Source organism: Cydia pomonella, chromosome 12 (assembly GCF_033807575.1).
Source record: "Cydia pomonella isolate Wapato2018A chromosome 12, ilCydPomo1, whole genome shotgun sequence".
Lineage (NCBI taxonomy): Eukaryota > Metazoa > Arthropoda > Insecta > Lepidoptera > Tortricidae > Cydia > Cydia pomonella.
Window position 1 is genome coordinate 5,620,140 of NC_084714.1, and position 72,089 is coordinate 5,692,228.

Sequence of the window (72,089 nt, forward strand, 5' to 3'; positions counted from 1 at the left end):
AAGTGTGTTGGATTATATTGCAGGTGTCAAATAGGTAGTTTTACTTTCCGTAAGTTCCGATTTAGATAGTCGGTATTTATGGATAGATAGTCCTAGCCAAATTAGTGAAATCGGAAGTTAGGGAGCCCTTAAACTTTGTTTTACGTTTAGGAATATACTTATGCACCATACGTATACCAATAAATGGATTCTTAGAAAAGCTTTGACGTATAATGTATATCTTTTTAAACACTATTATTACTGGAAATATTGTATGTATGTATGTAAGTATGTCACTTTATTGCACAATGCACATAAATATGGAGTTGTAATTTCCTAATAATATAGCGGTTTGGTAACAAGTAAGTACCAAATAAATTAAATAAGAAAAACTCGTTCGTGACTCGCACTAGGCTGGTTTTTACTTATCATTAATTTAATTTGCTTTATGCATTCAATAAAAATAAATATCGGTGACCATGTTATTTAGGCACTCTACCTATAAAGTATTTTCAACTCACGATACACTTAATTTAGTGAAATTGATTCAAAAGCCAGAACTCTAATAAATTTAAGGTCTCGTTACCACAAAAACGATTTTACAAAACGACCCGACAGCCCGCGGCTATAATACGTGTCAATAATTCTCGTTGGTTTCCTTTCTTCGCCCAATGTAAACAAACTCATCTCCAACGGTACAACTTTCCAAAAAAACACGTTTACTACTAATTAACTTTACGATGCAGGGAAGGGAGTCGAAATAAATCAAAAGTGTACAAATTAACCTCGAACCGAGTCGAAGACGCATTAAAAATAAATTATTCCCAACTCTCGACACACTTCAAATCAAAATTGGTAACAGATAAAAACTGGTCGAATAAACATAAAGCTGGTCATAGAAATGCCCGGTAATGAACTGTCCGAATTCGAATTTCGAAATTCAAATTGCGAAGCGCGTGGGTACAAGTGGGTGTGCTTCGCTGCCAACTGTGTAAACTTTATCGATTCGGTTATATTTCAAGATCATTTCAGGTTATACATATCGATTTTCGCATGTCATTATATGATTGTTAATCGCTCTGTTGCTATGCTGCTTTAACAATTAATAATGGCGTTGAGTCACTGTGTGTTTAAGATGTTCTCGTTCGACCGCCGAGTCATTAGAATGATGGGTGTGAAACTTTTATGGTATCATAAATCTACGTTCGCAATGTGTTTGCTGCCCATTTTAGCTTAACGCTAAACGAACGTTCCCTATGCCCGTTCACACGTGAAAATAAACGTCGTCAAAACGGATATTTCAGACATATTTATTGACTGAGATGGGACGTGAGCTTCCACGTCGAGTAAATTAAGCCCAGTAATGTCCACTGGTCCGTGAACGCGTACCTATCAATTAATAATTTCGAAAAAAAACATCGGCAGCTACGCCACATGTCGTATCGGTAGGCCGAAACGAAAAAGTACAAAACGCTCTTTATTAAAATTTTAAGACACGGCACTTCTCTTCGAGGCGTACTTATAGCCAGCACTACGGCACTATCTCGCAAGCGATTCAAGAGGACACACATGCGTTACGCGGCTCAACTACCGATCATTGCGTCTCTCGCTCGCGCGCGTAACACCCACTCGCTCTAGTGTACGACGCGATGTCGGTCGCGGTCCGCTCGTCACGTAAACCTACCGCATAGGAGCTAGATTGGCGCGTCGCGTATTCAAAATAGGAACGTTAGTAATGGATGCGAGGTATATTGCGGGGTGTGTGTGTGCGTGCCCCTCCCCCGCGCCCCGCCGACGCCGCGGCGTTTACACAATCCGTTGGCTCCGAGAGCGCACGGTCGCACCCGGCCCGCGGCGCGCGCCGAGCGAACACGTATCGCCTATTGTTTTTTTAACACGCAACTTCGCCTTCGGACTTAGCGCGTTCGGCCCAACTTATAAGAAGCGTTCGGACTAGAACTTATTGGAAGCTTAGGCTTAGTGTCTAACCTTAGTGATAACATTTTTTTCTTAGGGCTTTAAAAATGTGATGAAGTTTTTCGGCTGAAAGTGAGGAGCAGTGCTACAGTGTCGGAATGTCAAAGAAGAAAAGGCGATATTAGTGCCGAGGAATAAAATTTAATGAAAATTAATAAAAAATAAGAATATGAAGTTCATCACTACATCTAAATCTAACATCATCATTTAATGGTGAGTGTTCAATTTATTCAAAAACAAAATACTTTTTATTTCTTCCAATCTTTGATAGTCATTGCTTCCGACGGCTACATACTTTATTAGAATTATAAGTTTTTTATTAGTAGGTACACGTCTAGTTAGTAAACATAATAATCGTCAAGTACACTATAATTTTTTCATACATTTATAATACCAAAAAACGAATTAAAAATAGAAAACCGCCAATAAAGTCACGTCACGGAATCAAAAAAAGAACAGTAAAAAAGGCTATCTCTTTAATCAGTGCCGCACGCATCGGTTTTTTGTAACTTTTAAACGCTTCACAAAAACCGTTTTTTTGTATAAAATGTTTTCGTACAAAAACGTTTATTTTGTGGCTCATTCATAGAGCACGATTTGGACGCGATTCGATACGGTTCATTAAGGTATGGCATTCCTTACAGTTAACCGTTTACTAGACAGCTCTTGAAGACGAAAACATTCGAGTTCGTTAGAATTTTTCCGGTTTTAGAACTGACAATTTTTGATATAAATAAGTACATTGTTTGGACTACTACGGCGTGATCTACATGTTCGTACAGTTAGTCGTTTACTAGTTATATTAGTATTAGTTTTGAGTCAAGGTAGAACTAATTTTCATACAATATTTTATTTTTAACTTAATCAAACTGATTTTTTTAAACAGTTGTATTTACACTTTTAGTGGCATTAGTTTAAACTGTCATATTTTTTAACTTTTTTACATGGCCTAACTATTGTTAAAGACCAACATAAAAATACTTTAAATAAGTATGCTGGCATAGCAACAGCGTAACTAAAACCGACGCATTTTATCTTGCTGCCATGATATCTTGCCCTTATCGCGGACATTAAAATAAAAAATATAGCGCTCAGTTTCATAAAAAAATGTTACATTGCGGGCGTGGAACCTGAATAGGTACCTACAGAAATATATTTGTAGGTTATTTTCGTTAATATATATTGTATAAGTAGTATTATAAATATTATGTATTCGTGGATATGTTATCAAATATATAATATCACTAATTGACCAAAAACATAATAATTATTATACTTATTTTGTATGTTGTTTTACGAAAATATAACTAGCAAACTATTTTTTTAACAAAAAATAACTAAATTGTTAAGTGAAACCAAGAGCAAGTACCTACTATATTATCTATTTTATGACAGTACTATAAATAGCGATTATAAAACTAGACGTCATGGAATCGCTTATTATTTTAATTCAATTTGAAAACGTTTATTATATAAAATTATGATGCAGGTCTTAAACAGTAAAGTTTTAATTACGGTAAACTAGAAAATGCGTATATTTCTACAGTATAATGTTTTTTCTCATAGTAATTATACCTTAACTGGCCAGCCCTTTCTTGATATAAGATCATGTTCATTAAGAAATACGTTGAATGAGTACTATGACAGGTATTGTTTTTTCTGCTCTGCAGTTGATTCTAACGGAAGTTAGCTACAGAACCGCAATTCATCGAAGTTCCATATTTAAAAACAATGAAGTCAGTGATTGGAATCTTACTTCAAACTATTGCGATTTGAAATTTACAAAACTATGACGCCTATTTTATAGATTAAGCGTTTTGAAATTGAATTTAAATAATAAGCGATTCCATAACGTGTAGTTTTATAATCACTCTTTATAGTACTGTCACAAAATAGATAATTACATAAATTACAGTACTTGCTCTTGCTTCAATGATTTTATAATGGAATATAACGAAATATCCAAAATGTTTTAATAGTTTTTTTTATTGCTACACATCTGAATTTATGAGTTATAAAGAATAAAAAAAACATATTAGAACTGATGCCCTTTGATCTATAAAATAAAGTTTAAAAAAAATCAACTTTTTAATGTGACTGAATTATTATTTAAACTATGTACCTAAAGACATTAAGATAATTAGACATTTAATTAAAGGTAAGGGGGTGCGGTTTCACTAAAAAGTCTAGGTTATAAAACGTTTTCTATCCGAAGCCGTTATCGCCAGCGACGTGTGATAAAGAATCAAAAATAGAATCGATAAATCATATCTGTCAATTCGACTGTGATCGGTACGCCCTCTGTTATCGTCACCTTTAAATTATCTTGGCTTAAATGTGATTTCGCTTTTTTGTGCTAATAATTCGAAAAAAACAATGTTGTCTGGTTGACCAAGCGCGAATGATTAAGTATAAAAATATTTAGCCAAGTGTATCGTTTATCCTTTACTTTTTTTATACCACGACCGTGGCAACCAAGCATACGGCCCGCCTGATGGTAAGCATTCACCATAACCTATGGTCGTCTGCATGCGCGACTTAATGAAATTCATGAATTTTTACTTGAAAACTATTATAGTCGAACTAAGCGAACTCGGTACGGACTTTGTTTAGACAAAGTGTGGAATGTCATTGTAAACATCTAATTTCTATGAAAATATAACGTTTATAATATTTTTCTATCTATAAAAAATAATCAATCATCAGACTTAGCTTACACGGACTCTATATGCCTGATACGAATATATCATTCCATAAGGATTTATACTGTACCTTGTGTATAAAATAAACATTGTTTAAATAAATTAAATTAGGTAGGTAATAGCTAAATGTAAGCTGCACGAAATACCGACTGAAACAAAATAATAAAATGCTAATCACAGCGTTCGTTAGACACAACACGCTGTTTTTGTAGTTAACTTATCGCGTTGTTGCTATGTGGAATGTGGAGTGGTAGTATGTACACTCCATTATATTTTCAGTAGTTCATGATTTGTATGATCTTACCTACGCAATTTTCAGGTTTATAATTTCTTGCCATTTTTTTAACAAACCTATTATCTAATTTAAATTAATTTTATATTCTAAACTCTTCAGTGTAATTTGAACTTTAGTGATTATACTGATTATGAACAAATAATTTAATGGAACCTAATTTATTTTTAATTTTATAAATGTAGCCCTTTACCAAACTGTATCTGTTTAGCGCAATGGTTGACTGGTAGAGAATGCCTCAAGGCGTTAAGTCCGCCATTGGAAATATTTGTAAATTTGTGCAATAAAGTTTAAATTAATAAATAATAAGTGTTAATTTTGCATGACAGTGATGTGAAAAAATTAATACCTTGTATAGTAATTAAAAAGATATTAATTAATAATGCTTGCCCAAGCGTTGTAACTTTACATTAAAAGTCAAAAACAATATCAACTGACATTTTACTGCACAAAATATTTACTATCCCAAATCCCAATAAAACTTTTTTCACAGATTCATTGTTCATTGAAAATGCCCTTAGGACTAAACTGGTCATAACATTTTATAAGCTATAAAATTAATATAGTATGCTTAGAATTTATTAGACGGTATTAGTCTAGAAAATCACCTTGACTGTATAGTGAAACCTCGGTAGCAAGAAACTCAAGGGAAATGGCAGAAAGTATGTGTTAACGAAGTTTCGTCTTAACCTTTATAAGACGAAACTTCCTTAGGACAGACATTTATAAGTTTGGCTCTAAGTCCATGCCCGCATTCACTTAGGGAGATTCTTATAGGTTCGTCTTAAAGAGATTTCGAATTACAGAGGTAAATAATAAAATACATGAACAGTTCGTAATAGTGAGGTAATTATACAAACGCGTAAATTGTAGTATGTATTATTATTTTCGAGTATCGAGAAAATAACCTTGAGATATAGAGGTGATACAATAATACGTCTACTTTTATTCTTGTTATAGAGGTATTTCTTTTTAAATTTTTCTAGCTATAGCAAAAGTTGTACTGGATCACACGGAATCATTGGGAATCTTAATGAGGTTAAACATAACAAGTTGAGGTTTTGGGCTTTGAAGGCAAGGGAATAGCGTGTCATTTCGTGTTAAATAGAATTTCGCCTTATCGAGGTTCGACTGTATATGCAGAAATACGTCGGCAGTCGGTCGGTGGAACCTGTGATTAACAGTCATCAACAATACTTAATCGTTGGTATAACAAATTGCTATTTATAGGTACTTTTGAATTATTAAACGTGCAATTCTACTCTAATATTATTTTGATAATTGTGTAGGTTAGGTTGTTAAAATAAATAGCTCATTTTTCTTTTTTACTTCCCTACATTTATTAATTATTAAAAATTTAATCTGTTTACCCACTTACTTTACCCTCGAATGTGTACATGTATTTGGTTTACAGCAATGACAAATAAATATAATTATTACTTCAAAATTTTTGAATAGCTACCATGAATATTTTTTACTACTTATGTAAATTTATAAATCTGTTTATTTCAAATTTACATCACACAGTAAATTTCAGTTCAGTACCCTATCACTGCCCAAAACCATTGGAAAATCCTTAGATCTGAAATAAATTTTATTCATGATTTATTGAATAAATTCTTCTTAAAGAATAAAATATAGAGTTTTAATAACCAAATAGAGAGACACAGACATATTAAATTAAAATCCGGTCGTGAGTGACCCATTTTAATATCTTTAAAAAGTAGAATAATTACGAAATATAAATATGTATTTGTTATCACATGATACATACACGCCTAATAAGTCCTGAGCTAGAATTCCCTGTGTAATCTTAGAACAGAGGGCCTACCGCGAACTCCGAAGTTCGCAAATCACTCTAATTACGCCTTAATTGGAGTAAAAGAGAGAGATTTGCAAACTTCGGTGTTCGTGGTAAGCCCTCAGAACTCAGTAGGATATTAAACTTAAATAACATGCATTCGTACAAAGAAAATGATATCTGACCTATAGGTAATACAGTAATTACCAAGAACGACAACATAAACTGGGCAGTCAATGCATATATGTTAAACAGAAAATTAGAACAAAAAAACTGTTTAACAAAAGTAAAATGCCTAGGTACTGTACAATCAAAATAAGCTGTAAATACAGAGGAGTGTACCGATACGCAATCTCACGCCCACGCGTTATCTCGCTGTGGGTGCACGAAAACAGCTATTAGCAGTAATCGGTAATTCTGGCCCTGGGGTTATCGTTGTGGTACGACTGACCCTCAATGCTCTCAGGTAATTTTAACTTTCTTTGTTAATTATACTTTCTTAATTTGTGTCGAAGTCTAGTCATAGGTCCCACTTTGTCGCTTATCATAAGGACGAGATTGTATATTTTTGTATGAATAACCTGTCAAAGCGTCCTTATGGCAAGCGATAAAGTGGGACTTTTAGTCATCCTCCGTTATTTAGTCTTTCTTCTGTAGTAACTTTTTAATTATTTATGTTCAGGAGAACCAACAGCTTTAAACTTACAATAGGACAACAAGATTAATACAGAGAGCCAATTACAGGAACTCACAAGTAATTACAAAGAATATAAAAAAAATGCTTACACTGACGCACACACACATGCGTACAAAGTGAGAAAAAAATAAAAACACAATTGAAAAAAAAAAATACATAGAGCCATTAAAATAGACCCTTGGTTCGGAACACTTAGTTTATGTAGTGACTTAGTTATATGACATCTTTTTTAGTTTACTAGTGGTCGAAGTCTAAATAGGTTTATATATTATTTATATTTTTTTGTACTTATTGTCTATGTTTTATGTCACTTTATATGTATATTTCTTTTGTTTAGTTGTCATAAAAATATATATACTCGGCGCCTGGTCGTTTCGTTCGCTTCATATAAGCTATCCCTAATAATATCCACAATACCCGGACACTAGTAGTTCGCCCCGAACTGAGAACTCACGGTTCGCCAAAAACTATGTAGAGCGATTGAATTTTAATAAAAGTTAAATGTAAAAACAATATTATAAATGCGTAAACCGAGCACTATAATTTCATACCAAACTTGACCATACTTTCTTGCAACAAAGATGACCAGTACCCCTAGTGTAAATATTTTCGACAGCGAAACGTGACGTACGCGTTTGCGTTAAGTGTCATTTTGTATGAGATTTTTGACTTTCCAAAACGTCCCGCTTGGCGCGCTGTTCAAAAACCCATACAAAATGAGACTTAAACGCAAACGCGTACGTCACGTTTCGCTATCGATTAAATTTACACTAGGGGTACTGAAAAGCAAGACTCCACACAACTGTTTGGCCTTCTAGGCTCTTATAGTTCTTATACCTCCTTTTTTTGGTAGTGTATTTAAAACAAATCAAAATATTTTTAATAAAGTAATATGTTTTTTTTTTCACAAGTTGTGTCGAGAAAGTTTACTTGAAATGTACCCAGGTGTAAAGGAATTTTGGGATGGGTGCACGAAAACAGCTATTAACGGTAATCGGTAATTTTGGCCCTGGGGCTATCGTTTGGGGTACGTCTGACCCCAGAAATGTTCTCAGGTAATTTGAGTATGTATTTCAACACTTTCTTTGTAAATTATCCATGTCTTTTTAAATTTTGAATAGTGTCGAGAAAATGAACGTAGTAAAATGCAATTTGCATACCAATTAATATCATGACATGAGTTAGGTACCAAATCTTATGATTCTCAAAAGGGTCAATGACCTATATTTATAAAATATATTTGAGATAACAATATACATAATGGATATATACAGATGATTACTATAACTAGCTTATATCTAAAATAGGCCCTTGTGGCATTGTACCAAGGAAGCTGGCGGCATTTCCTCGTTGTATCGCAATACTGTTACGTTGTGCGAGGAAGCAGCCAGCTCTTCGGTCACCAGTTATGTCAACCAGGCGCTTCGCGAGTTCTGCAAAAAACTTGTGCGCGCTGGGACCCCATGGACCTAGTTTCCTAATTTATTTAGTCTTTAACAAAAACCCTACTGGCATCTACATTATTTCTGCAATTCAATCCTAAAGATCTAATTAGAAAACCCATGGACAAACACTCACAGGTCAACTCGAACGTACACTGATATCAGAATGATATTTGAATCATATTTAGTCATCGTCTGCGACTATAAATGTACAAGTACAGTCACGTTTGGAAATATTGATACCGACAAAGTGCCAAAAACATGTATACACTAACTTAATATATGGGTAGTGTATACATATTTTTGGCACTTTTTTCGTACCGATATCTCCAGACGTGACTGTACAAGCGAAATGTACGATAACTGAATGACATCAGTTAAATTTAATTCTGATATCAGTGTTTGGAATTGGCCTGTCAGCTATGTAATTAGGCCATCCATCTTGACTAGTAATTGCGCGTGGCTTGCATCAAATCAATCTCACAAGGTATCGTTATGAAGATATAAATCAGCTAGCCGTAGTTATTCATTTACGTCGCCTGCAGCGTCCTGGGTTCAAGCCTTAATTATTATTCACCGCTTTGCCTTAGGGGCTAGGAAGTATCACTTAAAATCGAACACTTTAAGTGTAGTGAGATTCGGCTCGAAAAAACTAGTGCCTACGCCAAAACTTGGGATTAGTTGTCAAGCGGACCCCAGGCACCCATGAGCCGTGGCAATATGCCGGGATAACGGTAGGAAGAAGAAGGTTAAGTAATATGCGAGATATCGTGTAAGTAACATAAATTAAAACCGTTTCCTTTTTGGTAGTTGGAAAAAGCAACTATCTTATGATTATTCTAATTACCTGCTTAATGATGTGGTGATTTAATTAAGTATTCTTGATACTAATTATTATTAATGGGAATATGTTAAATAAGAATGTATATTCCTTGGAAGGCGCCTGTCTAGGCAATTTGAGCATTTTTGTGTTTTTATTTCATTCAATATGTTGTTACCATTTTCGATATACATTAACGCCTGTTCAGCCCCTGATAGTCATTTGTCCTTATCCGTCTTTTTGACATTTGTGTGTGTTAGAAAGGGACAGAATTTAAAAAGGTTTTCTAATATTTAGGAATACGTTATTTTAGTGTACCTGATTTATTTAGTAGCTGTCAAGGTTCTCAAAAATATCTGAACATTCCAACACATCTAACAGTACAAACGTGGTCAGATATTTGAGTAATCATCAAACGTTACGTTATAAAATTAAATAAAATTGCCCGTGGTTTTATAACTTTGCCCACGTACCATAAGTTTTTTTTTACAATACATAACAATATACATGATGGATATATACAGAGGATTACTATAACTAGCTTAAATCTAAAATAGGCCCTTGAGTCATTGTACTAAGGATGCTGGCGGCATTGCCTCGTTGTATCACAATACTGATACGTTGTGCGAGGAAGCCGCCAGCGCTGGGACCCCATGGACCTAGAGTTCGAACGCCAAATGGTACAAAAGGTAGTCTCTTCCGAGGCTCTTATATTTATTACATTTAGTAGGCATATTACATTTTTTGTTAATTTATAAATATAGCTGGAATGATTACGTTTATTTCCAACTAAATGTGTATTAGAATTATAAATAGTACCAATTAGTACAATAATGTCTCTGGCGGAAGGAAATGGTAATGGGCAATGTTGATGTATAACGGTGATGTCATTGGGCACAAATACAGACGCCATTATGATTAAATGTCACACTATTAATATTAATCAAAATGGGAAAATGAATAATTGAACACATGATCTTTCATAGGTTTATATCAATAAACAACCAGTTTTACGTAGAATTCGAGTAGTCGTAATATTCGAGTCTCATAAAGTTAATAAGTATTAGGTGCTCTTAAATTATTTCATAAATATTTAAGTTTTAAATAGTTATTTATCTAGGTATCATATTAACACAAAAAAATGTAATGAAAAAAACTATGCTAAGTTATATTAAAAATTCCCGAAATATAAAGCCGCGACTTCGAAAACCGGTTAAATACCAAATTTGAATCCACGTTCCATTTACAAGCGCTAACTCGCGCCAATCACTGGCCTTGAGACCTATTTCAGAACTGGCTTACAATATTAACACACTTAAAACGCATACAGACAAAATATAGTTGCAACTAGTGATGTTCCATTGTCGAATTAAAGTAATATCGAAGAATTTTAATCTGCAATACCTAGATGTTAAAATACACTGAAAGAAATGTTTGCATAACAGTAACAAAATGTTTTGTTACTACTTACACAAAAACTATAAAAACATCGGCCAACATATCGGCTTGTAATAAGAAAATATGGCTTAGATTATTGATAAAAATTTATTTCGTAAGATCAATCATTTTATGAATTGCTCCATAAAACTAGCTTAATTTTTTTTCAGTGTATAGTTGTATACGAAATAAAATATCAACACCTTAAGTACTAGACTCGAACCTGGGTCAACTGCATTTGCGGCAGACGCCATATTACTAGGACTGTTTTGTTGTCTAGTCATATGAATTTTAATTGCTTATACGTTGATGTAATGTCATGTTACTGGTTCAAAGTTCCTCTGATCTGACTAAATCAAAATTGTGATAATTGGTTTTTACACTCACGATACAATTGGTTTTATATCACTTAAAGCATAGAGTTTATTTAAAATTGTAAAATAAATCAATTAAATTTTAGGAATTTTACCGCAACGGTAAATTTCCAACGTCACATCACTACTTGCAACGATCATCCACAATCATAATCGTAACCGTCTCTTTCCCTCCCAGCCCGTGTAAGCGAGGCAGACGCTTAATGTCTAGTTTTTACTGACTAGATTTAGCTTGGCACGCCTACATGCAATTATTTTCTCAGGCAACACCTCATTTGTGACTGTGAGAGACGAATCTTGGTCTTACATTAAATGATGTCATAAAATGCAACTGAGTTTATTTAAATCATAATAATATTCCTATACTTTTTTGCCAATACACCTATTGTGTTATGTTGGAATTATATTCTCATTTAACGATCTTTTCATCTACTTCTTATAAAGTGAACGGTTCATTGATGTTTTTTAAACCTACTTTTATTACAATAATTTAATTGTATAGTTATTAGAAACAATAAAGCTCTTACTTGTGTTTAATATGGCATTTTGAACAATGACATTAATGGTATTTTAATGTATACGGCCGACATTTGCAGTCAGCTGTTCGGTAGTGAATCTCTGTTTTCTTAGGCAATGTTGAGGAAGTTTACGGGAATTTATGTCGTTTTGATTAATGACCCCATCTCTATACACGCTAATTGAACTATTTTTTTTGGTACTACTGAATTTATTTTATTAATAAAAACCGCTTAGCCAGCATGCATCATTGCCTGTCACTCTACATACAGTATGTGTTAAAAATCCTTATTTGAGCATAATTTCATTACCTACATATTTTTTTGTTTTTATTACATAATTAAAATCCACAACATTTGTTGCAATTGTTATTGCAACTACCTAATAGGAATTTTATAAAATCAGGTGATTTATTATTAATTCTTCGATTTACCTTGTATAAGTACTAACAATCAATAGTTATCACAATCCTCAACGGTCGATCACGTCACGACCTGAAATGACCACAAAATATCGGTTTGCGTCTAAGTATTACGGTATATTACCGACGTAGCGTATAATACTCTATAATACTGTATAATACTCTAGTCATTAGGGCTACCGAGCAGTAATTTGAACTGTACTTTAGTCGTAATCGATTCTGATCATGTTTTATTACTTAAATATAGGATTCGGTGTCTTTTGTATTATATTTTATAATTATAATGTATCCCGTTAAGTTCCCTTAGCTACTAAAAGTCACTAGTTAAAAGTTTTATTGTTTGCCGCAAAGAAAGCCATTAACTCATTAAAAACCATTAAAATGGCGGAATCCTTTTAACCTAAATATAAAAAGTGGCAATGTGTTTTATAAGTAGTACTTAATATTATCTTTAAAATCCATTTAACATCGTAAAAAGCAATAAAATTAAATAACTAGTGGGCAAAGTCGACGCTCTTTAAAGAAACTTATTTATTTTTTAATACGTAATATTACTTTATATACAGTTATGTGAGTTTTTTTACATTTTAATGGACGCTACTGTGCACGTCTTTTATGCATTACAGGGAAGTGCAAATTGCATGCTATATATTAAATGCATTATCAATAACGAGGTACACTTGCCTCCATCGACTTGTATCACCTTGCCGTACTTTAAACCCGAATGAAGGAAATCCTTGTATAGTGACTTTGCACCAAGTATCGCGTTCCGTATGTTTAATCATACTTATACCATGATGGCATCGCCATAAAATAAGATGTAATTTTACCATAATAAGACGGTTACCGAACGAAAACTGTGAGCACTTATTTTATTAAGTTAATAAGCTTAATTCGTTTTATTCTAGGACAGTTAGAATGGACCTTACAGTTTTACGACATACTTATACTTTTTTTTACGTTTCTATTTGTGTAATTTTATCATATTATTAGAGTCCGTCTAAGCTAACTTTGCGCCGACTTGAATAGAAAAAAGTGAAGGAGGGTAATTAAAAAACGTCAAATTTTCATAGAAATATGGCATTAATGATGACACTTTTAGGCGTATTTTGATTTTAATAATAGGTTTAGTAAAAAGATCTGGATTATATATGTTTTTGGTTGAAGAAATGTCACTTTTAACACACGAATGTACGTGTTCTACATAAGATTCATGTCTAGACTAGATCTAATTCTTAACCTATTATATTAAAATCAAATTACGCCTGTTTGTCATTGCTAATACCATGCAGAGTAATCTTGGTGTCCGACCCTATTATAGCACAACAAGATATAAAAGTTAACAATCATTTTTCGACCACAAACGCTTTCGAACTTCAACATTCTTAAGCCTGCCTTGTTTCCCAACAATATTATCCTGTTTACCAAATCTGTTGCTGGCCAAATGTTGGCCGAACTCTAACCAAATAGCGCATTCTACGAAGTTGTCTAACACGCGATTTTTTTGAGGCTTTCAATGTATAACAATGATATTATAACTCCAGATCGTTCCAAATTTGAAGCGGTTACCTTGTACAAATTGTACAAGTTGTTTTTATTCGCGCCTTGGTAAGCGAGAGATGTGCATGTGCTAATGAGGTCCCGCACACCGAAAGAGAAAGGGACGAAGCTTATGTTAAACAACGAGTAGAATGGTGTGCGAAAATTAATCAACAAAAAGAGATTCATTCATAGGTAATGAAATAAATATGGAAGTAGTTTTTATAAACCTTATGTATGAGTGTAACCTATCTGTAGTTATGTAATATCAATGATGTGAATATTGAACAGTTTTTTATATATAAATAAATAAATATTAATAAATATTATTATAGGACATTATTACACAAATTGACTAAGTCCCACAGTAAGCTCAATAAGGCTTGTGTTGAGGGTACTTAGACAACGATATATATATAATATATAAATATTTATAAATACTCAAATACATAGAAAACACCCATGACTCAGGAACAAATATCCATGCTCATCACACGAACAAATGCCCGTACCAGGATTTGAACCCGGGACCATCAGCTTCGTAGGCAGGGTCACTACCCACTAGGCCAAACCGGTCGTCAAAATATTATAGGACATTTGACTAATTTTATACAAATTGACTAAGTTCCACAGTAAGCTCAATAAGACTTGTGATGTGGGAACTTGGACAACGATATTATATAACATTTATAAATACTTAAATGCATAGGAAACATCCATGGCTCAGAAATATGCCTATAAAAATAATCATCGAATTTAATTGAAACGCCGAAAATGTTAAAGATAAAGATAAAGATAAAGATATAAGATAAAGATATATTTATTTGCAAAATGTAGTGGTAAACATAGTTGGTCTGTAAGTAATTTTAAGTGCGTACATTTTACTTAATGAAGCATGCAAACTTTCCTTATTAACTAGGTACTATAACTAAGTATAGCATATAAAAATTTTGAACAATATAACCATGCATTATAATCATATACTTAACATTAATTAATTTATATCTAAGATTTACAAAATATTATACTCATTATTCATTATTATTTATTAGTTTAAACAAGTTAATTTAAATATTCATCAATTCTATAATAACACTTATCCAAACAAAATTTATATAATTTATATTTAAATTCAGGCATGTCGGAATCCCTTATTTCTACGGGCAAATTATTAAATATTTTTATAGACATTTTTATAGGCAAATTATTAAATGTTCTAATAAACGATATAAAATGCGCGGGACAGCCAAAATGCTTCCAATGTTGGCTTAGCCAGCGCTCAGCAATGTTGGCGAAACTCTCAATATTATGAGTGGTGTTGAGTGGCCAGTGGGCAAATGTTGGCCAAACAAGGAAGTTTGAAAACATGTTTGTTACATTGTGGCTGTGAGTCACGAATGGTCACGGCTCAGAATAAACGCTGGGACTGGTCCTAATATCATAGTTTACAGGTAAATTGGCGACACTGATGTCAGAGACGGGCCAATTATTTTATTTGTTTTATTGGTTTACATATTACTTGGTGCAGTTACACTTAGGAGCAAAACTGTCCCAATAGTAGCATATTAGTAGAATGTGGAGAAGTTGATGTCCATCAAGGGGAGGAGCACATGGTTAATACATAAAAGTGCTCCTTGAAATTTTCTACTAATCCGCCTAACATATGATGTACTTGGCATTTACGGTTATTTTGTAATTTCGAATCGGAAAAATATTTTTTTTTTTCTACTTTTCGATTCGAAATTACAAAATAACCGTAAATGCCAAGAACATCATATATTAGGCCGATTTTTAGAAAAATTCAAGGTGTACTGTTATGTATTAACCATGTGCCCCTCCCCTTGATCGACATCAACTTCTCCACATTCTACTAAGATGCTACTATTGGGACAGTTTTGCTCCTAAGTGTATAATTGATGTATTATGATTTGCATGTAAATACCAAAAAACACGGTGTAAACTTGCCATAGGATAAATAAATAGTACAGTAATCAGTTTATATCGGAGCGACCAATGCGCTCAAAATATTTGAATAGAGTTAGACCAAGTTGACGGTGATTTTGGGAGCCCAGACTGTGCAACTTCATTTTTACACTGACATATCGTATCTACGTATCCTAAAGTTCGGATCGGGCCGATATATTCCAAAATACACGAGAAGTATCAAAATAAGTAGTCATTTGAATAGCATAATTAAAAATACCTATTTTAAGTTTAATACTTATTTATTTATAACTACAACAATGTACAAATGACGGACTTAATGCCAAACGGCATTCTCTACCAGTCTACTATAGGGCCAAACAGAGATACCTAGAATTGGTGCAGAGAAAGAAATATTTTGAATGAGTAAAAAAAAATTGTAAGCTAAGAACTTCTTTGTTTTTTTAACCCATTTAAAAAAAACGTATCAAAGTTACATGTATCCCAAACAATCGTAACAAAGTTTAATCCCTCGAATTATCCCATGTAATTCTGTTAATATACAAAATTACCAGTGATCGGAACTATGGGAGTAAAACTTTAACAAAACTTATCAAGCGGTAAAAAGAGTGCTTACAGTCTTAAAAATATTCGAATATCTATGAATGTAAATATTTTTATGGCTGTAAGTACTATACTATTCCTATCCCTATGGACATGAATATTTTTAGGGCTGTATGCACTATTTTATGTCCGCTTAACAAGTTTTGTTAAAGTTTTACTCCCATAGTTCCGATCACTGAAAATTACTTATTTACTCAAGTGTTAAGTGACACCTATCATTTTTAATGGCAAGTACTTGTCAAATCTACAGTTGTGCCTTATTAACATAGCAGTGTCACTGGCCGTATCGATGAGCTCACAAAGCGGCGCTACTCGAAAGTGTCAACTGTCAAGTGGACACCTTGACAAAGACGTGATAAAGTGACAGTCGCGATGATTATCGCAGTCAATTGATATCGTTGCCTAATGAATGGCAGAAGTTTTGACAACGCATGGGCGGAAAAATAAACATAGCTAAAAATATGGTACTGCGTTCCAAATAAAACAGTGTTTAGTGTCACGTTGTTTATCTTGATGTGTTACATCTGCATATGGTCAATCGGTAGGTAATATAAATTATTTCATATTAAATAATATAACAAACGCTATAAATTACACATTTTATGCGATTAACATAAAAACATCCAACTATAGTCTTGTATTCTACCAATATTGTTTTGGTTTTGTCTGTGTTTTTCTTCCACTTAGGTATATAAATATTTAGCCTTGGTCTACGACATCAGATAAGAGTCGCATCTGAACGAACATATTTGAGTAAATGTTACCATATTTGTATGGGTTTGGGATATACTTGGTTGGTTTTTTGTACTAGAGTGATTGCTAAAGTTGGGAGTTTTTGGTTTAAACTTGGGTGGTTTTCTGTACTAGAGTGACTTCTACAGTTATTGGCCACAACATAGTAATTGGTCACTCTTAAGAATAAAATTTCTTTGGGCTTGTTTCTTTCTGATTTAACTAATAACTATTATACCAGTCACCCTACATGATTCGTGCGCTCGTGACGAGATCATTCTTACAAATAAATTCTTACAACTTATTAATTTTCGATTGTGCTGCTACCTAACTATTTCAATACTTACGAATTAATTAATAATTATATACGACAATATTTGCAATCGTAAATATTTGTAGAAACAATTCTTAAGAAAGACAGGAAAATCTAGTAATGAATAATTTACAATCATTTGTTTCTCGATAACAAACCAACGTGCCACATTATACTTAGCAGAAAAACGTTTTACTATAAAGTCATACCAGAACTTAGTCTAAAATGAAGTTATGATTTTCTTCCCATCAACGATAGTTATAAACTATTGTATAATCCACCTTGTTTCACCTCAATGGTCAAAGTCAAACCACGCTGATTGACCCCAATACTATTCTATTATCCGAATCAAACAATTTATTTCCAAAAAGGTTAGACGTCACTTTTGACAGTTAATTAAACAAAGATGCGATGTTGAAATAAATTTATTGTCTGTGGCCGTAAAGGGCAACCATGACACTTATAAATTAATTCCGAATGTTTTTTAATTTTAACCTTTTCATATTTTTGACAAGGTTGCGCTATTCCGAGGTAAACTTTTTCTAAAAATAATCTATAATACAGTAACAATGAATAGTACATTTCTAAGAAAAGAAATTCCAAAACAAACATCTCAATAACATCTAAATGTTCAAAAAAACGGTAATCGCCTTCCGTGCGTGAATGCTGTAGGCTGTCAAAACATAAGACCGTAAAGCACAGCAATTCATTTACGTCCACCGCACAATGGACAAATAGAGCTCGCCGACAATGCAATCCAAGTGCTACTTACGATGTAATTCAATTTAAAGACGTTTTTGCAAGGGCATGTGCTTATTCAATTTTGACAGTTTGTAAAAACTTTTTATTTTCTTGGGGTTTGTATCGACAAACAATCAATGGGTTGCTGTTTAAGGTTTTATAAGTGTTTTCTTTTTATTTTATGGGGTTGTTCGATTTTTGGAGAAATCTTACAATTGCACTTAGCATCCATTCAGTGACGTTTATTAATTGGTATGTTTTATAGCTTTTGTGGTTTTAATACTCATGAATTGCTAAAAATACCTATTTAAAATTTAAGAAATAAGATAAATGTAATAAAGCCTGTTTGGAAACTTAATTTTCGTCGAAACCTTCAATTAAAAATTCTTTAATATTTTTCAATTTCATTCTGAATTCAGGCTAGCAAACTCTAAGGATTCTACGCAAAATGAACGCAGTATCATTTTACAGTATTCCTACGGCCATATTGCGTTCCGTTCCACGAAGTCCTGACCTGTTATTCCCATTTGAGCGAAACCAGTAAAAAGTGTGATCCATAAAGCTGCAAAGTTCTAAGGGACGTCAAGGTCATAGTTATACTGGTTTGTAACTTTGCCCGTTAGCTTGGTAAGCGATGGTGTCTAAGGGCCAGTTTAGCAACCTGATATTTTCAATTTTGAAACAATGTTGCGCTGTTCGAAACGTCGGATCGCATTAACATTGAACAGCTTAAGACTTTGATAACGCCGTAAGATAATTTGACATGTCTGTATTTAGCTTAGTGTCCGCTGTCAAAAAAATAACAAGGAGATAGCTTTCAAATGTGTTCTAATGATGTCGGATTATTTGTCAAGAGTTTATTTTCTAATTAATTAACTACATGCAATATAATTATTACACGTCTCTCAATGATTTTATTATACGCTCTATTTTTTATCTTTTTACCTCTATGCAACATTAATAAAATAGATTATTCCATCCATCATAAGCAAGTCGTTCCGAACTAATACCAAAAAAGGTCCCTATTTTGAATATAGTTATATTCAACATATTAAACGAAATTTAAAATGTATGAGTACGAAAATAAAATGCAATTTTAAATCGTTCCAGAAAAATTTAGCTATTGCTTGAAATACTTTCTGTCCTTGTATATGTTGGTATTATTTTTGAATACAGAAACGAAACTAATATTTGTATTTCATTGTTACAGATAGCAACCAGCTCGGGAGAGAACTGTAAGTATAAGTACCCCTTAGATTTATGCCCTGTCATGCACATGTTCGGCATTTAGTAATTAAGCAGACATTTATGTTGATGAAGTACCTATTGAACGAGCACGGTAGACAGTACACTTACTAGAAATAGCGTAACTACCGAACAACCGTTTGAAACATGTTCCAACTTTGCACTGCACTTCAAGCATCAATTTTGTTAAAACATTACATAAAATACAAGAATAATAATAATAATAATAATAATAAAATACTTTATTGTGCACTACAAAGAAACATACATGTTACAAACAAAAAAAAAAAGGACATAAGTAAGTAGGTAACAACAGGCGGACTTATCGCTAAAAAGCGATCTCTTCCAGACAACCTTCAGATAGCGATTCAGTGGCTAGAAATAAAGTTATTGGGCAGAATGTGTTTATAATACTAAATAATAACTTTTAACGAATTGAATGAAATGCTCACAACTTATAAATTATTGTGCGATCCCTTTTTTGCAAAGTTTACAAATAAATGTATGTGATTCGCTATATTTCCTCCCGGTTCGGTCTCCGTTGCCTAAGAAGGTAGTTTGATTTAAAAGATCGCAAAACTGGCAAAGGTAAACCAAGATGGCAAAGTTGCATATTTTATTTATCAATCAATAGTATTGTTATGAATAAAAACACGACCTTTTTAATAAATTAACACTATAATATAGAACTTATGGCTACTAAAGTGTTTCTAGTATAGTCATAGCCTTAGCTAATGGCGTATACTGCTCTTCCTGTTCTGTTTGTACCGCGGAAAGCACGATGTATCCATTTTGCAAGTAATATAATGGATAATAAATCTATTTATGGACAGTAGGTTGTTTATCTCTGCTTGCTAAATACATTGTATGGTTCCTCAATTTAATAACTCTGAAAAAAAACAATGATAAGGAATACATATTTATTTTATATTGGCGGTACGTCTATTGCTTTATCATTTGGTACAATTTATATAAAACTAAAATACGAGTAAACAATTTAATATCATAATATATACTACATCTAACAGTCAACAGGCATACAATAATTTTATTTTGATCTTATACCACCTATTGACTATGACTGATACCAACTATTGCCAATTTTCGTCCAGTTAAGATTATACAGCATGGCCCAGCGGTCTAACGTGTTGCTTAAATTACCGCGCGCTGTTAACCTGCGTTCAAATCCTGCCGCGGCAGTTTTTGTATGTTTTCGGGCCTTTTCGAAGCTACGTGTTCTCTGTAGATTATGATAGTCAAAAAAGGCCTATAGTATTAACCCTGTACGGTCGCGGTTCGGACTTGTGTCTTTACCGTATTACCAAACGGGGCTAACATTTTTATTAATTATTATTTATGAACTGTAAATTAAAAGGTAAACTTAACTCAATAAATTATATTCTATATTTTTCGTATTGTTTTTACGTGTTTTTATATCTATTTTACTTTCATACTTATGAATATTGTAAAAACCCTAATCTAAGATGGAAAATGAGTAAAGAGAATATCACACAAATAACACATTTTTCTCAGTAAACTTAAACGTCCCGCGAAGTAAAATTACAGAAATTGCCCTAACGAAGCCGTAAGTGCAAAATCGTCTAAAACCGCAGTAATTGCATAATGACACGAGAATAGAATGCGGAGAGCACAACTTGTCGGTCGACGAGGTGACCGCAACCTCGTATATTGCGTACTTGGTAAATTATTAACTCTAGAATAACGACTATATTTAATTTATTTGCAACACATTTGTATTTTAATAATGTTAATTAAGATATCTACTAAATATTAGCCTTGCTTAATTTGCTTTTTGTTAAAAATAATGTTTTCAAATCGTCACTCCAACATGTTAAACTTCTACTCGCACTAATTTCTTTGATAACAATATACATAATGGATATATACAGATTATTACTATAACTAGCTTATATCTCCAATAGGCCCTTGAGGCATTGTACCAAGGATGCTGGCGGCATTCCCTCGTTGTATCGCAATACTGATACGTTGTGCGAGGAAGCCGCCAGCTCTTCGGTCACCATTCACGTCAACCAGACGTTTCGCGATTTCTCCAAAAAACTTGTGCGCGCTGGGACCCAATGGACCTAGAGTTTCAAGGCCAAACGGTACAAAATGGTCCTCTCTACCGAGGCTCTTATATTTATTACGTTTTTAAATTAAATTTCTTTGTATTACAAATTCTAGCAACAAAAAGTAGTAAGTAAAATATTCATACCAAGTTTCATGTAATTAAAGAATATCGTTTAAAAATGAGACATATGTTAGACCTTGTCTGTGCTCTAGGTCTCTTGCGTAGCCCTTAATTAGGCTAACTGAGGGGTATATGGTATATAATAATGTCACTCAACGGCTAAAATAACAGCATTCTAGACTAAGGAAAAAACAAATAAGTATATGGACAAGTACCCAACCGCATTACGAAGATAACAGTGCCAACATGTTTTGATGTCTATAATTAAATAAGCCTTGAGGTAAATCGGTTTAAAGACAGGAAAACTTAGTTCGTTGACTCACGCTAACATAACAATGCGACAAAAAAGCGCAAAAGATAACTGTCTTAAAGGAATTAGAAATCGATTCTTTTTTTTCGGAAACAGATGACGTATCAATTGAACGTAACGAATAAGAAAACCCGCTGCGTTTTATAATTAAACTCATTCCCGGTCCAACAACAATAAAGAAAAAAAACAAAAAACACGAAAATAAATTGCGTTTGCGGTTGCAACGACTTTAAAATTATACAGATTTACGATAAGTCCAAATTATATAATTTGACATCTTTTTTTCTGGTCTAACTGTCGACACTAGTTGGCAAACGGAAATGTCGGTAATTTAAAACATTACCGACTAAGTGCATTTAATTTTCCGTTCAGCCAGTTTTGAAATTTTAAATTTCGAATCTATGTGGCCGCTTCGAATTCTTTTTAAATTACTCATCTGTTTAAGGGCATTAGTTCCAAACGGCCAGCAAAAAACTGCCCGTTTAAATGTTCGTTCCTAATCCGAATTTACGGTTCAAATTTTGAATTCCGAACCGTGAATTAAAATATTTTAAGGATCGCTCTCTCACATAAATTTATTCGTGTGTAGTATGGGAACGCTAAACAAAAGGATAAATCTTAATAAATGATCACGTACCGTAGGGGCGCAAGACATTTGAATCTCATAACCCTTTGAATGCAACACCTGGCCGTTTCGGAGTCAAAAATTTCTTTTTATCGCATTAGCATAATATTTATAATATTGACAATGGGATGGTGTATTCAAAGTAAGTTAGGATGTGTGTCGGTGTTTAATGTACGGTAGCCGTATTGTTGTGGAGATAGGGTCCCAACAATGGATCCACGACAGTGGTTTGTAAGACGCTTGTTAAGGGGATCAAGTAGTTACACCGGCCGTTTCTTTAAACATAAATCATAAGTTTAACTACTTTTGTAAAAAAAAAAACTCATAGAAAAACTGCGGGAAATAAAAGATTTCGAGTAACCACAAGTATTAAAACGCCCTACTGCAATATAAACGCTTTTTAACATAGACTCAGATTTATGGGGTCAAAAACGCGAGATAATCGCGGACAAACATACATACAAACATACGAGTCAACCTGAGAACCTCCTTTTTATGAAAACGGTTAAAAATCCTATTAGCTACTTTTCATTCTATGTCACAAAATTAAAAACAAATTAACAAAAAAATAACTAAGATAAAAATAAAACATGCAAAAGAGCATCTTGCTTTCATCCAAATATGATATCTTCTAAAATCTTGCATGAAATCAAATCCCGACTGATAAATTAGATCACACGTGCAAAACACCCTAAAAACCGATTCCGGCGCATCCAAAAACCTATTAACCATCCAAAGTATCCGTTGCACTTTCGAATATCAAAAAAACACAATAGACCTTTGTCTAGAAACCGTCAAATGATACGCATTAGTTTTTTGCTTTATGAATACGTTTAAAACAGGAAGGATGTGAAAGTGGGGTCTCGAAGACACCATACGGCAGTGAAGGGGTTAAAGGATGAATTATATAGGCTTTTTATCGTGGCTTATAATTTCGTAGTTTGTCTTCGCGGGAACTATTTGATGGTGCAATTTATTATGTTCAATAATAATGGATATTAGACACCACATGTCCGTGGGTTCATTTGAGTAGATTTGCGGTTGTTTTGTCAAATATACGTTGTTACGGTTATGACCTTGACTCATTGTTAAACTTGTTTACTATAGTATATTCTTTTGATGATTACTTATTGGTTAAAACATTTTTAAATATTTATTTTCATTTTATGCGATATTATCCAACCGTTTTGAAGTAATAATATTAGACAGCTCCCTATTTCTATACAATATAATCGCAATTTCACCGTATATCCTAAAAAAATCTTAACGCCGTAACGAAATGGAAAATCACACACATTTTTCGGTACAAGTTGTCTTTTCATATTTATTTATAAAAAAAATTACAACAAATTTAAACTCGAATTCTTTTTTAAACTCGAATCGGGGATCTGGCAGTCCCGCCAGCGATGGCGGGATGAACTGGACTTGAAAGAGGGATCAGACACGGCGCTGGATAGACATCAGTGGAGAAATTGGGAAGGCCTTTCCCCTGCCGTGGGACACGACAGGTTCCAAATAAGTAATAATAAAAAATAAATATTTATTCGCAGACAATTAATACAGTCCATATTTGTCAGTATCAACTTACAACCTATGTGACGTTACAGTACAATAAATTAAGGTGACTGTGGGCAAGACCGGCATACTTTATTTATTTTTTACATTGGAGTATTCTAGCTCCGTTAATTATTCACTTACGTGACCGCTTGTAATCACATACGATGAAGAATTTCATATATAATAATTAAGCTATAGTGACAGATCATTTTAATCATTAATTAAGCAAAAACAATAGTATTTTTAAAAATTCGGCGAGTAGACGGACTTCCCGTGTAGTTTAAGGTAAGTCCGTCTAGTAACGTTATCAGCCATACTATGGGTGCTTATGTGTTCGTATTAGAATCCTTACAAATAATGAAACCAGACAATGAAAAGTGTACTCTAAACTTGTTAATATAGGGTTTAGATTCGAAATAAACACAATTTTTCTTATTAAAAGGTAAGTCCGGCATATACTACGTAAATGGGGTGGTAAACCTTTTTTGGAAAATAATTATACGTACTTATTTTTTTTCTTCTCAAATAAAATACCAATAGTCATTTTAAATTTACTCGTTGTTTTAAATTTACGGAGATCAAAGAGGGTTACATAAATAAGCTCATAGGAGTAGCAAGTTTAAATCAAATAGTGATTGGCAAATCAAATTCCATAACACAAATAGGTACCCTACATACGTAAATTTTCAGGATAAGTAAGGCGAAGAACCCACGTCACATAGCGGCGTGGCACACGCGGTACAGCGTTGGCGTGGCGCGTAACCTTGTATCACGGTGTAGGCAAATCGCCTAAATCACGATAAGTACAATAAATGTTCCGAAATAAAAAATACGTATGGACTCGTATGGCTGCAGTGATTTTAATCTTCAAAACTATCAAGAAAATATGACTGTACAACCGTATTCTAAAATTCAAGAGGAGTAAAAAGGGTAATAATATGTGTCATAGGTATAATAATATAACATATGAAGGCCCGAATCCCGGTAGGGGCATTTGCTTGTATAATCTACACAGATATTTGTTCCTTCAGTCATGTTTGTTTTTTATATATTTATCTATATGAGTTTCTATATGTCGTCGCCTAGCATCAATAGTAAAAGCTAAGCTATGCTTAGCTTGCGGCCAATATTTATTCATTTATTTACTTAATAGGTATTTTCTTATTTGTATTTTCGGTTACATAGTGCTGAGGATAAAGAACACATTTCTTTACTAGTTTCGAGATTAAAATTGTTAATAAATACAAAACACAAACATCATACGCAATGTCGTAAAAATGCGTATCTGTAGTAACCTTATAAAATCGCAATAAATAATATTGAAGCCATTTAACAGTTGGTAACCTCTGATTCAAGGAAAGTCCGGCATATGACGGACTTGCCTTGTGCATAGTAGACGGACTTTCCAACTTAGCAAAATTTTAATGTGATGAATGATGGAACGTATAATTACAAAACTAAGCCAATATCTTATAATTTAAACACATAATAAAGATTGCCGGGTCTTATATTACTTACGTAGTCGAGTTCTGGTGCAAAATCTGATCACAAACTATTTTTAACAATTTTATTTGCAAAGACTGTCGCACTATCACTTCGAGTTCCATACACGTAATGACTTGTTTACGCGGATTGCTCTGAAGTTCGTTGTCACAGCGCCATCTGTTTTAGAGTGAGGGAACTAGCGCGAAAAACTGACTTATAAACTCGACGCCAAAGCGGCAAACGCTTTCTAATTCAAGAGTTATAATGTGTTGACGGACTTGCCTTGTAGACGGTCTTGCCCACAGTGACCTTACATAAATTAAAGTAGGTAACTTACATACTTTAGATTGCTGATGATTGTCGCCGATCTACCGAACTGCAGGTTTGTGAACATGCAATTCGATAAATCGACCCAAAATAACAATCAAACCGCTCGGCTATCATTTTCAGGATCCCATTGGTGCTCCCGCGCATACGTTGTACCACTGATGCATTATTTTTGCGCACAATGACATAAATGTGTGTTAAATTGTTTATTGAATGTTTTTAAATGACTAGTATGTAAGCACTTTAGTACAATACTGTAATGCTTATGTATTCTGAAATAAAATGAAATGGGGAAAAAAAAATCGTCATGCGTCCGCAAACATGCCAGAAGCACTACAGTAATAATAATAGTCAGAAAATTATTACAGAGCGATATATAACTCCCTAATTCACAAACGCAAACAGTCACAGTAAGTACACACTTACCATTGCCCATTTCATCGTCTGTATCTCATCAAAATCGTAACCTTAGTTCATCGATTCATCCTAAACCTAATATGGGGTGCACTTGGCTTAGGCCCGTGTTCCATTAAGCCAGTATTCCCAGAATACTGAGAATTATAAAGAAATGTAAAAATAATAATTTAAAAAAAGTGTTATTCTAGAATTTAGCCTTTCATTTGTTTGTCGATGTTTATCGCATTGGAAAGGTCACATTGCCGCGCCTCATCAGTCATCGATAAGATTAACTTTCTCCACTTATCGATAACAACCACTTATACTTGACTGACGTAGCAAGGATTACGAAAGGGATAGGTTGAGACGAAAATAATAGCTACATTTGACAATGCCACCGAAAGTACCTACGTATTTCTTCAATACACCTCTTATCTAACCCTGATAGGCGTACGTCTGTTTTGAGTTGTTGGAATTTTGATGTTATTTCAATGAGTAAAAATTTAAATTTAACCCTTTAACGGGCAAACTTTGATTATATATGGCAAAAATGACCATCCTATAAAAATGATTTTAAACTTCATTTCATAATGACAGGGTTCTATTTTCCGTGATTTCTGATACTCGTCTGACCGTAAAAGGGTTAAATAACATACCGACGGCCTGCCACTTCAAAGAAGTTTTAAAAAGTGTAACTTTTTTTTTTATACTACTTCGGTGGCAAACAAGCATACGGCCTGCCTGATGGTAAGCAGTCTCCGTAGCCTATGTACACCTGCAACTCCAACAACTGCAACTGCAACTTTGGGCAATATTTGGGCAGTAAAAAACTTTATGGGTGGGGTGGCTCAAAAATACGCTGACAAAAATATTTGTGGGATATTTTTCTTACTTACAAGTCTTTTACAAAAGCATTAAAAATGAAATTTAAAATAATTTAGTTGAAACAGAAAACTTGTATGTAATATATTCTCCTTTAGATATGATACACAAATGCAAAAATTGGTTGAAATTATCTACAATATGTAGAGTGAAAAGAAAATTTTTGCTAACATATTTTTGGGACGACCTGTAAATGTAAAAAAAAATCATAAGATGATTAGTATGACAATCAATTCCATCTACTCAACATTATACTTTGCTCATTTTATTAACATTAATACATTACATGTGTCATTAATTATTTATTCATATATAAGGTACAAAAACATGTCAGAAGCAATAAATGAAAACAACTTAAAATTACAATTAATCTAAATAATCTACTTACTTTTCATGTATGAAAGACTATATTCACATTTTTTTTACATAATACATTGACTTATTTCATTCAACAATTGTTGAAGATTTATTTATAACTTATAAATTTGAATACTGTATTTTTCTGAATAGTTCATGAAGTCAAACGGTGTTAAGAGTGTGGAGGAGGTAATGCAGTATTGACATAAAATACTAGGAAATATTTTTACACAATATGATATACAACAATATGTATATTATCCACAGCTATGTTTCGTTAGATTTTTTTGCGATTTTTACTTATTATGAGAATTACGACGTATACACTTTTGTATGGAATTTGTTTTTCGATGCTAAATAGTCAAAAAACCGAGAAAAATCAACAGACGGGGCAAAGTCAATAAATATTAGCTGTGTTTATTATATATCTGATGGTGTAGAAATATTTTCCATTATGTCAATATCCAGACAGGAAAATGAGAACTACGTTTGTATGTAGAAATCGTGCTCCGCTTATCCTCTTTAAGGGCGTTCGCTAGCTAGCGCGGGTGCTCTGTGCGGGCGCACGCACGCGGGTCCCATTGTAAAATCCGTCGTACGCATCTGCGCCAGTTAGCGTTGCTCATACTATTTTTCGTTAACCCGCTCACTCGCTCCGTGCATCCGCGCCAGCTAGCGGACGCCCTAAGACGGTTTGGTTACACCACTTCAATTTTTTTTTTGTTTGTTAATTTAGGATACGCGTTCCAAAATTGAAACGCTTACCTTGTGACAAATTGTACAAAAAGCCTTTAGTTGCACCTGGGCAAGCGAGAAATGTGCACGTCCTAACGAGCTCCCGCTCACCGATAGAGAAAGAGACAAGCTCATGTTTAACAAGGAGTATGACAAAGCTGAATGGAATGCGAAAATTAATCAAAAATAACAAATTTTGTCCTAAGTATTTTATGTGCTTCTTATGTTTGAATATCTGTAGTTATTATATATTATCATTGTAGTTAATTAGTCTAGCAACCACAAAGTAATTTTTAAAATATGCAATCCTCACTTCTTAGAATATATACAGACTATACCTTAACGTTTTGTTTATTTGTGTTTCTAGAGAACCTAAAGTCGGAACTGCAAAAACTAGTCCATGTCCATTTGTCTTGTTTTTGCCAAGCTGCAACTTGCCGGATGCAATCATTATCAACACACATTACATACAAACATATGTCTAATTTGCCTATAGCTTAGTGCGAAGGAAGTTGTAAATATAACAATCAATAGTTTAAAATATCGTAGAAACTCAGCTAATTGCTAACATTTAATAGCTTCTGCTTGCGATTTTCTCGATGTAAATGATGGTATTGGTGATTTTCTATATAAATAAATAAGACATTATTACACAATATGACTAAGCCCCACAGTAAGCTCAACAAGGCCTGTGTTTTGAAACTTAAACAACAATACATAAATACATGTAATATAGAAATATTTAAATACATAGAAAACATGATACCGGATCAAATATCCGTGCGTGCACAAAAATAAATGGTCTTACTGAGATTTGAACCCAGGACTATCGGCTTCATAAGCCCTGACTAAGCCAAATAGGTTGTCATAATAGTTTGAGTGTTTATGAAAAAAGAACAAAACCTACACTTTCTTTGTCAGTTGTTGTCAACTGCTGTTTTCGCACAGCAACATACGATTTTGTTTCGTTATACAACAAAAAATTACATAAAAATGTGTAGAGTCACTTCGCCAGACGAAGGGTTAAAAGCGTGTTCCACACTATAATAATAATAACTCAGCCTATATACGTCCCACTGCTGCACAGGCCTCCTCATGCGCGAGAGGGCTTGGGCTATAGTCCCCACCCTAGCCCAATGCGGATTGGGGAATTCAAATACACCTTTAAATTTCTTCGCTGATGTATGCAAGTTTCCACACGATATTTTCCTTCACTGAAAAGCTAGTGATTAATATCAAATTATATTTCGTGCATATGACGTCCGACTTTCAATCCGGTTCCACACTAAACGGGCAAATTAAAAATCAAACTTAATCAAAGAATTTTCGATTCGGAAACCCGTGTACACGTAGGTACAAAGACATTTGCATGAAAATAGAACAGCTGTCCGGCCATCTGTGTGTACCAGCTTTATAGAACTTAACAAAGAGTTACATGGACGTTGTGTAGTTAGCTTTATTTTTCACTTCCTTTTCTTCACCTGGTACTTATACCTAAACCATTGAGACTGTTCAAGAACTTGCGTGCAATTTTCGTTACATTGCGGTATTTGGTCGGTCGACTGAATTCCTTGTACTCTGTAAATAGCAATGTATGGTAGGCATTCCATGCAATCGTTGAAATGGAGCTTATGTATACTGGTCTATGCTATGGCCTTGGGACTTTAAAAGCAAGGATCTCTAGAACTGAATCAAAAATATTAATTAATTATCTTTATTCATAGACAGTGACTAGGTTATTTATATCTTGATTAATTGCAATTACGAAATTGCAATGACGAAATGCTTAATTCATCAATTTATTGTGCTATTATTTTGGAGTTTTGGAGTTCTCCAATAATTATTCGCAAGTCAAAACGCCGAAGTAATAAAAACGCAAGCCTTATTTTACTTTATAATCATACAGGCATTTTACACGTCATTAAATATGTATAGTCTCATTATTTTAACGATAAATATGAGCGTAATAGTACCAAAATAAATATTTTCAGATAATTACCAAGCAAGTGATATAAAACGCGTATAACCGCTTGTAAATTCGTTTCCTTATTCCTATTGGTTACCGTAAAATGTGGCATAAAGCCATTCAACCTGCTGGTTGGATGGTTTTATGCACGTCCTAGGTACTAACAAGGCAATGCCTAATTGGACATAGGCCTAGGTAATAAAATATTACTAAGGCTTTCCGTTAATTATAATTTATCTGTAATAAAGTACGTGTTTATTATTTACTTTATTAGTTTATTACAGATTGGTAGATTGCATTCCATTTTTCCTGTGAAAAAAACCGTTTCCTGGTAATTATAAATTGTATAAATACAGATGTAAATCACAATGACAAAATGATGATTCATTTTGGCCAACGTGGGACTCGAACCCACATCTTTGGATTGCCGGTTTTACTCGATCGGTCGGTCGGACTGTATTTACAATTTATAAATAGTAATGTGGTACGTTCCACTATAAAAAAGGAAAAAAAAATAATAAAATTGTCAAATGCTATGCACTAAGTGACATTTCCTTATTTCCCGCTTACTTATCTAGTTATAATTTAATTTTTATACGTAAGTAGATATTCTTTATTGCATTTTACATGGTGCAATAAAAAATATTTCCTTATTTATTTTGAATAATACATACAATATGCACCTAAGTAGTAACAATGTGTCCAGAGGCTATTTAAAAGTAAAAAATGTGGTTAAAATTTGTCGGTACATTGAGGCCCACGCTATATGTGGTACGAATGTATGTGGCAAGTATTTAAAGCATAATGTTTTGTGCCAATTCCCGACGCCTTCATAATGTATCCGTTTCCTTAATAAAATTTTATACGTGATAATTATATCAAAAAGTGTATGAACGGACCACACGGAGCGTCAAATCTCGGGTTAGTGTTTTATTTTGTTTTACGATATTTTAAGTAGGGCTCCTGATATCCGTGATACACGCCGATCCGTAGCTACGGGTTCTTAAGCCCGGCGGTACTAAGATCACGAATTTCACGAACACGGCAAGGTACGTACCTCGTACCTGCGTTCGCGTGCGGATTCACGTGACACGCCGTGACCGTGACACGCCATGATACGTAGCCCGTACCTGCGTTCGTGCGCGGAGCTTCGGGCTCGGTTCCGTTGGATAGGCACTTATCGCACGTCTCGTAGGTTCGACACGCCCGGGAGAAAAATAAATAAGGACTAGGTATTATTGAATTGAGTTACCACTTAGTATATTGAATACGGGACGTACATCGGACAAACATTTACGTGTGAATTAAACTTAAATTGTATTTTTGCATCGATTTGAATATAATGGTTATATCTAAATAATTTATGGGGTTATTCTGTTTTTTGTATAACCAGCTATTGATTTTAGTCAAAACTAGTGACCTGCTCGTTGCATTGCACTAATATAAATATAAGGTGTAAAACTCCCTAGTAAGTATCATTATAAAATTATGAACTTAAGCAACGCTGTGCTACTGGTTGTCAAAGTCAAAGAATATAACGTAGCCTAAATATAAACAAGGCAATCCTAATCCAAAGAAACAAAAGGGTAAATTTCTGCAAATCTTTGGTAGGTATGATAAAGATAATACAGGTAAACAAATTCAACAAAAACACATGTACGGGGCCACGGAAAAAAAAGTACGCAGCTGCAGTACTTATCAGTTTCGGACTTTCGGCACATTAAAGAGTACTGTTTTGTTTCTAGATTGAAGGTAATAATGACATATTATTGTTAGAGTGTTTTATTGTATGACTAACAAGCTAAGCCAACATACCGGGTTTTTTTGTAGATAATAAGTGCAGTTCCACGTGCAGACAAAGATAATAAGATTTGCGAGCGACTTATTAAAATGAAACAAACCATATACATAAGTAGCTGTGGGCTTTACCTTTTGTTCGTGAAGTTGAAAGAAGTGACCGCGAAGTTTTGTTTTACAAATTCGTGGTATTTTTTATTTAATCTGGAGGGGGCAGTTTAGAATTTTGAACTCGCATTCATTGTCATTAGTTACTCCTGACATCACAGTTGGTCTTCAAGTTTTAATTTAGCCGTGATTTTAAAGTTATTTTTGTTGTTGTTTCGTAATTATTTTTTTTGTTATTGTTAGTGTATGATTAGTGTTACTCTAATGGTGTGTTTAAACTATTAACAATGAAGAGAAGTTGGGTGTGGAGATATGCCACCAGAGTAGGGTTGCCAGATCGAAAGGCGCTATTATCGGGAAAAGATATCAATTTTTCGGGATTTTGGGACTGAAGTCGGGAAAAAAACGTTCAAATTATAGTAATTGTATTAATAACAACGATATTTTACATTATTGGCACTACGTCAGCTGCTCTGCCCATAGACGTTTTTATATAAAAATAATATAAATTCTTTGAGATCTTGAACAAATAAAAAAAAATGTCTTCTCATTATCTACCTATACTTATACTTATTAGGTATCAATAATCAACCAAATTTATGGAAATAATTTATTTCTTAGCTTGCCACATGTATTTTATATTACTTTTGACCGATTTTACCATTTCTTGGCCTTTTTCGCTATTTAAGCTTGACTTGAAAGTCATGCAGTTTTCGTCAAAGTTGAGTCGAATCATTAATTCGGCTTTAATTAGATCCATTCCCATTCTATTCCTTTCTTTTGTGTAGAGGTAAGGCAAACGCGCTCCCGCCCCGCACCGCACCCCTCACCGCACAATCTCACGCCAGCTCGCCGCGCAGTCAGACGCCCTTGACGCGGGTCGCTCGCTCGTTCGCTCGGCGACAGTTCGGAACTTGAAATTATTGTTTTATTATAACGTGAAGCTGTTTTTCGGGACAGTCTTCACTTCGTCGGGAATCGGGAACACATGCTAAAAATCGGGAGAATCCCGCCAAATCCCGACCATCTGGCAACCCTACACGAGAGTCGGAGATACAGCTTTATGTACCTTGTGCAATAATCGCACAAATAATGAGTTTTCCTGTCGTATTATTTGTCGTATTTTAGCAACCCGTTTATTAAAGTAGCTATTCATTGTAATCAATGTTTGGTTCTTTTCATTTATTACTCATTAATATTTAAAAGGCCTTACTAATGGAAATAAATTTTAATTCAAAAGTAATGAAACGGAATTAGAGCTTTGAATAAAAAACTCACGATACATTTTTATTCGTAGCTCTTAGAGACCGCATCGTATCTTCACTCAACGTCGCGGGCGGACCGAACCGGCGTGTTCTTAAGATACGTGAAGCCGTGATCACGCCTACACGGATTCACGTACCCTAATTTCACGTAGCCGAATGTCACGTGCGGAACGGACCATAAAACCGTTGCCGTGAAACACGAAACCGGGCGCACGGCTACGGGTTCACGAATCACGGACACGACCGCGAGCCCTAATTTTAAGATGAGATCGTAAAAACAATTGAAAATATAACAAATTACAGTATCGGTCAATATATCAACTTGTGTTGTATTTAAGAGGGAAGAATAGCTTCGCGATCCTAACGACATAACAGTACTTTTTCTGATGTTTGCTAAGTCTACAAATTTCGATATTAGTCATATTTTTTACTATACTCTGCGCTCGTTCCTTCAGAAAGACAGACGGGTCGAATTTTTCAATTTAACGAATAAAATATAACGAAGCATAGATCGTATCGACCTCAATCATACTTCAAAACATAGATCAATTAAAACTATACTTTTTAATTAACAATCCACTCAATAATCAATTTAATTGGTGATCGATTGAACGTTTAAAAGTTCGTTAATACCAAACTGGAACAGCGCTTCGAGCGTTTCGAATTCGAAATTCAAATTATTCATTTTTTTGATCCAATTTTATCACCTGTCATCGGTACAGACGTAAGCACTTCATTTGCCCGGTCAAGGGACTAAAATAAATAATTGATTAGTTAGTTTTGCAAGATCGCATCTGAAATTCACGCGCTTCTAAACCAGACCTTTTGCTTTCCTAATAAAGTTCAGAGTCAAATGTAAAACTTAATCATGTAGGAGTTTATGAGAATTGGTGTTGGTTATATGGCGTCACGCCACAACCAGCCAGTGTTTTTATTCCAAACGCATACTAAGTGCGCGCGAGTCGAACGTTACGTCATACTAGTTTAGCACCTCTCTTTAAAAATACATAGTTGCCACAGATCTTACGTTAAACTGGTTGACAGAGCAGTCGACTTGTTAAGCCAAGGGGAACATGACCAGCAACCCTTCGATCCATCATAGCGCGGGCGTGGCGAGCGACGTGGACTAATCGCTCCCCTGCTGATAGATACGACGCCATTTTGGATTTCCTTTTTCAAATTTTTATTCGTTTTGCGCAATTGCAACTGGCCAGTACTCATTAAGATGTCTTGTTAGGCGTCAATAGTAACGAAGAGAAATGGTATGTTTGAAGGGCAAATTGGAATCGTTTTATAAAAAATACATGTAGTAACTAAGCTAGTTAACGAATGCCATCTAAAAAAATACATTGTAAATGAACAAGCAAAAAGCTGGTGAGATCTGTAACCCTAGTGTAAATTTATTCGATAGCGAAACGTGACGTACGCGTTTGCGTTAAGTCTCATTTTGTATGGGATTTTGAGTTTCCAAAACGTTCTGCTTGGCGCGCTGTTTCTAAATCCCATACAAAATGAGACTTAACGCAAACGCGTATACGTCACGTATTGCTATCGAATAAATGTACACTAGGGGCTCTGATGTTACAATAGTTATTTGTTTTACAAGGAGGCACGAGGGTTAAACAAAATTTTCCACCGACAGACCCACGAAAAAAAAATCCCACACTAACGTGAGAAAAATCCTAACTTTCAAATGTCAAACGAAATCAAACCTAATCAAATCTAAATGAAAGTTATTAAAAAAAATCATTTAAAATCATCATATAAAAAACGATTCTACCAGCCACCATAAGTTACATAAGGAAACAACTCAAAATTTGCATCAGATTACTTTGCCCCACATGTGGATAAAATGCAACTTTCTCATCAGTTTTAAAACAATCAAGAGAGCCTGATCGACTGGTGTGGTAAAAAGTAATAAGTAGGCCTAAACATAGAAATTAAAAGTTATTCGTCAACCTGCTGAGGTTGACGTATAACTTTTAATTTCTATGTTATTTTGCATCTCATCATCGCAAAATTTGAGATTTCATCAGTGACAAATGACATTTTTGTCGCAATCTCTAATATGAATCCCAAAATACCACTATCCAGTTATCCAGTACCGTTAAAAAAAACATAAGACCGCAATAGAGCGATGCCGCGGTGCGATATGCCACGCATTTACCTACTCAAGTACAAGAGTCTTATTCCAATTACATCGCAACCATAGACGAGTTGAGCACTCAGGAAAACCAATATAAACGTGAACATACTTACGCATACTTATAACGCCTCTGCCTTTACACTGGTCGTCTGAATATCCGATTCGCCCGGACTCGCGTAGCGATGCCAACAAACGTACAGGTTTGTGTTTTTATAAGAAAAAACACCTTTGGCCAAGCCGACGAAATTTGAACGGTTGCTTAAGGAATTCTTTTTAACCAGTTCTTTCCGACATGGTTCACGAGTGTTATTCCGGTCGTGTTTTCTACTGAATCCGCGGTGAATTCTTCTTTGTCGTATCCTCATGACTGAGGGACGTGACGACTATTGAAACTTCATCCACTGATGAAGTGTCAATAGTCAAGTGTCACTGATGAAGATCAGTGTCCTCCAAGCCGTTCTTAGGCCTGTTGTATGCTTGCCTGTAATGTGGCTAAGTCTTTGACGTTATTCTGTTCACCCAACGGCGTGGCCTTACGTCTATCCTTACGCTTCCTTGCCATGCTGATGCTAGTGATCATGAGCTTCTCCAGACTATTGGGTCCTGTTCTGATGACCGATGAATCTAAGTACGCTTTGGTACAAAAAGTGAGCCTCGTTTCGATGTTGAGATCGTCAAGAATAGATGCATTTCTAAGGAGTTTCTTTGTATGAACATGCCTAAAATTTCTATTTTCACCTTTTCTACTGTTCTATGAAAATGTATTTAGGACGAAAGAAATTAACATTATTGAAAATATGTTGACAGAATTTGTTGTATATCAACCACGGCCATGCCCCTACTTTTTTTACTTAATTATTATAAGAGTTTAGGGGCATTTAATTAGTATGAAATCTGTACCCCTAGTGTAAATTTATTCGATAGCGAAACGTGACGTGCGCGTTTGCGTTAAGTCTCATTTTGTATGGGATTTAGAAACAGCGCGCCAAGCGGGACGTTTTGAAAACTAAAAGTTTTTACTAAAACTAAAAAAATTTACACTACGGGCCTAGAAACAGATTTTTTTATCCTAATTTTTATAATAATCAAAAAATCGGAAAAAGTCAAACGTAGGCACATAGCTGTGGTTAATATACTTGAAATATGTCAAAATATTTTCCATAATATCAATATCCAGAGCGAAAAATGGGGACTGAGTTTGTATGGAGAAACGGCCGTCTTTTCCTCTTATAAGATATTCAAAGCCAGTCAGCAAATATAATTTTATAAAACGATAATTGACACAGAGCAACAACGCAATAAAATGTATTATTGATACATATTGCCACGAACAATCTCATGAATGGAATAATAATAAAACACGTGTGCTTTAGTAAATTGTCCATAAATTACTAGTTTTAATTACAATAATACATACATATGTATGTATTTGCCACATCTGTAAACAATAAAAGAGTTCCACGAAACAGTTTTATAACTATGTCTGTTTTATGTTTTACCGTTCATTAAAAAAGGTTCTCAAATTATTATATTAATTCGAACATCGAATACAATAAATATTAGTGTGGTCCTTATTTCATCCAAGTTATATTTTTCTACGGTGCACCCGGTTAATGTAAAATTCACCACTAAATAACCAATGTATTTTTTTATATTTAAATAAGTACATTTTAGGGGTAGCTACCGCACTTTGAAAATTTGGACCTTCTGTAAGTTCCATACGTATTGAGTTAAGCGGGTGCCCGTAGAACAATATAACTTCCACGAAATAAGGACCACTCTTATAAATATATTTTTTTTTCCCAGCAGCTAAGAAGCAATTCCTTGATATTCAAAAAATCGTATTTAGTGTTACACGTATGAAATTCAATGAGCAGTTTAGTAATAAGTTTACAGAAATCAGAATATAAAAAAATATATAAAAAAAGAATTATGTGCAAGATTAAATAAAATGTTATAACACTTATAACTTAACTAACGCAACAAGCAGAAATCAACAATTTCCTTAACATTCACTTCTTAATGTCACTAGAAAATGAAACGATGAATTTCCACTATCACTAAGAGGGTTTTCTCTGCAATCCACAAAAATACTTCCGTCACATAATTCCCCTTTATATAACATAAAATCACAATCCAACTTCATGGATCTGAGACTCGGTTTTTTCTTCATATCTTTCAAAAAGTTATCGCGCATATTTATTTTCGGTTTTGGATATTCACAACTTGAAGATCCGTAATTTAAGAAGGCCATCACTAATAATACAAACAGCATTATGAATATTACTGTTGAAAATATCAACAGAGGAATTTTGATGGTTGATACAGGTTTTCTTCGGTTTTCCGTGAACTCCAAGCTCTCCATTCTTATAATTGAACGTTATTACGCCCGGAGATCAAGTATCTCGGAATCAAAAGGATCTTGTACGAAGCTGCAGGGCTTGGCCGAGAACTGTTGGCGATTGCAATAGATCAGGAATAGTCGCCGATTACAACAGGTCAGGAAAAGTCCCCAATTACAACAGATCAGGAATAGTCGCCTGTAATCGGCGACAGATCAGGAATAGTCGCCGATTACAACAGGTCAGGAATAGTCGCCGATAACAATAGATCAGGAATAGTCCCCGATTACAACAGATCAGGAATAGTCGCAGTTACGTGGCGTGGAGTAAAACAGGGTTTGATGTTCCAAATCAGACTGATTTATTCTAGGACGTAATCCTACTTATAAAGGAGAGTTGAAAGTTTCATTAGGATATAGGCATAACAAACACATTAGGGTCTTAGGACCATTTGAGATAAGTTAACACTAATTGTGACGTTATCTATGAAAAGGGACCTTATTGTCGATGGCGCTTCCGCCATTATAAACGATGCTCCGATAGAAATACAACGCTGCGCGCGTAAGCGCCATCGACAATAAGGTCCCTTTTCATAGATAATGCCACAATTAATGACAAAAAACGCATTAAGACATGAGGATGTATCGATGAGAAGTGTAAATAAAGTATTTAACAATCTGATTATAGGTCCAATATTCCAAAACTATCGGGAAAAGTAAACATGTGAGTAATAACTTAATAACTAAAGGGGCCCACTGATTACCAGTTCGCCGGACGATATTCGCCTGTCAGTTATTCGCAAAAGCTGACAATCGCGAATAACTGACAGGCCGATATCGTTCGGCGAACTGTGGGTCTCTTAACAATAGGTAGTGTTATATTCGGGAAAGGCACGAGGCGGGGTAGTGCGCTCACGCACACATACATAACAAGTAGGTGTATGAATAACACAGTGATGCAGTGTCTTAGGAGTCTGAGATCCTCCTCCTCATTACTCTTGAGTGATCGTGGTTGTACGGTAAGACGTATCTATTATGGATAATGCAGCGCTCGCGCCTCCACTTGCCACGGTCTTCAGCGTTACGGGACATTGAATTAAGAAAACAGCAGCTAAATAACACTAGACCCTACTCATAGTGTTGTGTTCCTGCCGGTGAGTAAGGTTGCCAGAGCTCGACGAGGGGGGGGGGGAGGGGGGTTTAGTGTCGGCAACGCGCAAGTAACTTCTCTGGAGTTGCTTGCGCGGAGGCTACGGAGACTGCTTACCATCAGGCGGGCCGTATGCTTGTTTGCCACCGACGTAGTATAAAAAAAAAGTAGTGGTTTGTGTATTCTGACATACCCAAGGTATTCAAGAATTGAACGAACTTAGGCACCACACGTTACAAGTGTAGCATTATCGCCTTTTGTACACGTTCTAAAAAAAATGAAAAATGAAAATGATTTATTTCATAAATCGTTCGTAATAATATCGTTCTAAATCCCCATTCAATCAATATCATCAGTGAAACATGTCCGAGCCTAGCGTATTAATTACTGTTGTCATTATGAGCAGGCACAATATAAGCAGAATAAGTACAGTTACATTCTATGTATATTTGCTACATTTTTATTAATTTTACTAATATTTTCAGGAATTTCAGGTGATTACCAAATGTCATCAATGGCAAAAAATATTAAACAAATCAATCTTGTTTTGTTTGAAGTGTATTGTTGTTTAAAAATATTGATAGCTTATTATGTAGTGAACAAACATGGAAGTGTGCAGCCAATAAAGAACACCCTGTGAGTGTGGCTATTAGTAGATAAAGATAATTTATTATTCAATTAGGCATATAATAATGCGCTTATCAACGTCAAATACAGCAACACCGGCTCTAAGCCTACACCTATGACTGACGCGAGAAGATTTAAATCCCCCCTCAATTGGAGTTCAAGCTCCAGCCAGCTAGCAAAATCCAGCTATCAGTTTATTAAAAGCAACTACCAAGCAACGTCATACTCTACGAGAATACTTTTGACATTGGTGAAATCATCGTAGATTTGATGGAAGCCATTTTAAAAGAATACGATTTTTAAGTGAAAAGTTTTAACCAACCATTAGAACGGAGTCATCGTACGTAAAATTAAGCTACTGTGACTGATGCACCTTAATTACTGAATATTGTTTTAAATTCATCCATAACCGGCTGTTAATTGTGATACGTGATCGTGCTCAATATAGTTTGATGGCACGCCATCTTGGTTCGAAATATTGCCAATGAAATTTCAACTTTAATGTCAAGTCTTAAGGTGGAATGTTTTTGGGTTGTGTTTTTACATTTAGGCAAATTGCAGCGGTAATGCTAAGTCGTTTTAAAACTGCGAAGTACTGCCAAATATAGAAAGGTTGATTGGGATAACTTCGAAGGCTTGGTAAATTAGAAAATGGCAAATATCTATAAAACTTCATACTTTAGCAATACTTATACGTACACTTCTGAAACGCTTTCCAAGGTCCTTGCTTACAGTTGGTATACCCCATTTCATATACCATGGCGGCATTACTTATACTTTAAGTGGATATTTGCCATTGTATAAATTAACCCACTTGCGGAGTCAACCCAATGCACCTTAATACTAAATAAATACTGTAAAAAAGCTCGTGGTAGCATCTTAATAACGAACGGTGACGACAATCTAAGAAAACCTAAGCAACAAAATTGGTAAATCCCTTACGAATCTTTAAATTTTATTTTATAGATGTAGACTTTGCATCTCTTTCTTCGCTCTATGACACAATAAAATTGTATGACTCGTCAAACAAAACAAGACAAAATCAAAAAGTAATAAATCACTCCGAATGGCCATCTTGCAATTAAAACTGACGTGCGTGTCTAAAATTACGGCATCTTACATCTTATAAACGGTCTACGATTTTGGTGGTCCTATCGATTCTTTGGTTAAAATTAACCTTAAGCCACTTAACTTTTATATGGATGCTGTATTTAAAATTCGATTCGATTAATGACCGTTACAATCTGAAAAAGGAGACAATATTAAGTTTAAATTATCCCTTATAAAGTTTGAGCTTTCATTTTGCACCTCCGAACCGTTAAAAAAATTAAATTCAAAAAAGGAACGCAACGGTTCTAATTAAACTGAACGCATCGGCAGAATGATAACAATTTTAGTTTTTAATTAAACGTTCCAAATTCAACTTCGTATTAACGTTTTTTTTTTTCTTTACAGATCGTATTTGGAAGGCAACCTGTCGGTGGGACATTTGGTGAGCGCTCGTTCATTCTTTACCCTTTTTTGTACCACTTTTTAAGGTAAAAAATGTAAATAATACGTTCTTTTGAAACCGTCGAGATACGAGTGGGGTAAAGTTTGAGGGACACTTAGGCGAGGTATTTGATCGTTTTGTGAGAGTTAAGAACTTAGTATTTGTGGAATGTTGACTTTATTTATGAACTGAAGTAAAGGAATCAAGTTAAATGTTTATATTTTAGTAGGAATTTTTTTTATATAAAATATTGCCAATATAGAAACTTTCATTACCGTTCATATCCGTTTCTAACAATAAAAAACACTCGTCATGACTTCCTATAATTATACCTCTCGCGTCGAATGACGATCCCTATGACAGTGTCATTCTTTTGGTTAGGTTTAATTTTAAACATGTTTTTACGATATTTATTTTACTTCAATCTTGTAACATTTTAAATAAATTGTCTAAATAAATTATTATACTAAACTTCCAGAAACTGTCTACAAACATTTTAGGTGACATCTATTCTGTATAAAAATGAATTGTAATTCGACTGAATAAAAAGATTGAAAAAGGACATGTATGTGATTGGCACTTACGTCACTTATTCAATACATTTACAAATAATCGCATGCGAATAATCATTTCAGCGTATTTAATCGTTAATTAATTTTGAACCGGTAGCATTAACTTTTGATAACATCTGTCGTTTCCAATTTATCGATAAGACTTATCTTGTATTGATTAAGGATATAATGCTGACAATTAACCAAATGCATTTCAATGTTAATTACTCGTATTTCTTGTTATAACGAATGAAAGACTGAATTTTATTACAACTTACTTTTTTTTTACTCACGGCTTAAGTCAATTACCAATCTAGGTGTAATTAGAACTTAGTTTGTTAATAATTTATTCGTTAATATTATTTGCAGTTATTATGGTAGTATGTTAATAGTTTTTATTAAATATATTATTTTTCGTTATATAGGTTAAAATGATCAAAAAAGCACTAGTTATGCAGGACAAAGAAATAGCTTACGTTGAGCTGTGCTTCAACACGGGGAATCATTAAATGGTTTGAAAGCTGAAAAATAGTAGCCTATATCAATCTGTTTGAAAAAATGAGTACGATTTGTTTATTTAACTTTATTACACAAAATATGTACAACAATGTTCATATGGTAGACTTAATGCCACATGGAATTCTCTACGAGTCAACCAGATACACATAAACGTAGTATAGGTACATTTGATGCAGAGAGAAAAGTATATTGAATGAATAAAAAAAAATAAACTACATACATTACATTAATAAATAAAATACGAGTAATTTAATCTTAAATTGGTTCCGAAATCCAAAACTACTTACTCAATTCAACATTAATCGTTTTATCCAAAAATCACCCTACACCCCGTGTACCCCCATCCGAACCCAACCGCTTGAACTTAAGTGCAGGTATCTTCACGTTTTTTTTTTCTTTTTTGCCCCGAAATAGGCTATAACCTATTTATTTTACTTTTTAAATTGGGGACAGGATAAACGTTCATTAAGGGTCGAGAAGGGTTGGTAAGATGTTTAAACGTAGCCATATGCAGGGTTGGGTATCGAGGTCAACTCGATTTATTACACGGCGAAAAAAGATGGCGGAGACCGTAGCTAATGGACGCTTGAAATTCCAGACTCACATTTGCGTTTCTGAAATTTTATACAATGATTCACCTTCTTATACAGCATAAGGGACAAGCATCCCCATAACAGGGCCTTACCAACAACAATTACAGGTGTTTAGCGGCAGATTTCCGATTTCAAATTCAAATAATTTTCGAACGCGAAGTGCGGGGGGTCGCGGGGGAGTGTTTTAGTTTATTAGATGAGCGGATTGATAGATTACAATGGATGGATCGCTGGCCAGCAGAGTATCGTGCATATATGGTATTGAGTCGTATCGTATTCGTACCAAAGGCTTTCCGCTTAGTAGGTTAGGTACCGTAAGGCGTAAGTTTTGCAGAATAGGCGATTAAAGTTGGAGGATACGTAAATAGTGAAGGTCGACTTCTAGAAAATGTGATTTTCAAAAAAAAAATCGCATTCTTCTTTTCATTGTTTAAGTTTATATTTTTATGTTTTTATCAAATTGAAATTGGAAATATGACCGCTGGACACCTTGTTTAAAGAATTAACACTAATTTTACATTTGGTATCGAATGTGTCAATGTGTCATTCCGTTAAAAAAAGCATCTTAGGATGGTTGGCGTTTACGACAAACTATAACTTAAGCGGCAATTTAGTCCAGATTATACGAAACATTTTCCCGCAATTATTATACTTCATTAAAATAGTATCTTCAATTAGTATTAACAACTAAGTTTCTCGTGTGTAACGCTACTTTTAACGCACACTTTATTGCGTGAAATCACGAAAGCAATCGGTCGGTACTTTCCAAAACGACGTAAAAGCAATATTTAAAAGAAATCTACGCAAAATTGTACAGCGAAGTCAGAAATGGTCCATTCACGATTACCGCGCTTGCCGTCACATTTAGGAATACTTTAATACGGATTAAATTGTGTATATTTCACGACGGCCAGCTAGTTGTTGTTGTTCAATCCAAATTAGACTTAAATAGAACGAATTAAGGTTTATTTTTTGATGATCTTTGCTCGTGCGCTCTAAAGAAGTGCATGTGAATTCGAGATGTGGACCGCTTTATGCAATAATTTAAATTACTTTTAGTACTTGTAACTCTCGTTATTAATAATATAATTGTTTGAAATAAATTTATCATGAATGTTACTAGATTTTATAGCTGAGTTAAAGATTTATGCATTTTGCAATAGTAAACAGTAAGTGAAATAGATTTAATAGTCGTTAAGGCGTCAAGCTAATTTATTTCCTTTCACTGTAAAGTGTAAGCAAGTCGTAAATGCTGTTTCGTAAAAAGGAATTCATAGTATAGATGGCGCTTAGGCCGCTATAAACGCGATTTAAATGAGATATTTTATTATCTAACGGCCAGTCAACTTAAACACTCTCTTTACATGATACAGAACATAATAGTACAATTTAATGAGAAAGAATATAACTGAAACGCTTTATAGAGTAAATAAGGACTGGCTTTATATCTAATTAGAAATTATTTCTTATACGTTATACTTACTGACAGTAAGGTCAAGGCAGTTTCGGAGATAGCCCACCTGGTTTTTTTGTTAGCTTAGAATGTTCAATGATATCTAAAATATTTGTTAAGAAAGAGTACAGGGTTAGGACGGAACACGCTTACGACTTACGGTCACTTTCGTGCACAATGAAATAAAACATGATACAATATTTTAAATACTTAACATGTGTTGTATAAACTCGACCCACGACACCTGCTACAAGACCGGTGCGGAGAAAAAGGGCCAAGTTTTTATAAACAACTATTATACGAAAAAACGAATCGTGGGAGTATACACTTTGTTTATGGTTCCGGTGGCGTAAACATGCTTTTCTGTTTACAACTAGGATAACAAAGTATGTGTGCCTCAGTAATGGGCGTTTTACTTATATTAATAACTAGCTTCGTATATAATATAGGGCACCCCCTTTTCTTACCTGATAGTGTTCTCGTATCGTTTACTTAATCTCCATTTCTGGGATAAAATATACCTAGATTTAAAATTTAACCCAAATTTGTATTTTTGCGTGACTGATTATAGGTAGGTATCACATAAAAAACATCTAAATATTCATACAAACTTTCACATCCACAGTTATATTAAGGTACAATTCGATTTGCCTTCTAATGAAGAACAATTGTATGTACCATACCAGTTTTGAGTAAAGTAAGCATTTATTTCTTAAATAAACTAATTAATTAGTGTAACACGTAATGAGCATATTTTGCATGAGGTCTTTCGACTCCATCCCGCAGTAAACGCTTTAAACTGCTTTCGCTCAAATGCTCCTGCAGCAGAATATTTCCGAGCCCAAATTACAAGTTTAAATTCGAGTGCCAATTTGTAACTTTTAACATCTCGCATCGAATAGCAATTTCGGAACCGGTTCCATTCCATATTTGGTTTCGTTCTGACGAAATTCGCTACGATGTTGAGTAAGTTGGCGTAAAAAACTTAATTTTGTTATTTAATCGGTATCAATTACATTAAGTGTTAGGTTAGGGCACTCAAGGTCAGAATTTATTGTTATTCAGACGCTTATAATGCCCTTTAGAACAATTGCCACGCATTTTTTGGCAACATCTATCCCGTACAATCACAATTCATAAGACTAACTTCCTTATTCACAAAACTTAGCAACCTCTTCATTTTGACGTCTCTGTTTGTCAGAAAGAGAAAAACTTAGCAAAGGTTTGTAATTTTGTCTCTTTCTGACAAACAGTAACGTCAAAATGACGGAGATCGATTATCAACAGTTTATTAAATTGGACAGACGTTCATGAATATACTATAGTTTTAGAACGCACAAGACGAAGTTTTGAGAAAAAAGGTAGTAAGTACATTGGTTTTAGCCTTATGAGCTTTTTTACTAACATTCACGTCACCTTAATTTTCATTTTAAGTGCTTTTTCTGCTAGCATCATACAGGAGTTTAACGTTTTTTTCATTCTAATAGCTGACGTAGTTTTGAATAAAACTTCCATAATAATCCTGTTGATGCAATTCCGGTTTTCAAAATGTTTTCTTATATGTAAAAACACCATCAATAAACGCTATTTCGTTCTCATCAGTTTACCTAGTATTTCGTAATATACTAGATTAACGTTGACTTCAATTATATTGTTTACTTACTTGATATACACGTTTAATACACACGTATATAATTACATATTAAACTTATGTACTATATTATACATACGCACTCAATGAATCATAGATCCATACAGCGATGCGGAAAACAAGTTAATGTCTCAGAACACGTATTTCTACATTTTGTACCTATGGAATGTCGCAATCATGTACTACTAATGCCCTTAGTAGTTATTTCTTATAATTACTTTTCAACGGCTTTAGCTATTAGTGTATCTACGCTATTAAACTAACATTACACTTGGAAATTTCCGTAGAAACTTTTAAAAGGTTTTAATTAAATTGTAAATTAAGTTGCGTATCGGAGAGGCGTTCTGAACCGGTTTTCAATCTTAGAATAGTCGCCAGTTGTTTGGTTCGAAAATTAAAGTTTGCCCTTTCAAAAAAATTAAAACGTTGCCTATTTTTTAAGAGCTGCAAATGACGTAAGCGCCAATCTACATAAAGTCCTTTTTATAAGAAACATTGTATTTAGTTATAATTATAACCGATGTTTTTTGACGACAGTCAGATGTTTTTTCTCAAGTTCCTCTTTTAAAATATTTATATGATCGAATTCGGTTATGATTTTTCCTCCTATTCTAAATTTAAACTTTCCTTTATTCAAGCGTTTGGTCAAAACGATTTTCCAGTCATTGCTCGTTAGTAAATTCGCGTCATGTTTTCGTTCAATGTAATGTTCACTGCAAAAAATAAATTAAATTTGCAACATGCGTTTATTTTAAATTTAAACGTGCATTACGATACCACATGTGGCCGACCACATTAATTTGCGCGCTTTTTGTCGTATCGGACTATTGGAGGTTTAATGTCGTATGTGCAAGTTGTTTTCATAGTTTTATACTCCATCATAATATTAAGTATTGTGCAATAAACATCTAGTATCATCATATAGCGCTATTATTGCGAATGAAACTTTATAGACTTTATATAGTTTTATATTCCGTCATGTGGTTTTGCGTAAATTAGTTTATTAAGAGGCTATCAATACTTAAAGCGCGCACACTGTCTATTTGTATCGGAGTAAATGAGATAGCACTATACTGTTAGTAGGCCTGGGCAAGGGAATTGATACAAAAACTATAGAATTAAAAAAAAATGGATTATTTGTATAATATTACTCGCGAGTGGTTTAGGTACAAATGTTTCGAAAATGTGATTTTAATTGCAGACCCATAACTCAAAAAATAAAGAACCCTTTAATGGTGAGTTTAAGACCAATCTTTCCAATTATAATAGCTATCGAGCCGATTTCGTCCAATCATGTATCGAGTACGACCACGGTCTTTGAAATATAAACATATAGTCCGTCAAGCCATTTCCGTCAGTAGAAAAAAGCGGCAAATTTTAAAAATCGGTTATCGTTCCATAGAAAATTCGAATTTCGAGCCTTTTTCTACTGACAAAGTGGTTTGACCGGCTATATGTATATTTTTTGCTTTACTAAAACAAATAGTTTTTCTTAAAGAACTGCTTAAGTAACATCAATTTCAACGAATTAAGTGTCGACAGCCGCTTGACTTTTTATAGTTTAAAAATATTGTGTGTACAGTAATATTTAATTATATAACTACATATGTGATGACCTGATGACTATGTGCTTTATTAAGGCTTAGTGCACGTAAATAAAGGCTATAATGTGTTCATCGCTTTTAATTTTGCAATCCCGATTAATATTCTAAACGCGAAAGTGACAATGTCTGTTTGTTACTACTTCACGCTTAAACTGCTGAACCGATTTTTATGTAATTTGGTATGGCGATAGTTTGAATGCCGGGAAGGGTCCAAGGATATTTTTTATAATGGTAATCATCCCTTCAGGGGGTGAATAGGGAGGTGGAATTAAACTAGACTAACTTCATTCAAAGTCGCGGGTAGAAGCTAGTACTATCTTTGTCATCATACTGTCTTTGTCTTACGCTAGTCCTAGCACCCAAAAGAAACGGATGAATATAGTTTTCCTGGTTCTTACTGGCTGACAAGTTGTGTTTGCCAGACTATAATAATACATTTTTATTATGTACATATTTCTAAAGGGGCCCACTGATTACCAGTTCGCCGGACGATATCGGCCTGTCAGTTATTCGCAAAAGCTGACAATCGCGAATAACTGACAGGCCGATATCGTCCAGCGAACTGTACCCCTAGTGTAAATAAATTCGATTTCGAAACGTGACGTACGCGTTTGCGTTTAGTCTCATTTTGTATTGGATTTAGAAAGAGCGCGCCAAGCGGGACGTTTTGGAAACTCAAAATCCTATACAAAATGAGACTTAACGCAAACGCGTTCGTCACGTTATGATGTCGATCAAATTTACACTAGGGGTACTGGTCATCAGTGGTAACACATTATAAGTTACACATCTTTATAGATGTGGTCCTGCTGATCGAGAATTTAATATGGTGTTAGGGCTTTCGTTACAGGTAGCTAAAATATAAATAAAAACGCCACGAAAAATAAACTATACACGTCCAATCAAGAGTCATTTTCATTTCAAGAACAAATTAACATGTGTTGTACAAAAACGTAGAGGACGGCGACAAAGAACGGGTCAAACGGTCGATGCACGCTGCAAAAACGCGAATCATCGCAAAAACACATGACTCATACGTTTCATAAAGAAAATTTGTTGCGAAAAAGGTCGTTGTTCGCGCGAAAATGTGTTAATTTTATACTTTATTCCAGCGTGATAAAGCGGTAAATATATTTGCAAGGATTCGTCACACAATGCGACACGGCCGGTACAAAAACCTTAATTGTAATTTGTATCTTTGTGCGAATTGTTTACTTGCAACACGGATTTTGTAAATAAATTGTGTCTGTATAAAGCTTAGGGTGAATGGCACATCAAAAAGGCTGATTGTGGTTCCTATTTGTAGGTGATTTAAATTCAAATACATTATTTTTTTGGGCTGTTCATAATCGCTTCTATCAACTGTCCAAAACTTGCTATATTAATTGGGTTGCCAAGCAAAAAAGTACTGCCATCTTATAGATAAAAAATAGCATAGCATTCAATGATTCGACTAGGACAAACCGTCTCGAGTTGACCGAGGCAAGGTCATCGGTTTTTGAACTTGGAACAAAAAAGGATTCGTTTGAATGTTGCATTTGATTGATGGGGGCTCATGACACACGATTGATTCACTTTTGTTTTTTTTTTTTTATTGCGTTCCTTTTTGCGGTTTTTTGTTTGAGTGCATCTAAATTCTTTGTTCTTTTAGGGATTGTCATTGTACGTGGATATTCAGATTATGACCTAAGTGAAACTTGTTAAGTACCATTATCCATTCTATACTCTTTCTAATGATTATATCCAAATTTACACGAATTATATCCAAATTTAAACTAATGCATTATGATACCTTTGGGCGTGGTGGTTTACGCACACCAGCATCCCCTCCCCTCCCGCTGACGCAACCCCCCTTTTTTTGCATGATATATGTCCCGGTTGACGGTTCATTTTCATCTTTTAGAAAAGTAAGAGTTCATAAAAATGACTTAATATAAGCAATCATCCTTAATACGTTCTTACAAATAAGTTTATAAATCATATGTTAATATAAGTGTGATTTAAGTTTTTTTCACTTTAAGATAAATTAAACCTAGTCGATATCTTTGCATACGGCCTTAGCAGGGCCCTAGAAGATCCCATTGTGTTTCCGTCCGTCAGTGCGTGAGTCATTCCATTGTCTTACAATAGTCTTTGTGCATTGTGGCCCCGGTGTTACGTATTTTGAAATAATTACTCGACTTTCAATCGGAACGGAGACGGTTAGAAAATAGATAGGTAAAAGGTTGATCCGGATCATCTTAGCTATTAGAATTTTGGCCATATATATAGTATATAGACTAGAATTTTAGCGAGTAAATTAAATTGGTTGAGCATAATAAAAAAATATGTGACTTAAAGGAGAGCAGCGCCACCTAACACAGGCATTTCATTGCTCTTATTTTACGAAATAAAGAATTTTGATTTTTTGAATAAAGAACCCAAAGGTAATTGGCGCTAACGTTAAAAATCTTAGCTGTACTTTATACTTGATATAAATAATGTTGTATTACACATTATTGTCGTCAATTATATATTAGCGTGGTGTTTAAGTAATGCAATATTGTAAATGCACTGCATATACATAATGTATAAGACGCTTCGAAATCCGGTTAATACCATAAGCTATCTAAGTATCTACATATTTTAATGTAGGTTGACATTAACCACTTTAACTTTGCACAAACTTGTAAGAGTGCATAGTTCATGCTTGATGAAGCACTTTGCATGAAAACTTGGCGAGGTCCAACTCTATTGGTGCATTTAATACATTACAAATACAAAATTCTCATTATAGTAAAACGTACATTATCTTTCATTATCGTACTTAAACGGTGGTCAAAGTAAATACTTAATAAATACCTAAGGTCTATTTATATTTATACACGCAAATTATTGTAACCGTACCGTCAGATATCTCGCTAAGTGGCGTTTGCAACAATGACGATAAAACGTGACTTTGTACTGATTGACAGTATATATTATTTATAAGTCTCTGTCCGGACTAAATAATTACGCACGGATTCCATTGCCATGTAAGTACGCATTAATGTTAATGGGAAACGTGTATGGCCTGTCGTTAAATTATAGGTCTTAGCAACAAACAAGCCACGGTTTTTTTTTAATTAGTGCTAAGTTATGTGACTGAATGGATATTAAATAACTGTTATTGTCAGTTGTTTCTGTCAAAATGTTACTAGGTTATAAAACATTGCTTAAAAATTGATACTGTACACTTGGACACTTTTGTCAAAGTATGCATATTATTTTAATTTTAGGACCTAACTAATAAACACGAGAAAAAAAAAGTTGGCCTAAATCCACTTTATAAAGGTAAACTTTTTTGTACTCATACTACTTAAGTTACCTATTTGTTTAGGAAAAAACGCCGCTTAGGGTCATAAAGAGTAAATACAGTTTTTTTGTAAAGTTTTAAGTATTGATTTGCCGCAAAATGAGTTTTTATTATGTGAGAGCAACCTATCTCATACGGCACGCGTTGAGGGGATATCCCTCTAACATTCTATTCCAAACAACAAAGGGCAAAAAGGGTCTGGCTGAATATAAAAAAGATATGCGAAAACGCCAACAATAAAATAAAATGAGCTCCAAATTTAAACTGCTACCATTTCATACCCTATGCCCCACGGAATAGGAAACTTAAGTTTTCAAATTTGGAATCCCCTTTTCGAAGTTCGATCGTTATGTAGGCGGGAAAAAGTGGTCGTTCGTTTGCAAAATGTCAAAACAAATTAGCGAGATGCTAGCCCATATGTGCATGTGTGTATAACTGTATAGTTGCGCTATTTTATCGCGTATCGATTTAGCACGTGCGAATAAGATAGATATAGGTTTTATTGTGTTTTTTAGCGTCTTGTTATAAAATCGCGTGGGACGCGAGTATGGCGCGAAGATCTACAAAAGTGCGGTTTTATAATAGGTCTTTAAGTGCCTTTTCAAAATTTTACAACTCGTTTTAAATTTTTATAGTTTGTTTTATGAGCGCTTGTAAAAAATACATATTTATTTTACGTGCGACTTTTAGTAATGTTCTATTCTTAGTTTGGTACCAGCTATAACTTAAAAACTAAAGTATGTCGACGCGTTTGTATTCCCACCAGTACAATTATTTAAATTGCCTCAAATCCCGAACATACGAAATGGCTACCGCAGGAATTATCGCAGCACGCAACCCCCTCTCCCCTGAAATGCAAGCCCAAAACCAAATAAAGCCATAGATGTAATCAACCGCCAATAAATGTTCCAAGCTTGAAATGTGCGTTTTTATAACTTTTCAACAGATTGTATGCAATGTCATTATTTTTTACCAACATTTATTAACAGTTCGCCAATCATTATTGAAATAAACTTTAACGAATTAATTATTCTACTCATAAGCGTGGCGAATTTATAAATTAACAAGTAAAAATTATTTACAAAAAACCTACAATAGAGAAATAACTTTATGGTCAAACACTACAGCAATAGTAGGTAATTAATATTAAAAATAAAAAAGTTCGAATAACGAACAGACGAAGACTGGCCGCTAAAATTAAATTTCCAAATTCGAATTACGAAATTGCTTATAAGTAATTCAAATATCGAATGATGAGTCGAGTGGGTGGCGACGCATTGATGATGGGGTAAAAATTACCCCCAAGGGTAATCCGTAGGGCCGGCACCCTATATGTGATGCCCCAATGCGATATGTGCACGGTAGTGTGTGCGTGCCTACTTATGTGTGTCGGAGGGTACGATAATAGTGTATTTCCGTTCCGATCCCTCCTATACCTACTAAATTCGCGTATTGAACACAAGTGAAAAATATTAAGCTGTCGTGTGTAACTTTGTAACCAGTCATAAGTTACTTTTAACATTTTTATTAGCGTCCATAAACGTACAAAACGCACATTAAAATGCAGACATTAAACGCCCTGAAATAACCTAAAACGACTTTATATTTAGCGAACCGACAAATAGTCTCGTCGTAATTCAAAATCTAACGAAAACAAAACTGCAACTTCGCACATAATTACACTAGCGATAATGGTAACCCTGCCCTTGCTTTTTTAATCAGCTATAAAATTTGAATATGGAACCGGGAGTGCCATAAAGGCACGCATGCATGGACTTTTGGCAGCGCCTACTTCTCAAATGGCTTATAAGAAATTAAGTTGCCGCATTTAGACCTTTTAAGGAGTTTTAGCTCGCTTGGAATGCTGGCCGCTCGCCGCGAGTTAGCACGATATCTATTCTCCTTAGTTCTTGTTAGTTACGCACAGTGAATTATTTATCTGTTGGTTTGCGATAACGTTAGGATTAAGAAGTCGTAAGTACTGAATAACTGAATGTTGAGCTGTCCAACGGGCCAGTGTTGGCCTTTTCAAGGCATTATCTTGTTAACGATATAGAAATATTACTATTATCTACTCGTAAAGCAATAGTAGGTACATTACGATACAAGTGCGAAAAATAGGAATTACCTATTCGCACATGTATCGTACAACGTTTTACAGTACATATATAAATAAAAAAAATAGGAAATTTGAAACGATTGGCGATAAAATAAAACACGCCCGAAGGGAGTGTTTTAAATCGACACGAGTTGCGAATTATCTATTCGCACATGTATCGTACAACGTTTTACAGTACGTATGACCCTTTAAATGTTCGACACAGTAACGTAATATTTATGCTAATTTTCGCACTAGTGCGGTAAAGTAGCACCATATGTACTGTAAATTATATTGCGTTTAAATCAGACCTAGGTAATTCTGCTTTGGATTTGCAGTGATGAAGTGCGGCCATGTCATCATTAAAGTCAAATTTCTATGAAAATATGACGTTTATAATGACACCACACTTTGTTTTGTTCAAGTCACTGCAAAGTTATCTTAGACGGACACTACTTGTTTTATTCTTTTTCAAAATATTTCTTAAGAATAATATTTTAATAGCGCAGATAACTCACAATTGTAATACAAGGAGCTGCTGAATTGCGCGTTATGTCAATCTTCAACCAAAAACGTCACTTTCGACACTGACAGATCAGTATCATATTGGAATGAGATTTATTAACTATAATTCGAATTGACCTGAAAGTTGTCACCATCAAGCGCGTCGTCAGTTACATTGTATATACGTTAACAAGGGTTGGCGAATATCTTACCAAGTTACCATCGACGCTCATTGGATATTGCTACTGCCTTAAGACACGCGATGCATTGCGTGTGCGTCGGCGTCAAAACTATCTACACTATTAGCAACTTTATCACACCGCGATACGGCGATACATGTGCAGATATTTTTGAAGTGTTCGTAAGTGTATGCGGGCTATTGTTAACTGTGAAAGTTGATGAATGATATCACACAGGGTTAATTGCGTTTTTTAAGCGCTGCGTAGCTTTACCAATATTATGCCTCGATGCGTTTGGTGCAGTTTTTGTACGCAACTATGTTATAAAATGAATCATTGATATGAGACACGAAGAAGCATTTTCACATCTAGGATAGGCTTTTTCATAAGTTCCGTTTAAAAGTGAATTTTTGCGGGAAATTAAATGAAAAAGTAACTAGATATACGTTTGGTTTTTAATGCTTTTAAGTCACAATATTTATTTTTCCATTTTTTTACTAGGCTATTATGGTTTCCCACTGCAGAGCAAAGGCGTCTCCTCTAGTCTCCACAACCCCCCATTTAGTGCCTCTTCCGGCCAGTCGTGGAGAAAGATACCTAAGTCGTCCCGCCATCTCCTTCTGGGCCTGCCGCGTCCACGCCCTTCTGGCATCCACCTGGTAGCTACACTAGCCCATCTGTCTGGATGCAAGCGGCAGACGTGACCGGCCCAGTCCCATTTGAGCCTAGAGTCTTCCGCCGACGTCAGCAATCCGGGTCCTTGCGCGCAGCGTGGTGTCCAGATACGATCGGTCCTCTCTCCGTGTATTTATTTATTTTTTCTATTCAGAGTATTAAAAATCAAGATTATAAAAAATCCTCAATTCTGGCTTTATTTGTAATAAATTTGCTTAAAAAAATACAAAAAAATGACGTTATAGGACTACCAGTTTGGCCTAGTGGGTAGCTGGGTAGTGACCCTGCCTACGAAGCCGATGGTCCCGGGTTCAAATCCTGGTAAGGGCATTTATTCGTATGATGAGCATGGATATTAAATTTGTTCCTGAGTCATGGGTGTTTTCTATGTATTTAAGTATTTATAAATATTTATATATGATATATATCATTGTCTAAGTACCCTCAACACAAGCCTTATTGAGCTTACTGTGGGACTTAGTCAATTTGTGTAATAATGTCCTATAATATTTATTTATTATTTATTTTTATTTATAGGATAGTCACTTTTTCCATAATATCCTACTCATATTGTGCCCTTTAAAGGCTGAAACAGAACACCATGCGCTAATTTTTTTTACATATTTTATAGATATATCCCGGAATTACCCTTTTCTCCAAGTATTTTACAACTTTTACAAGTACACGCGTACAAGCTTCAACAAACAAGCGCGCACGTCAAAACAGATTCCTTATTTATCTGTCCCCCACACGTAAGTCGGGGATTTGCAACTAATTTTAACTGTAAGCCTCGGAATGAGGGATTTGCTTCCAAATGTGTAGACAGGGAAACAAAATACAAGTAGGGGGATGGGAGAATCACCCAGGTGGGGGATTTTCACCATTTTATAAAATAAACTAAAAATATTTATTTATATGCCTAAGTAGATTAGGTTTAGGGTTAGATTAGGTTAGAACATTTGGTGTCCCGATGAAATTAATACTTATTGTAGTTTTCGCGTTTTTTTTCAATAAAATTGTTCAAGCCTCCCACTTGGGCAAGTCTCCCGGAGTCCCCCTACTTAAAGAGGATGTAGGCGTTGTTTCGTTCGTACAAAACAACATCTTTTTAAATTATTATTTTTTTGCTAAATAATTATGATGTTGAGATTTTATTCTCTAAATTTCTAACATTTTTAATTCCTAATAAAACACATCATATGGAAAATTAAGTTTTGTATCAAGCGCACACACAAAGAGATATAATAACTTAGACATATTCATGTAGAAGATCACCAACAACTTATTAATTATAAAGCCACCATCAAACAAACACTACACAAGAAAATTACTTCAATGTATCACTTGAAACCTCCTTTGTACCATTAATTAAATAAATTGCACATTTGCAGCTAATTAATTGTTAAAATTGCCGCAATCATGTCCAGAGAGCTGGCAGCATTATATCGTGATAAAACTTTGATAATGTGCTGGCAGCTATTAAGGCGTGTTTTAATCGCCTTAATAAATACGAAGATATCATCTAATTTTAACAACCAGCTTTCATTGACCCACGTACTTTTTAGCGATATTCGCATTCGTATATACGAATATTCGCATCATTTTAGACATTCGTATCCACATTCGCATTCGCATCAAATGAAGCGAATGGTTTTACGAATGTGCGCAGATCGTGTCCTGTCTCGTCGATTCACGTATGGGCAGTGCGCGCAAACTGTCTTCAAGTAATGCATTTTGACCAGTCGACAGTATTTTTCAACACTAGAACATCCCGTTCTAATGTGACTATGTTTTATGTACTAACAATTTACTACATATTTGAAAACAAAACCCTAACATTCTTATTCGTATTCGCATTCGGACATTCGGATTCGTATCTACATTCGCGAATGTGAAGAATGCGACATTCGTGACATCCCTGATTTGTAAGTCTTTTCTATTTGTGTTTTAAGTTTCTTCAAATTTGTCAAGCCGTGAAACATAGGTACCTACTCCTATGGAGGTGGTATCCTATGGGTACTGGACGAAAAGTATTCAACGTTAAAAAATGTAAGTTTAATATTTGTCGTTTTTTGACACATTAATTTAAAGAATGATGGTCAACGATAAGACACAATTAGTAAATTAACCATAAGAATTATTTTGTAGCTGGAAGGTCACATTTTCGTAATAACTTGGATTTATATTACATCGTCAAATACTACCAAAGTTGAGTGAATTTCTAACAAAATTAAGTACTTAACAGCTTTATCCCTGGTATAAGTATTTTTAAATTCCAAAAGATTTTCTCTGTAAGATCCCTTTCGTTCTATTTATCACATTCGTATTTATTACTTACATTAATTAACCTAGAATAGATACAAATAAACTATTTGATATTTGATACTAATTTACTTACTACGTCTACGTACTCCTCTAGTGCGACCCAGTGTGTTTTGGCTTTGACTGAACTGCTCGCCACTGATCCAGGTCCTGTGCAGTTTCTCGACATTCTTCAACCTGGAGCTGGCGCAGACTTCTGATACTAATTTTTATTATAAACTGAAATAGTTTTTTTATCTATTATTTTTTACTAATTTTAAATTCCAAAACATTCGCATTATGAATATTCAATTCACATTTAAATTTATTATATGCATTCTCTCACTGTATAATAACATTAAACATTAAATTCTCAAACTACTAAGACATGCTTTACTAGCTTTAAAGTTGGTTCCAAAATGCCAAAGACCAAAGTTTCTTGTACACACCGCCTGTTGTCAAACTAATTATAAGGCCGGGCGCAGACATGTCAGTTTGTAGCCAGTTGAGCTCGCCTTACAGCTCATTAAAAATGAACTATTAAAGAACATGTGTGTACATCGCCTTAAGGGTTACTATACAAAGTTACCTTTGCAGCTAAAAAAGTAACAAATGTTAAACAATATGAGTAATTCAGCATTTCGCCGGCGGTTTAATAAGTTTGTAGTTTGTATGTAATGTTTTCAAATTGGTCTTTCATTAGAGTTTCTCACTTGTTTTTAGACGGCAGATGTTTTCGTATGAAAGTTTAGCGCCTTCATATCTCAATTATGGTTGGGCAATGTCTTCAATGTTGTTAATATTTATAGTAGCAGTTTACCACAAGATTAATTGAATACTAATAAGTACTTCGATGAATAGGTATAAATACATACTATTACGATAAATAAACGTTTTTGTAGAAAGCTGCATGAAATAAACATATAAAAGAAAGTGTTGAATAATGTTGTAGATATATAATGTAGTAACACTAGTAATGTTCGGAAGCATTTGAAATTATAAGACAAAATGTACAAAGTAGTAATAAGATTTCAACGGGAATAGTAGCTTTTCTCACGCTACCAGATGTTACAAAAGTCAGCCACATTTGAATATTTTCAAAAGCTACATTTAAATTCAGAAATGGAATCTTATTTAACATTTGAATTTTAAAATTTTACCGATTCGCTGCCCTATACCTATTTCATATTCTACTAATGGTTAAAAAGGGACAACAAACTTTTGGTTTGTTGAGACGACTCACACGATTAGCATAAGGAAGGGTTACAGGATATAATTTAAGCAACGCTGTATCTTAGGAAATTATTATAAACCAAAATGAACCTTAATGCTTGATATTTGTGTATAATTTTCAGTCAAAGGGCTAACGAAGTTACATGATTGTTTGGGGTTTTCGGAGGATGGTTTTATGCAGATAGGAAACAGCTGTAATTAAAGAGTTTTATTCAAATGGTAATTTCGTTTTTCGGTAATAATGGGTTGGAACGTCGTTTGAGGGATTTCGGGATAAAATTGTTAGTAAATTATAGATTTATGAAGGATTGACTTATTAACTTCACGTATAATTTTGTATCTTTTGAACAACTGCTTTTTTAAAGAATGTTAATGAAAACCGCAATACAAAATTATACTTTGTTGGTTGGAGTAGTCTTTTTATAAACAGAAGTTATATAGCTAGGCAATAGAAGATATCCTAATAACCACTCGATTTCAGGAGCAGTAAAGCAAGAAAGAAGTAAAAGGAAAACCGCATAAAAATGTAACAAACAAAATAATCAAGATCGGAACCAGAACGAATTAAGAAGACAGTAAAGAAGAAGCAAGAAGTCAGAAGACTGTTTCGCCACCTGGTGATTGCCACTAGCGAGGTATAGAGTTCCTACGTATATTGGCCTGTAGGAACTTCATACCGTGCTCTTGGGTTTGCCAATCTTCTACTGTTTCTGTTCTAGAAGAGAAGATCAAGAATAAGAGTGACGAAGAAGATCTTTTATTTGTATTATTTTGTTCTATGTTATCTTTGTATCAAAATTTCGTTGATTGTGGCATGGTGTGGGTATTGATTTTTTAAATAATGGCATTCGGACGTTAAGAGCCCGGTGACGATTTTAGGGCAAAAATGTAAAATTGATAGATTTAGTCGTTGAAATTTCACACCTTTTGTTACATAATATCTAAATAACAAGTACTGGTTTCTATTAGCACGTCTTCTCATCTTGCCTTTTAATAATGAGGCCGCAAGCATGCGTCCCCGGTAATATGTGACGAGCAGGGACAGTTTTTATAAATTCATCAAAAAAATATGGTGGTAAATTATACAAAATAATGTAAAAGAACAGTTTCAGCAAATGTTGTAGATTGTTTCAGTATCAAAAATTACGTTGAAATTAACTAATTTTTCAGAGAAATTGCCACTAGTTTTGAAGTAATTTCTGGAGAAAATTGATTTCGCCTAACTTTAATTTACACTACCTACTTAAAATTTATAATAAAAGAAATGTAGTTTATTAAAGTTGAAGTACAGGATATGGGTAATACAAAATTATTAACAGTCCAAACTTAACGAAATTTACAAATAAGAGCTTTAAAGGCAGAGCTTTACGCGCGTTTACCTAAACGTCCATCAGAAAAAAAATCATTACTAATTAAGTTACTCTGTTTAAAATACATATATATATATATATATATATATATTAAAATGAAATCAAGACGTGCTAATAGAAACCAGTTCTTGTTATTTCTAATATTTAACAAAAGGTGTACAATTCAATCGACTAAATCTATCAATTTGAAATTTTTGCGACTAAAATCGATAACGGCCTCTTAACAGCTGCTCTACTGTTGCCACATTACTACGACGGAGTTGATGCCGCTGCTGTATGTCACTTTGCTCTATAAAATGAGTAATGGATTGAACGTCACAATCGTGGTAGCAATGCAGCGGCGAACATCACTCATTTTATCAAGAAAATTGACAGATGCAGTGCAGCTTCAGTTGACACCCGAACTTCAGCTGGAAACAAATTCGGGCTTCGAATTTCACGTCCAATGTAGATGGCGCTGTATGAACATTATGCTGTAACTTTGGTTCTCAAGAGTTGACGTTTTACACGTCTTATACAATAATATAAATAGTAATGCATCTTTGTTTTGCTTTGATGAATATTTTTCTGTTTTTTTTTTAATGTTTTCAGGATGTTAAATTAATATTTTTATGAAGAAACAGAAGTGAATTTACAAGATAGAGCGGCGTAAAAATTATTTTTTTAAATCGCCATTTTTTTTTATCTTAATTAAGAGGGGAGACTTTTGCCCAGCAGTGGGACACTCTTATAGGCTAATAATAAAAAATAGAAATAATATGAAAATTTTACTAAAACTTATTATAAATCTTAAAAGTTGAATACTACACGGTTGTGATACAGGTTATAGTGTAATCATGATTAAATGATAGTTATAGCGATGTTATGTACTAAAGGCAGGGTAATTACGTATTTTTGCCAATTTTCAATGAACTGTAACATAGATAACGAAGTTTGGATAAAAATGTGAAAGTTTGTATGTTTCGATCTTTGGGTGTTAAGGTGTTTGTTCCACCTATACACATAAAAGGCAGAACGAATCCCTACTTAGACCAGCAAGGTTAATTTGTATTCCAGAATTCAGGATTAATGGAATCTACGGAGGCTAATGGGGGTTGCAATGTAGTACGGGGATTGAGGCTCTTTAACGACTTCTAGGACTGTACACATAAAATGTATACTCGTACCTTGTATGCAGAAGAATCGTCTTACCGTTGCCCATGGACCCCTGCAACACGAGAGGGGTTACAATTGCGTTGCTGACATTTATATTTTTTTATTTTATTTAAACTTTATTGCACACAAAGAAAAATGTACAAATGGTGAACTTAATGCCAAAAGGCATTCTCTACCAGTCAACCATTGGGTCAAACAGAGACATTTGTGTATGTTGGTGCAGGAAAAATTAATAACAAATAATAAGGAAAAAATTAAACGTGAAGTCAAATAATATTAAAAATATATAAATAGTTAAATACTACTACTTATATAATATATAAAAGATAGATTACGATCAATACGCTCTTTTCTTGAAGGTTTGTAGGTCTTTTCGGTCCAAAATTACCACGGGCGACCCATTATACAGTTTAGCTGTGCCAAGCAGGAAGGAGAAGCAAACTTGAGAGTTATCGTAGATATTCATAATTTGTATCCGATTATTACAATAAAAAAAAGTTTATTAGTTTGCAGTCTAATCATACATATCATGTTTCTATCTTTAAGATGAAAGCAGACGACGGCGCGTGAACGAAAGGACATAATGGCTGTGTTTGAGAGAGAAGTTTAGCATTTACTCTTACTCGTCCATACAAAAAAAAAATCATTTTCCACTTCTAAATATGTTTCCATTCACCATGATTTTTTAGTATGTTATTGACACAATGAAACATTTTCAAAACAAAAGAATAGGAGACCTATAACCTAGAATATATTATAAAATAAATATTATTTATAGGACATTATTACACAAATTGACTAAGTCCCACAGTAAGCTCGATAAGGCTTGTGTTGAGGGTTAAGTACCCTCAACACAAGCCTTATTGAGCTTACTGTGACGATATATATAATACATAAATATTTATAAATACTTAAATACATAGAAAACACCCATGACTCAGGAACAAATATCCATGCTCATCACACGAATAAATGCCCTTACCAGGATTTCAACCCGGGCCCATCAGCTTCGTAGGCAGGGTCACTACCCACTAGGCCAAACCGGTCGTCAAAAATTATGCTGAAGCGATCGACATAAAAATCATAGTGGTTTGTTAAGATTTAGTTAGTGGAAACCGTTTTCTCCCGAAATTAAATTTTATAGAAAAAGTACCGTTGTTTCGTTAGGATCGTAAATTCTTCCCTCTGTCATTATCTAAATAGGAAAATGAGGACCCGTTCTCTATCGTCTTAAGTGCCTTTTAATTTTTTAAGTAACTAATTATAAGTTCTTGTATGTAAGTTTTAATGCTGCGCGTGGTATCTATAGGCCTTTGTTAACTGATAAAATATACATGATTCCATTTATTTAATAGCCTGTAACATCAATTAATCATTACAACAATAACGTGTTTTGAGTTGCGTCCTTTCAATATACATTATACGTTATCTATTCAAATGTGTTACATTTCTCGAAGCAGCTTTCACGCAGTAATAATGAGCGATCAATCACATGTAATTAGAAACACACAAACAACTACCGTCTTACAGAGCTCATTAGATGCAGTCGAACTCACAACAATCTTTTCAATCCAACGTTCCTAAAATATATTTACACCTCTTTAAGACACTGACAATAAGGTCGTGTAACTATATTTTTGAAAAGTTAGCTTGTAAAGATATTTGTGAATTGGACCGCACGTAGGTATGCACGAACATTACAACCCACATATATTTGTCATTAAAATAAACCTTAACTCAAAAACAATGGTTATTAATTTAAATTACATTTGATTGTGGGTTGGAACGTTGTTGCATAACTACGACCAAATGTACGCCTTTAGTCGGATAAGGTCGAATCTAGAATAGATTTAAAAAAAAGGAACGGTATTTGAACCTAGCACGTTAATGTTGCTTTATGGAAGGTAGAGGTAAGGAATGCTATCTCCATAGGCAGAACTGATGCAAAAGTGGCCAGTTGACAGCTATAAAATTAAATAATACTTTCAAATCTCTCCAGAGTAGCACTAGAGTAGCTAAGAACCTAGGCGTTATTGACGGAGTGAAGTACGCTGTCTATGATTTGATTTTTTTTCAAGTATTCTAGGTATTGCAGCGCCACCTATTTAAGGTTTTTTGGTGACACTTTTTGGTATATGGAGATTTCTTTCCTTATCTCCACCTTCCGTAGTTTATTAGAATTCGACCTGATGACGACGACCGGAGTTGTCTATAACGTTGCTGGGCATTCATTGTTTAAGGAACATCGATGTAAAAAAATAATAAAATGCTCGAACCTTTATTTTTGTAAGGAGCATTAACATTTTTTATGAAATGTGTTTTTTGCTCTTAATTTTTTTTTTAAGTTTTACACCAGAATAAAAAAAATCCAAAAAGACAACCATAGGGGCATAGCTATGGTTAATATACATCAAAATATTAAAAAAAACATAATGTCAATATCCAGAGAGGAAAATGGGATCTACGTTTGTATGGAGAAGCGGCCGTGCTATCCTCTTAACCAACATTAGTCAACAGCAGTCTATGGCTATCTTCCGACCGCAATCATCGGGCCAACTCAATGGTACCATAAAATTGTAATTTCACCTGCCTATTTATGCCCATTGGTGCGCCGCGCTGAGTACACCGCGTTTAATTAAGCTTACTTCACATAATTTAAGGTCAATGTGGGGAAGATAGGAATATAAAATGTATTTGCAGGGAAATCCGTCATAGGTCTAAGGGGCCCACTGATTTACCAGTCCGCAGGACGATATCAGCCTGTCAGTTAATCGCAAAAGGCCACATACTAACAGTTCTCGTTCTTTTTCAGCTTTCGGCCTGACGGCTAACACGAACCGATAGTGAGTGGCCGCTTGAGCTTGACGATTCCGGTCAGCTCCGATAGATATCGGCCGGAAAGTCCGTGGTCTGAAATAGAACTGTAAATGTGTGATCTGTTGCAATTAATTGACAGGCTGATATCGTTCGGCGAACTGTCGATTTATAGGGCCCTGTCAAACTTATACAGACCATTGCCACCGGTGGGCCGTACGGTCGAGAACTGACGACTCTCAACTGCTAGTCTGTAGTTGCAGAGGTGGCAGCAGGCCATTACCGGCAGGCAGTAATCGCTTATGTGTGTGGACGATATTGGTCTAGGACGGCAGGCCAGAAACTGCAGGCGGACTGGGAAACAGTGAGCCCCTTAAGGGGCCCCTTGATTAACAGTCCGGACGGTATCGGTCTGTCAGTTGTTCGGAACTGTCAAATTTTTGTGCTAACTGACAGACCGATACCATCCGGCGCACTGTTAAAATCAGTGGCCCCCTTTAAGGGTCGGTTGCGTCAAACCGTCTGTCACCGTCAAAGCGTTCGCCACATTTTATCGTATGAGAAGTTTCATGGTTGACTGCCGAGTGAAGTTGATCAGTCCGCTAAATGTGGTTGGTGCAATTGGCCCCAAAACTCGTATTTGTATACGTCGCCTAGTCAGTTAGAAAGGAAGAGCTTCAGCTTTACTCCTGCTAGTTCTGCTATACCGACCTTCTGTCAGTGGAGTACGTGTACAAGGGTGTGCTCCCGGTACTGGGTTCGCCCGGTTCTCGCCTTACAAACTCTACCGGGTTTGGGTGGAATGTGAGCAATCCCCAGCTACAATCGCAATAGTTAGAAGCGACGAAAGCACTTGTAGACGGTCTTGCCTTATAAACTCTCTTCCCCACGTTATGCAAAATTTTAGAATAAATTTGCAAATTTATTTTGATTTGGTCGCGTCATAGATCCTGGACCGACCTCGATATGATAATATAATTTTATGATTGCACAAATTTATAATTTTTAGGTGATATTTTGTGCTACCAATCCGCTTAGTTTTCAAAATATCGCAGATATACATAGAGATTGTGGTCGGGCGGAATATCGGAGATTTAGTCAATGCACAAATTCATTAATTCAAACAAAAATATTAAAATTAAATGCCTGTGTACGCGTAAGTATAACGGGCTAGCACTTTATTGTTTCGCGGATTAGCAAAGTACCTAATGTTTTTGTTTGAATTAATATGATTTTCTGCAAAGTCACGCCTGATTCTATCAATTATTTACAAATTCACTACATTTAGTGCCAATAATCCCACAAATTTGTGCCGCATAGTTACCATCTTACCTAAAAGAATCTCTCTCTCTCTTCTTAGCCCTTTTCAATCTTTGAGATGTAGGCTTCCTTCAATTTTTGCCATTCTGATCCAACATACCCATAAACATACTCATTTCGATACAGCTGTTCTCTTGATATCGTCATACCAACGCATTTTTGGCTTCCCTGCTGGGCGCGACTCTCCCTAAGGTCTCCACTCTACCAGCCTCTTGCACCACGAGCCCTGTTTTCGGGTCACTTCCCAGCACACTCCCACGAAAAAAAAACACTTGCGAGAAAATCCGAACACTACACGTTCATCTCAAACCTTACTGGTTTTACGATACTTTTGTAATTAAGTTTAGTATTGTGCTGCAATGACCTGAATAAATAAAAATAAATAAATAAAATCTAAACTACCCGGCCCATTAGGACCTCAACCCACAAATGCCGCTCAAAGCCATACCATCTAGAATAAAACAGACTGTGTCCAGTTATTATCGTAAATCTGTGCCCAGCGTATAATTTACTTACAATTTATGACGTGTGTTATCGCTTACATAATGTAGCGTCGAGTAATTAAGTTGTATGTCTGCTATTTATGTCTTTATTCGCAATTTATTAATTTGACTTCGTGATATAATTGTTAATGTGTTAATGTACATTCGCTTGAGAGAAATTATTATGATGAAACAATAGTAATAACATAATAGGGTTGTTTCCATCAACAAGTCTTAGGGCAGAATTGTATCCCAATAAATTCTTTTGGATTATAAGAATATGTTAAACCACTTTTAGGGGACCTGTAATGACCATATTTTTTGTAAATATTGAATTTAAAATATCTTTTGGCACACGTCACGTGACCAAACTCGAAACGTCATTGAAGATTCTGATGACGTCACAACTCTCAGATTGACACTGTTGACAGTTAGGCGATAAACAACAAATGACAAATGTCAGTTGACAGTTCGTATCTTCTACGTGTTTATGTAGTTATGTGTCAAACCGTAAACTGTGACGTCACACAATTTTCAAAGAGCGTTTTGGGCGCGAGAGCATCTGTCAAAATATATTTTGTTAATTTAACATATTTAAAGCCGTTATTAGTATAAAAGTTGAATTTTAGGGCAACTTTTAGTTAATATAGAACGTAATACGAGCGTTAAAAAAAATTTGAAACAACCCTATTGTCATGGCCCTTATATAGAATAGAATAGAATATTTTTTTTATTCGTAAACGCAAACATAAGACACATAACATTACATAATATAACAAAAACAAAGAAAATATGAAGTGTCACGAAATGGCCCCATCTCAGCATGTTGCTGGTGGCTTCCAGCGCTGATCTTCCGATGAGTCCATCAAGGGAGTAAAAATATGAGTTTATTATAGGTCAGATTTTATTTGTTTTACGAGGGGACAAAGTTGTTGTTTAACCTCTCATGCTAATATTGATACCCGAGCAAGTGATAGATTCCAAAATTTAACCACGAGCGTAGCAAGTGGTTCGTAAAGTGAAAGCTTGAGAGTTGCGTTCAACACACCGACGCGAGGAAAATATTAACCATGAAATACCAAAAAATCAAACCGAATCAAATCCAAAGAAACGTAATAAAAAATATCAATCAAAATCATAACTTAAAAGTAAAAAAAATTCCACATGCTAACAATTTGATTACTTTCCCTACATGTAGAGAAAATGCAACTTTCTCTGTAAGTAGTTTTTGAACAATGAAGAGTAGGGCCTATAAGAGTTGGTGTGGTGAAAATTAATATAACGATTTCGCCAATACCTACCAAAAGTGTGCTCGTAGAGTTGTACGTAGTGATGTGCCGTTCCCGGGAATTTTCCCCATTTCTCTTTTTACCAAGAAACTCTTGTATAGGAGTATTTAGGACGGTTTGTTGTGAAATGTTTTGCATTGCATGATCGAAATATTCAATTAAAAAACTGTAGTCATAATTTTTTTTGCCGATTTCAAAAACAATTTTTTTTTTAGTATATGTATGGCGAAAATTTCTAAATGTTCTGACTTCCTTAAGTGATGCCGTATTTTTTTAATTTCAAAGTGGCCACTGTTTTAAGCAAACCCACTTTACAAAAAAAAAATTTGGAAGCCACTTGCAGTTTATTGTTTATGGCCACTTTATTTTACTAAACGCAGTTACTAGTCGTTATAGCTAGCTTTAATTAAAATTATAATTCACTTAATCTGTTTTAATGTTCCCCTGTTTGGGGAATATTCAAGAGACAGGGGAAATTTGAAATTTCCCAAGAATTTCCCATAAGGTAAAATTCCTTGTTCCGGGAAAATTCCCACCGCACATCACTAGTTGTACGGTGATTGCTCTTAGTAAAGTGATAGTTGGACTTTGCAAATAGCCACAATTGATTACCGGGTGTTAATGTTAACTAAAGAATGGTTAAACACGTTTCAAGATTAATTCTTTATTAGCTGCACACTTGCATTAGTTTACTGCATAAAAAGCTATCAATTACACTTTAAACCACATTAATGTACAAGAAACAAAAACCAATTTTCTCGAGACGCCGTCGTCTCGCCATTTTGAAGTTCAACTGGAAATCCGCTTATTTCCTAGCGTCGATCGAAAACTAGTGACGGATTGAATCTCATAATCTCGCCAGTAATGTGGCAGCAAACAACCACCATTTTAAGTTATAGAAACAGGACTTAATAATTGAGTTTTAAATTTACCTCCGACGTTTCGAGGACGGCGTTGTCCCCGTGGTCTCGGAGAAGACTGGCTAAAGTTGACATCAACATCTTCTAGCTGCGCGAGATTTAGAAAATACCCGCAACTAAGTCCACGATTAAGTCCCGTTTTTATATAATTTAATATTGTGTAAAAATCGTTAAAGTTTAAATCAGTGTTTAACAACCATTTTATCAATGAAATTGGGGCATCAATGCCGCACTCGAATTCGTGAATGACACCACTGAACTAGCACCATTCTTAGTGCCCGTAACGTCCTTATATGTCAATGTAGGTACGAATAGTGCCCTTGCGCTTCGCCCAGACACGGATAATTTTTTTTGAAAAGGCATTTTATCTAGTAGATATCGACCTTCGTTGCGTAAGTACCTACGCATCATACTTCTTTTTCCGCATATTCTAAGATTAATGCAAAACTCCTTACGGCACTAAGACTAAGTGACAAGCCTTTAGATGCTATTTCTTTGTGGTGTCTTCTCCTTCACTGTCGACGTCGTGCCACGATGTTCTAACAGATGGCGTTAACAACCTAGAACGCAATTCGGTAGAAACCTACATCACGCTTGCGGAGTGCCAAATATCAGTTCCTATATATACTACTTGCGACCAACTCTCAGAGTACTTCGGTTTCCAGATACAACACCCGCCTGGACAGAGTACTCTCTTGATCCCAATTGCATCTGACTATCTCATAATGCAAAATGTGAGATGCAAATTCACATTGGACCAAGAAATTGGACAGGTGGAAAAAATACGATCACGATCCTTTGGTTACGGATAAGTCTCAATAGCATATTTATGAACGCAGCTATGGTCCTGGGTGGCGCATGATGAGCACACGTTTATTTAATGTTCTTGAGTCTTGGGTGTTTTCTATGTATTTAAGTATTTATATATTATATTTGAGTGACTGTGACGCTAAGTCAATTTTGGTAAGAATATCTAATATTTATTTATTTATTACATTATTGAAATCATTGACATACATAAAACCATAAAACCTATCCAGTAATTTATATCTCTGCTTGGTTGAGAATGCCTTATGACATTAAGTCCACCTATTGTACAGTTTCGTAATAAATCCTAGTGTGAAATGGTGCAAACACTTCATTTCCGTTTTTGTGATAAATATGCTAAAAAACTTATGAATTTGTTTTACCCAGCGTTGGATGTCTCACTCGACTGATAAAATTAATACCACATGATAATTAAGTTGTGGCGAAAAAACTGACGGTAGGTTAGATAAATGATTGAGGTTTTTTTTATGATATACGTGGCAAACGAGCGGACGGATCGTCCGATGGTAAACGTTTGTCGTTGCCCATGGACACCCACAACACCAGAGGCGTTGTATGTGCGTTGCGGCTTAATTTTTCATTTTCACTCAATTTTATGGTGAACTCTTTTTTTTTCAGTAACAATATCTTACATTTTAACATTAACCAACAATAATACAAACAAAGACTTGATATATTTGAGTGAATCAAATACATATTTCTTGTTATTTTGTCCCGTCAGCCAGGCGACAATAGTATTAGTACAGTTTGTGAAGAACTCTTCCACCAATTTATTCGCGCAAGAAAAGACAGAAAAAAAGAATTATTATTTTTATTTGTGCTTGGTAGATGACCTATTGTGAAATGGGTTTATACTTTACGTACCAAAAATTCATATTGTGTTAATTTAATGCGATAAAACCAGGTTTTAAAGAGTAAACCAGGCGACCGTAACCGTGGCAACGAGTGACGAAAAAGTTTATAAACCCATTTGCTAAACTTTTTTTTCAGTTTTTTGTTGAACTTTGACTCATATTTGCCAAATCTGCTATGTATAGGTATACTAAGACTCAGAAGAGCTAAGCTGATAGAGTATTTGTACTAGTAGCACCAACCAGAAGCACTCAGATTATAAGAAAATTAGTTATTGAGTAAAAGATGCGTGTGAGGGAAATTGTTCATAAATTCGTTAGCTGTAATTTTGAAAGCAGTTCAACCTAATATACAGTGAAATAGGGAGATGTCATATACTTAAAGTGGCCGAACCCTACAGCCTTGGTCATTGTTTCTTAAATATATGCCATTGTTAAAGTTTATAATTTATATATTGTAGTTTGACTACTAAAATACAAATCAAAATATTAAATAAATAAAATAGTTTGATATGTTCCCAAAGCGGTGTAATAACTTAACGCAACCCCACCTAGTGCACAAAAATAACGGTAAGTATACCTCATCGCATTCGATTCAATTGATTCCTAACTCAGAAACCGTAAAGATGCGACTAAAATTGTTTCTCATCAAGCTGACCTACTGTACATCCGTTATTTTACATTATAAAGCAGTTTACATATATTTCTGTTAAAATTTATAGTTTAGCACGTACCTATTGACGTTAAAATGCAATGAATATTCGTAGTGGGTCCATTCGAACTTTTAGAAAGTTGTAATCATTTTAATTGATTCATGTATATTCCTAGTTTTCGTGTTATTATTGTAATTAAATATAATTTATATACAAGGGTAATGGTCGAGGTTGACGTTTTTATTAGGTTAGTAGTAACGGTTCGTCGCGTTTACAAAATTAAAAAAATAAAATAAGGTAATCGATCTCGGACTTTTTTGTATTATGCCGCAATTAAAACTTACACAAAAAACGATAACTGTGAGTATCTCGAATGATTGAGCACTGCATCTGTTTGTGACGAATTCTATTTGCATTGCGAATAGATTATAATTAATGAAAAAAAAAAACGTTAATCATATCGACTACTTCAGAAACTGTTAAATTGTTGTTGGTGACGTATTTATCTTCATGGTAGTTGTAGCTGTAGTTAACAGCATTCTTGCATCGTTTTTATCTACAATTAGGTTTATTTATATTTTATGAATTGGTTTTATATTTTATGTCGGAGGGGTGCTAACTGCAGCCAGTGTCTCACATTCGCTGCTATAATTAGCTATGTCATGTCGGTCATCTGACCGGCGCACCAACGACCCTCTCAGCGGCAGAACGCAGTCGCTGTGGCCGAAAACGGCTAGAATGTGATGAGGTACATTTATTTAAAAACATCTGTACGTACGATTTTTTTTTTACTTTTTGTCTTCGATGTTATTAATCGGAGTAATCAAAATCGTTAGCTGTATTGAAATTTATCGAGACAAATAATGTAGGTACATACTACATACTTAAGTAGGTAGGATATATATAGGATATATAGGAAAGATTCCGGTGAGTTAAACAAACAAATTATGAAATATTAATCAGAATGGAAACTTTGCGGCATTTTTATTGGCTGCATCGAAATGGCTAAATAGTCTTAGTAAAATAAGAGGTGATTATATACATACTTTTTCTACAAAGAATGTGAAAATTGCTTCAGTAAAGATCTTTGTTCTTGGTTGGTCTGTCAATACCCATTTATCTCCAAAACCAAACGTGCAGTCTAAATGTGAATACCCCGCCCAAGAATTTAATCAGAAGGTTATAAATGAGCACACGGCTCCAGTGATGGGTCCAGAGATATACCGTCCACAAAATATACGTTGAGCATTTGATAAATTCGGCATTTTTGATAAGATATCACGTTGTGTATTGGATCAACTTGACATTTTGACCGTATGTCGTAAGTTTGTGTTTTTACCCGGCTTCGTGTAGAGAAGACGTGGTTTTATTTTTGACTAGTATCTGACCGAAGGTTCGGGATGGGCCAAAAACTGCCGAAAGTTTCGGCCGCGCCGAAACTTATAAGGGCTCCTCTACACGATGGCCCAGCGTAGGCCAGTCTAAGGGACGCAGCTATGCGGTGGAATGAGATAGCAATATCACTTACTCCCTCTAACGCATAAATGCGTCCCTTGCACTGGCCTGCGCTGGGCCATCGTGTAGAGGAGCCATAAGATTGTATTTTCGGTAGTGTCCATTGTTGTTTCGGTTTTAGCAACCATGTCTGGGCCGAAAGTTCTATTTTGGCTGAAACTAGAGCAAAACCAAACATTCGGTTCGGCAAAAAAATCCGGTTTCGGTCGGACATTGTACAGGCAGATATCTCTTATTAAGTAATAGGAATGGGTCATACACAGATTTAAAAAAAAAACATCTCTTTTGTGGACGATAGTTAACCAGTTGTGTACATATGTGTGATAATTTTATCACACAAGTTAATAGAGGCAGACCAAGCTAAGATTGCAGTGGTTTTTGATAGCTCAGCATGTGCAATTGTTAAGTAATCGCCATAATTTCATAGATACTTGACGTTTAAAATCACACATGTACTGTCTGGGCTGTCAAAATCGCTGCTAACTTATCTTGGTCTGACACTAGCAAAGTAGTGCCCCTTAATGCGGATAAGAGTTCAGTGAGGGCTATCGCGTTTAATTTCCCCGCTAGGGGCGCTAGTGTAGACGGTCTTTCAAAATGTCAAATGCATAGAATTTTTGGAGGTTGCAAGCTTTTTATCGTGAAGTTTTACTCTTTATTCATAATTGTGGTATTTTATTCCATCTTTGATTAATTATGGTAAACATTCAATATAGTTCAATAAAAGTTAATGGTATAAAAAAAGTGCCAAATAAAATATATGCAAAAAATTAAAGTGTTAAAAAACGGCAAATTTAGACGTTAAAAATACCTTCGTATATTGGAACGTATTTTTTTAAATAAG

The 72,089-nt window shown here is 34.6% G+C and overlaps 1 long non-coding RNA gene and 1 other non-coding gene across 2 annotated transcripts; both read left to right on the forward strand.

Moving 5' to 3' along the window:
• Positions 1-384: 384 nt before the first annotated feature.
• LOC133523343 (uncharacterized) lies at positions 385-47,128 on the forward strand. The gene is made up of 3 exons (XR_009800215.1): positions 385-2,169; positions 19,541-19,565; positions 41,317-47,128. It is a non-coding gene; the product is annotated as an uncharacterized LOC133523343 (long non-coding RNA).
• Positions 20,788-20,915, forward strand: LOC133523896 (small nucleolar RNA SNORA16B/SNORA16A family). The gene has a single exon (XR_009800294.1). It is a non-coding gene; the product is annotated as a small nucleolar RNA SNORA16B/SNORA16A family (small nucleolar RNA).
• Positions 47,129-72,089: the final 24,961 nt, after the last annotated feature.